Here is a 72,089-nt window from a genome sequence, read left to right on the forward strand (position 1 = left end):
TTTAAAATTGTAGCCCCATGTGCTACGTCCTATTATGTATTTCGGCCATCTCACAAGGCGTAGCCACTGAACAAGCATGTATCAACCGCGCACTTTATTTAACCGATGGTTGCTTTCGTTCCAGATTGCACGACGAAGGCAAATGAAAGTGAATAAGGAGGAATTACAAGTTTCCCAAACATTTTATCACACCAAATGTGATCTATATATACAATAAGGAGACAAATGTTCGGAAAAAAAAGAGACGTGACTGTTTGCCGTATATTTCCGGAACATTTCTTTGTGCCATTGATGATTTGTTACAAATGGTGACATATTATTTTTCACCGAGTCTAGTCCCTACTGCTTCGCGCATAAACTACACTCGGTGAGGGGCATTTGTTTGACGGATTTTTGTACCAAAAATTCGTAATAAAACATATAGTGTATATTACATGCACGTGTCAATTATGATGGTACATGCAAATTTGCTATGACCCATGCATGACAGCGTGACGTGTGGGCCAATGATGATTTTTACTAAAGAGTTAACTTTGGCCAACCCATGATTATTTCTACACGTGGGAGACGAGCATCAAGGTAATCAAATATCAATCGTTTTCAAGTGTTGTTGTTTTGCAGCTGAGCAAGACCATTGCCAATACGATGCCCCGATGGAAAACTTGGTGTACACCAAATACTTCTACGTACACATGGCCCATTTGGCATTGGGCGACACCCAGCGCTTGGTTAATTAAGTTGCGGTACAAAATAAGAGAAACCCACGCGGCACGTTTCTGGCCAGCAGATAGAGTTTGTTTAAATCTTCACGCGTTTTGAGCGATATGACGTGATCCAGAAACCTGGCCAGCGCCTATATAAAGCTAGGAGGTCGCTCGACCAGAAGGGAAGACCATACGGGAGGAGGAGAGAACGCACGCGCTAAAGCCAGCACGGCCTGGCTCTCGTGACTCACGTACGCGTATTTGTTGATTTGCATCGGAATTTTGCAAACAACGAATAACGTGTATTCCTATTCACTCAATCAGTTTATCGATTTGCATCGAAATCTTGCGAACGACGAACGCCACACTTTCACCCACCAAATTTCGAGACGATTGTTGCGACGCAGCGGCATCTATGGCTACGACTATGGGGCCAGGAAGGAAGCGCGTCTTTGACGGTAAGCAATAAATTTTAGCATCTTGATACTTCTTCCTCAAAGTGTTTATGCTACGACGTATATGCATCTGTCACTGATTCAAGAGGAAACATCAAGATCAAAGTAATTATATACTCCGCCATCGAAGCGAGGCTATAAATCATGGCCTCCCGATGTGATGAAATCGGCGATCGAATACATGAGCGCGGGACGACTATCCCCACGATGTTGGTTTATCCCTACGATTGTGGATTACCTCAACAAGGATGGTCGACTGCAGTTCTGTATAATCTATGACGGAAGTATGCGGCCAAACGCCAAATATGATAGAGTCGAAATATCAAATTGATCTTGCTCCTTACCGGGAGGCATGCTCAATCATTCATCTACATCGACCCTTACAGGGAGGCGTCCATACAATATATCCATCATCGATCTTGCTCCTACACGAACGCGAGATTAACATATTTGAGAAGCATCATCCAACATGCATATGTGATATTATTTTACATCGACACCTTGGCCAAGTGTCGACGAGACAATGGCTACATATCATTACCATCATGTCTAAGCTGACGAGGCTAGATAAAATCATGGCCAAGTGCCGACGAGGCTAGGTCACCATTATTATCGACATGTCCCAAACCTACGGGATCAGACACATTGTTGCTTGGCACCGACGAGGCGATAGCAACACATGCACATGTCCATGTCCGATGAAGTCAGGGCGTTACATGACTTTGCACCGACGAGGCGAAAGTCATCCCCTTCATCGACATATCTTGTTGGTCATACCAACATCGCGATAGTATAAGTGACTGGATTTCGGCGAAACAAAGCCACCCGCACACATATTTTCCATGAATATCACATGCATATGGATGAGCAATCCAAACATGACGACGACCATCAGTGCAGCTTAATCGGAGGTATTCTGCGGGGCTTGACCCTGCGGATGTAATTAACCGGATGCTTGCAAACGCACCGGGAATCAATGAACTACGCAATCTCCTAAGTCAGATACTCCATGAGCGCGACGTAGAAGGCAAAAAGGATATAGTCCTATTGGAACATGCAATATGTATTTGTACAATGCAATGATATGAATAAAATGCAGTGTTCCTCATATGATGTTTTATCTTTATTTGTCTATTTTATATTATTTTTTGTTTCATTAAGCAAGATGACACGCCCGCATATTTGTACTCTCATGTACGCATCTAGCAAAACCCCAACATACCTTAGGGGAAAGTTTCGCTACTTTTTTGTCGAAACACTTTTGTGCATAGAGATAGCTCTATAATTTGTGAACTGTGCATTGTGTTTTGAATTTCTTTGGTTGCCGAGTTTCTTGTGTACTGTCTTTTCTCTTGGATTGAAAATGTTGGCTGTGGTTAGACGATTTATGAGTTCCTTTTCGTTCCAGGGTCCTGCAATGCAAGGTTCTGTACTAAAGGGCCAGCTAGAATAATTTAAAAGTTTATATTCTGGAAGGGTATGCCTATTATCTGGAGCTTTTTAGATTAGGTCGACGGGAGATCTTGTATGTGTGGCTGACCAACGGTGCGAGTCTTATTAACAAGGTGGACCAAAGTTAAGGAGACATTCGCTTCGCCATCATTGCCGGTGCATGCCTACAAGATTAGCTAGATGAAGAATCTATTCAATAATGTATTCAACAAATCACTTCATGCTGGTAATGAGCATTTTTTCTTTAGTTGGTCGTATCTCATTGCCGGTACATATAACTCAAATAAATCAGATAAAAATCGTTGTTGAACAGTAAATATCAGAACTATATTCCGGTTGGCACTTTTCTCAACATGCCGGACCGGACCAAAGATGGGCCAAAAGCAAGACACGACCTGAAAGTTTTGGACATCACGGAAGAGCTTCAGATCTCGCCGACCCAAGACGGACAGTCGTAGGAGGAGACGGACGGCGGTCAGAAGCGCAAAAGGATTAAGAAGCAAGACTATTACTGCCCCCTCCTGCTTCACTTTTAGTCTGGCTGAGGTCGATCAATTTTTCAATTGCCTTGTAGGAGTCAGAGTGCCCTTCCGTTACTTAGGGCTAATAAGCAGATACATGGACTCCAAGAAACAAAACTTTTCAGCGGCATGAAGTCTCATGACTGTCTCGTGATGATGACGCAGATTCTTCTGGTTGCAATCCGAGGTATAATGGATGGCCATGTCCGTGCAACGTTGACTGGGCTCTGTAACTTCTTCGACGTCATAACTCGGAAGTCGATAAGCGTGAAGAAACTTGCAAGGCACCAGGAAGAGATCGTGGTGATCCTATGTGAGCTTTGACGTGATGGTCCATCTGTTGGTCCATATCATGGATGATATCAACAATCTAGGGCCGGCATTCCTACACAACATGATACCGTTTAAAAGAATGAATGGGGTCATTAAAGGATACGTTCATAACAGGTCGCATCCAGATGGAAGCATCGTCCAGGGCTGGCTCACCAAAGAGTGCATCTCTATTTGCATGAATTATCTAGACATCGAGGACCCTATTGGTTTGCCTCGAAACAAGCACCTCCGCATGTTCGAGGGAGTAGGCCACAAAAATGGAAGGAGGAAACTGCACGTGCACATGTCTGGTCGGACTTCTGACTTTGACAGGGCCAACTTACTAGCGCTACACCACATTGACTTGATTGATCCTTGGTTGACAGAGCACAAAACCATGATAGAGAACAGTGGCAAGCCGATGACGGAAGCAGAAATATTCTGAGAGCACAACTCCTCTTTCGCGCGCTGGTTCAAAGACCACATTGATGCTAATCCCCCACCAATGGATTATGACGACGATAAACTAGTATTGGCCTTGTCACATGGCCCCGCGCCCAACATCATGACTTACCAAGCGTACGATATCAACGGGTACACATTCTACACGGAAGAAAAAGACAAAAACAACGTTTACCAGAACTCAGGGGTAACGATGGAATCCTATACGGGTGACATAAAGACTAGATACTACGGAAGGATCGAGGAAATCTGGGAGCTTAGCTACACTGGCGAGAAAGTGCCGATGTTCCGCATCAGATGGGCTAAGAGCGCCACAAAAGAAGACAGGTATTTCACCACCATGTTTCTACCCGAAGCCAACAAATCAAAGTCCACGAACGCCACCGCGCAAAATGAGCCATGTGTGTTGGCTAAACGTGTGGACCAATGCTTCTTCATAATCGACCCATCCAGACCTAGCCGTGTTGTCGTGAGGAGAGGCAAGAGGACCATCGTCAGAATGGATGGAGTCGCCAACGAGGAAGACTTCGAAGGATAGTTCGGAGACCCAATGTTCTCGCATGCGCTCTCAACGCCATGCACCTTTCTGATGAAAGTGAACGACAAACTCAAAGACGTTGCGAGGGGTCCATCATTCGGCCTCTAGATAAGAAGTGGCACACACGAGATATGTCCGATGACGTTTACCGGGTTGAAGTGGATCGGGCGTTACCGGGCTATGAGGATTTGTATCTTCCTAATCAACCGGATGGTGCCGATAGCCCGATGAAGCTGAGCTCACTAAAGAGTTGGGTAGTGATATGGCCGAAGACCCTAATTAGGATCAACACCTCCTCGGGGTCGACGACAAGCAAAGGAAAGCAACTTGCGGCGCCAGAGGTCAGCGCCCCTCCACAACAGACAGCGGCGCCGGTGGTTAGCGCCCCACCACAACAGCCATCGGCGCCGGTGGTCAGCGCCCCACCACAACAGCCAGCGGCGCCAGAGGTCAGCGCCCCACCACAACAGCTAGCGGCGTTAGAGGTCGAATGTGACAATGCTCCGGTGGCTCCGAACGTGACGACTTCCAATGGGATATTCCTACGTCTTCACAAGTTCTCCATGACAATGCCCCGGTGGCTCCGAACGTGACGACTTCGAAAGATCTGTGCTCTAAGAAGTTGTTTGATTCTCAAGAAACGCCTGAGGAGGAAGAGGAAACACCTGAGGTGGCCGCCGCCGCCAAAAAGATGCTGGGCCCAAACACACTCTGTGATATGACCAATAAGGCGATGGATGCTATAGGCCTTCCGAAGTGCCTATAACCCAAGAAGCGGAAGAGGCCAGCGAAGAAGGACGCCAAAGAAAAGGCAGAGGCCAAAGCCAAGGAGCCGGTCCGACACCTTGAAAAGTTGCCAGACAATTGGCGACCGGAGCATCACTTGGGTAAAACGATGCTGCCGGAGCATGTCGTCAAGAAACTCACCGCGGATATGAGGAGCTTGCATAACTCTGTCATGTATCTGGAGAAGCAACTTCTCATTTCAAAATCTCCTGAATACCCTCTCTACATGTGGAAGGTGCCAACTGGCATGGGCCTTGCCGAAAAGTCCCCCGCGGACTTGTGCTTCATCCGGTTCGATGACATCTTCAACATCTTTCGCATGAAAATGCTCCACCATACCGTGGTCCGACTAGTTGCTCTTAGCCTCTCTTCCCAGATCGTTAAGGAGGGGACGCCGGGCATCGCGTTAATGGACCCCTTCTATATGTGGGAGAGCATCATCTGCAACCGTGGGGATCAGATGATTGCCACCAAGCAGATCGAGGATTTCTTCCTGCTGAACATTAAGAAGAGCGTCATTCTCATCCCTTACTTCCTTGAGTAAGTAATGATTCGCTAGTCCCCATTACATTCTATCATATATCTCCATTTGCATTTGCGAAGATTAATCCATGTGTTTTGCGTAGAGACAAGTTCTGCACCCTCATCGTCATGCCCCCGCAACACTCGCATGCAATATATCTCGACTCAGGTAGGGACAAGAAGAAAGACTACACCGACATCAAGAGCGTTCTCAATGATGCTCTCACCGGCTTCGCCTCCAAGACAGACCCCCTCAGAGTATAGAGGAAAGTAGGAGGAGGCTTGGCGTTAACCCACACAACCAACCTTCCCTGCCTCAGGCAGTCGTCGGAAGAGAATGGGATGGGTGCATGGTACGCCATCCTTCAGACGATGGAGTACGTAAAGAACGCAGAAGACATGTTGTTGCCAGAAACTCTTAGAAACAGGTTCAAAAACATGGTGGATGTCAACGATAGAGAGCTGAGACTAAATTGGGGTCGCATCCAGCAGATAATTTGCACGATAATCCAGCAGGATGTCAGCAGTAGGTCTGGCACGTTCTTCTACGGCTACGGTCTACCACCTAATGACGAACTAGAACTCCGCTTGGAGATGTTGCATGAGGAAAGGCCATTCAACTCGCTGGAGGGCTGCCGTCCATTCCCCCCTAGGCCTACAACCTGATCCTACGACGGGAACTCTTTTGCTTAGCTTGAACGATACATTGATGAACTTGCATACTGTAATTGCTATATATTCCGGTCCGATCGACTTGTCACTTTTATTTAGTTTGTATGGATGTGCATGTGAACTCGTTAGCTTGCGTCTAGTAATTTGTTAGTCTATGGAATCAGACACACCATGTTATCTTAATCATTTCCATTTACTTTGGTATATATTTCTACATTATGGCGTATTTACCTTAATCATTTTCATTAACACGACCCTTACTTGGCTTGTATTTGGAGTTCGCCGATGATTAGAATGTTTGGTCACTCGTACACTCGGGAGTGAAGCCAGTGAGCCTGGTGTGATGACCATAAATATCAATCTTTTGTGCATCCTACCTGGCCTCACTGACTCCATCCCTGAATGTTAATATTTTTTCGACCAACAAAGTATGAGGCATGCTATTTAGTTCATACTACTTGTCTCTTATTTGAGTTGGGACTTCTTAATTGCATTGGCCGATGATTAGAATGTTTGGTCACTACACTCTGGGGTGGGGTGAGCGAACCTAGTGTGATGGCACAAATATCAATCTGTTGTGCATCCTACTTGCTTCACTTACCCCACCCCTGAATGTTAATATTTGTTTCGACCAACAAAGTATGAGGCATATGCTATCTACTTCATACTACTTGGCTCTTATTGGAGTACGTCGATGATTAGAATGTTTGGTCACTCGTACACTCGGGGGTGGAGCCAGTGAGCCTGGTGTGATGGCCACAAATATGAATCTCTTCTGCATCCTACCTGGCCTCACTGACTCCATCCCTGAATGTTAATATTTGTTTCTACCAACAAAGTATGAGGCATGCTATTTAGTTCATACTACTTGTCTCTTGTTTGAGTTGACACTTCTTAATTGCATTGGCCGATGATTAGAATGTTGGTCAGTACACTCGTGCTTTACTTCTCATATATACTTATATGTTGCAAATAGATATATCATCTATGATTTGGTACTGACGTTTTATTTGTCTTGTGCATGGAGATGCCGACGACATATGTCGTGTACAAAGGGTTCCTGGAGTCTACGACGACTGAGAGGACTATCGGAGACAGGTGCACCGTTTCAGTGGCAACAACTACAAAGGATACCCCACTAGGGTGGAGGCGGAAGGAAGATACGCGCGTTATCTAGCGGGAGAGATGAGAGACATGAGGAGGAACCGGATAAAGACCATGGCCTTCGTGATGATGCTCATTGTGACCATGGTCATGTTTTATGTGATTGTAGTTTAGGTTAGTAGCTACATTGTGAGGTGTATGACGACACTTGTGACTATGTACAGAGACTTCTAACTTTGTGAAACTTCGTCGTTCGGTGTTGCATGTGTGTTGTATAAATCAAGATTTCGAAATGAGAGTTGACTATTTGTGTATTGATACCGAAATGAGACTTGGCTCTATGCGCTTTTCATAATACGCTGGAAAATGCTGTAAAATAAGATATTCGAATTATACCGCTGGCGCACCTCCATCCCCTACTGCCGGCGCACAGCACAAGCGCCACTGCTCACAACCCCTACTGTCGGCGCAGCAGCTTGTGCGCCAGCCGTACAAAGCTACTGCCGGCGAAGCCAGCACAGTGTGCCGGCAGTAACTGAGCTACCGCTGACGCACTGGCTGGTGCGCCGGCAATAGCCAGTTACCACCGGCCCGTTCCCACCAGCGGGCTCTGGTGCGCCGACAGTAGGCAAATATGGTGCGCCGGCAGTAAGGGTTTTCCTAGTAGTGACAAGAAGGTACCACAAAAGCTAAAATGTAAGTTCTATAGGACGGCTGTCAGAACGGCGATGCTTTATGTGGCAGAATGTTGGCCCAATAAAAGACAACATATCCAACAAATGAGTGTCGCAGAGATGCGCATACTGCGTTGGATGTGCGGCCATACAAGAAAGGACCGGATTAGGAACGAGGTAATTGATGATAGGCTAGGGGTGACACCGATCGATGAGAAGCTAGTCCAACACCGACTAAGGTGGTTTGGGCATATCCAGCGGAGGTCTCTAGAAGACCCCGTTAACATTAAAACTCTAAAGAGTATGGAGGAGACTAGAAGGGGTAGATGACGGCCAAAGTTGGCGTGGGCGGAGGCGATAAAAAGAGACCCGAGGGATTGGAATATACCTAAAGTCTTGGCTCTTGATAGGACTGCATGGAGATCAGCGATCCATGTGCCGGAAAAATAGTCACTCGCTTCTTTTCTCTTTCCTTTTTCCCTTTTTTTTACTTCTTTATTTTTTATTTTTTATTTTTTTTATTTTCTTTTTCTTTCTTTCTTCTTGTTTTGGTTCTCTTTTCTCTTAGGTTTCATATCTAGCCTATCCCAACTTGCTTGGAAAAATGCTTTGACGTTGTTGTTGTTGGTTCTGTAAAGGATAGGCATCAGAATGCCTGACGCGCTTCCAACTTCTTGTGAATACATTTTATTCATGGAGTGTTTACGAGAACTTGTCCCTTTTGGCCTACATGAACTTCTCTTCATCAAGACATCGCAGCAGATTAGCAAGTACAGTAAGTAACCAGAGTTTATTAGTGTGTTGCCTAGAGTCCAAGCATCTGCACTTTAGTGAGAAGAGTGGCTTACTTGAGTCACTTTGTTGACTACCTTTTAGTTTGAGGATCCGTTCCCAGGCCAGACTTCTCATGCGAGAAGTTGATCCGTGCTCTTTTTTCTGCGGGAGATGGGGTACTGATATTAGAACACCATTCTTACAGAAAGATCCAGAGAAAAGATAAAATTACAAACGGGTCCCTCTGGATCCCGATGACGACACTGCCCATGACGAGCCGGTGGCGCGCCGCCGCCGCTGCTCCGCTTCGTGCTGGGATTCGGAAGCAACCCCTCCGTGGACCGGAAGTCACCGGACACTGGTCCCTGAGGACTCCTTTTCTTCCTTAATACCCCTTTGACTCGTGTCAACTCAAGGATAGATTGAGAAGCCCAATGACCACAAATCGGTCAAGAACAAAGATGTATGTATAATTGTTCATATAGTCAATTTTTTTGATAAATGATCTGTACATAACAAAATTCTACAAACAAATAAGAAATAGCAAGTTAATTCTCATGCTCTTCATTATTACTGAGTTGGATGAGGATAAAAGGACTATTGGTGAACTATTTTTTCAAGTCTGCTATCTGTATATGCATTGCAGCAGGGTACCATCTTGTCTAGCTTTGTTATGTTTTTTTAATCTAAGTTATAATTCCTTGGGAAGCTTGTAAGCGGAATCAAATTAAATTAGTTCTGTTTCTGCTATGCTCAAGTTTGCTCCCAACTATAACTTCATCTGTTCACTAGGACTATCTAATTTTTGTACCTCTCAACTTGAGTTCCAATGCATGAATTTGCATGAGCCTAGAAATCTGTGGTGAATCCTTTTGTTCGTTTCCGAAGTAAATCCAGCTGTTTTTGTTTACATCAATTAAGGAGATAACTGCACATCTCCGGCCTACTCTCACAGAAATCATATACCAGATTACAGTTCCACAGAACAACGAGAAAATTCTAAGCATCCTTGATTACAGAGCAAAAAGTAATCTGATAAACTTTTAGGTCTGCAGTAGTTCTGCAGCAGCTGTTTAAATGATAGCTCACCTTTTATCTAAAGCTGTCTGCTAAGTTACATAACTGGCAGTTATCTGGCTTCCTGTCAAAAGTCATCCTATCAAGTTGGGAACTATGAGCGGTGGTTCAAATAAGCGGTGGTTCGAAATTTTGATTTGTGCTTCCTGTCAAAAGTCATCCTATCATAGTTGGGAACTTGAGATGAAGTTGTTCATCAAAATCAGTTTTCAGTTAGGAAAAAAATAGATTGGCAGAATTGTGGTTTTCCATTGTGCTTCAAAAAGTTTTATATTCAGTCCTATATGGAGATAGTGTTCTGGCTCCCGCTTAGGATCCTATTATGAATAATGCTTGAGATTTTAGAACGAGAGTGTGTCACGCAATATTCAGTCCTATTTATCTTGTTAAATAGATGGTATTGCCACAGTTTTAGTTTTTCGTTTTGGTGAGGGAAGCAATAAACTGACTTGTCATATATTTTGTAGCGAGGGAATCTCCATGTGAGACGATTACCAGAAAAAATTCTGTTGATGAGGAAACGGTTAAGAGAACATATGATTCATAGTATGTTATTAAAACCCTCAAATCTTTAGCAACTGGACAAGAAAAAAATACTCCGTATGATAATTATTCTTCTCTCGATATCACAAGTTCACAACAAGCAATCAATCATGATACTTCATGGCTATTTCCCCATGTCAAGTCGCAGTTCAGATGCAACACATCAGTTTCAGAGTTCAGATCTCCCTTTTACATATTCAGCTAGCTAGCTACTGCATGGTACCAGTATTCAGATCTTCCAGTTGAAGGCAACGGGGCTCCTCACCCGGTGCTTCCTGTTCTCCCACGAAATGTGGCCGAAGTCCCATGTTCCGGCCGGCCTCACCATTCCTTGCGACTGGAGGCTAAACTCCACCGTGTAGGTTCGCTTCTCGTTCTCCCTCTTGAACTCCAGCGTCTCCGGCGTCACGGTCACCTTCACGCCCCCCGGCGCCGCGAACGTCACGTTGTACGTCTCCGGCTGCGCCGACACCTTGGTCACCGTCCTTGTCAGCCTGCGGACGCCGCCGCCGTTGCTCCTGTCGAACACCACCACGAACGACGGGTAGTTGAGGTTGGCCATGCCGCCCGCGATCGTCCGTGCGCCGCACCCAGCTGCTGAACTCATCTCCGGCACGAACTGCCGCATCTGCTCCGCCGTGTAGTTGAGGGTGCAGAGGAAGTCCACATACTCCTGCATACCGGCGTCGTACACCATGCCCGGGTCCATGGCGAGCCTCGGGAGGACGAGCCCCGCCCCGGCAGCCAGCGGCGTCGCGTCCATCAAGGTGCCGCTGTCGAACATCTCCCTGCCGTTCTTGTCCAGTGGGCCGGCGGTCGTCACCAGCGCCGACCGCACCATGGCCGGCGTCCAGTCGCCGTGCACTTTCTTGATCAGCGCCGCGGCGCCGGCGACGTGCGGAGTGGCCATGGACGTCCCGGAGAGGATGTTGTACTCGACGCGCCGCGGGTCAATAATCTTCTTGGAGCCCGACGGCGGCACGGCCCCCGACCATGCGGCCAGGATGTTCACGCCCGGCGCGACCACGTCCGGCTTCAGGATCTCCGGGGCCACCACGCTGGGGCCTCGCGACGAGAACCCCGCCACCATAGGCGCCCGGTTCTCGCCGGTCACGGTCTCGCAGGCGAAGGCGAACGACACCACCGGGTACGGCGACGATGACATGTAGGCGTCCAGCTTATTGGCCGCGGTGTCGCTGATCATGACGCCGGGGAGCGTGAACGCCGGAGCATTGACGGCGTCATGGAGCCGTTCCATGCCCATCGCGGACACCATCCCGGCTCCGCCGGCTCTCTCCACGTAAAAGCCGGTCTCGTCTCCTTCCATCCACGCGCACACCACCACCTTGCCCGTCACCTTGTCGGGCGTCAGGTCATTCTCGATGCAGGAGCTGTACACGAGCCCGACCATGCTCGTGCCCTTGGACTTCTCGGTGTACAGGGACTGGCCCGTCAGCGCCACGCCGTTGCCGAGCATGAGCTTGGCCGGGAACACCCGGTCCGTGGTGGCGGCACCGACGGTGGTCACCCACGGCGCGGCGTTGGACACGGAAGACGCCTCGGGGCCGTCGTTGCCACCGGCGACGACGACCAACACGCCCCTGCGCTCGGCGCCGAAGGTAGCGACGGCGATGGGGTCATCGTAGAAGGGCGTGCCCGGCTCGACCCCGATGGAGATGGATATGAGGTCCACGCCGTCGCTCACAGCGGCGTCGATCGCCTTGATGGTCGCCGAGCCAGGGCACCCCCCTGGGAGTGGGACACACGCCTTGTACATGGCGATCCTCGCATTGCGCGCCACGCCGCTCGCCCTCCCGCCCGAGAAGCCGTACAGGTCGGCCCAGGGAACCTCGGCGCCGGCAGCCGTCGAGGCCACGTGCGATCCATGCCCCATGAAGTCCCTCGGGCTCGGGTCGTTGTACTCCGGGACCGGTAGGTTGCCGGTGAAGCACTTGGCGCCGACCAGCTTGTTGTTGCAGAGTAAGGTGGCATTGAACCCCTCGGCGTCCTCGCACTTGCCCCTCCAGGTGGGACGGACAGGGCCGAGGCCGGTGTCGCTGAAGCTGGCGCGCTCCGGCCAGATGCCGGTGTCGATGATGCCGATGATGATGCCGTCGCCGAACTCCGAGTCTGGCCACGCGCCGAAGTCGTCGTGGAGGCCCATGAACCAGGGCGACCTCGTGGTCTGGATTTGGTACATCCTGTCCTTGTACACACGGGTCACGCCGGGGACGGCCGACATGCGCCGGGCCTCGCCCTCGGTGAGGCGGACGGCGAAACCGTGCATCACAGTGCCGTAGGTGTAGAGGATGCGGCTGGAGCTTCTGTCCACCATGGACGTGTACCAGTGATCGAGGGTGGCGAACTCTGATGGCTTGGCCAGGTGGTTGGTTTGGACGATGTAGGTGCCATGCGAGTTCGATGTGGAAGGAGAAGGATGAGGCTTGTGCTCGACAATGGAGTTCTTGTGCTCTGGAATGATGACTGAATGTGTGGACTGGAACTGGACAAGGACGAGAACTAGCAGACAGAGGATGGGGAGCGTGGAAGCCATTGTTGATGTGTGTTAGTGAGCTTGTGATGGAGAAATGCATGTACGTGGTGATGGGTTTTATAAAGCTTGAACTCGGCAGGCCTCTCTGTGACGCCACTGCAGTGCAGACCAGGAGTTTTCATTCTGTGTCTGAAAAGGGCTCTTGTCAAGACATCGCTGATTGAGAGTTTGCAGGTATTGATGTGCTGCATTACCATGTTAAGCTATTATCATGGTGGCTCAGCTAATGGATGCCACATGTGGATTTCTTCCTCCTCGATACTCGGCTAGTGGAAGCTAAATGCAGCCATGAAACAAACTTGGTGCTAATTTTGATTTTGCCCGGATAATTTGGATTCTGGAAGGCGATGGAACGGCCTCACAAACCAAACAAGGAATGAAACGGCCTCCACTATCCATTTGTCTCATCTTAAAATCCCAAATTTCTTATATGCACCACTAAATAAACACACACACATGCAAATGCCACAAGTTTTCAGTTAACTTTCTATCTTTGTAAACAGGAAACCTGTCTGTCACAGTCTCACAGAGTATTTCAACTATAGCACATGAGAGCCGACAAGGCTGTTTCAGTCCCCAAATACAGATACCAAATGTTTCACTACAGTTCTGGTGAAATTCAGGATGAACTACAGTCATCCAAAACAGAGGCCCATGTAAAAAAAAAAATCCTGCCAAGATGTGAATAAGCCACGGTGGGTGTTCAGTTGGATTTCAAAATTTTGTAATGTATATACATACAAGCTTTGCATCATCTGAACAACGTGACTAGGCTACATTTACAATTTACACAGTTGTGTATGAACACCATGCCCTTGTCGCCTGCCACAACACATGGCAGGCCACAAGAGTACCTCCTGAATGAGTGTCTCCTTTCAGAGGAAAGGAGACAAGGTGGCTGGGGTTTTTATAGTGCGTGATCAGCAGGGGGAGGCTCGAGGTGCAGGTGCAGGGAAAATTCCTTTCATTGCGACTGTAGCCAGTGCCGAAGCACAGGCCTGTGCGCAAGCGCTACATGCTGCAGCCACTTGGGGAATGACGAATATCTCAGTTGAAAGCGATGCCCAAAACCTTGTACGAGCCATCCGTTCTAAGGAGTTTGATCTTTCCCCTGAAGGAGTCATTTATAGAGATATCCGTGCTTTTATTAGTCTTAATTTTCATTCAGTTAGTTTAAACTATTGTCCTCGTTCTTGTAATAAAGTAGCCCATGCCCTTGCGGCTATGGGAGCTAGAGATGATGATCCTTGCCGCCTGTCGCATGAGGATGTACCAGACTCTGTATTGGTGCTGTTGGCCAGTGATCGTGCTGAGCCATCTGAGTTATGGAATCGAGGTGTTCCAGTTCAAAAAAAAGAGTACCTCCTGAATGCACTTCGTTTGTCTCAAAACACTATTTATATATTTGAGTGCCTAAACTTGAAATATAATGAGCAAGGAACGAACTCTTGACACATTCATTTGTTAATTATAGTTCCAGGACCTCCTATCAAAAGTTGGATTGTCTCAGCTTGTGGAAATTTTATATACTCTCAAGAAGGACTAATAAAACTTGGAGTTCAAAGGTTGTCGGGAAAATTGACTTTCTCTTTTATGTATACTGAAGTTGGCGGTTAACTGTTCTATTGCAATGCAAGTTCCTCCATATCGTCCCAACCACATGAAACTTGGTTATTTCCCTTGGCGGAGTGCATTGAGGGTGAGAGTTTACCTGAATGACGAAAGATATTGCACCTTCCATTTTCGCAATCTCCAAAAGGAAAAAACTTCACGATTAACAAGGGCATCAACCAAAACTTTTGGATTTTCAAAATCAACACCGAGAGTGGCATCACAATAAATCACATTGTGCATTTTATGGACCTTTGGAAAAAGGTTAACGAGGTTCATCTATGTGAAGGCACCCCGGATGACATCACTTGGAAGTTCTCCAACTCAGGGTTTTACATGGTGGTGTCGGCCTATAAGGGCCAATTCTAAGGTATGTCGGAGGGCATATGGAAAATATGGGCACTGCCAAAGTGCAAGTTTTTTTTTTAGCTTGGCTTATCAAGATCGAGTGTGGACTGTGGACGGCCAACCGGCTTCAACGGAGGGGTTGGCCAAACCTGAGTCCACGGTGCATCTTCTTTTCAAGTGTTGTTACTCTCTTAGGATTTGGAACTCCATCATCTCGTGGCTTGGGCTAGACTCGACGGACATTTCTTTGTGGGCAAACTTTGACACGGTTGAAGAATGGTGGCTCTCCTTCATCTACCCCAATGGAGAACGCTACGCGTCAGGCGGCGGATATGGGGCAAAAAATCGGTCGTCCTCCGCGCCGTCCGATGGCGATCCGACGAGCAGAATCAATCGCATTAGGAAGTTTACATTATAGCCCCGGTTTCTGGAGAATCAACCCGCAGTACTATATTTCTCAGATTATAGTTTAAATGCAATTTTACATTTGCCACCCTCCTTTTTCTGGAAACCAACCCGCAGTACCTCCTAATGTGAAGAGTATTACAACAAAAATAATCTCTCCGCATACAAAAAAAATACTATTACAACAAAAAGTCGCAACATTTTTTAAAAGTAATGTCACAATAAAAAATAGTTAAACCAACAAATTATTTTGTTGGAGATCAATTTACAACACAAGTAGCCATTATTATTAACAAAAAACCGGAGACTATTACAACAAAAATCCATATGTTTGCAAAAAAATAGAAGAAAACATTAATTTGTTACATATTGAATTACAACAAAAGTCACCAACTTTTTTTACAAAAAGTCACAAACGATTACAATAAAAAATCAATATGTTTGCAAAATGATGCAAAGTGGTCAAGCGACATTTAATTTGCTACAGATTGAATTACAACAATAATCACCTACTATTTTATCCAAAGTCACAAATGGTTACAACAAAATAAAAAATCACTTTGTTATTAGCATCAACAAAAAAATAAAAAAAATGTTGTCTCTTTACAACAATTGTTAACAACAAATCCTACAAAAATTACGGGTTGTTTACAACAAATAGTTCATCATCTCACTCCATGTGTTTTGCAGCAAAACAATTGTTGGGCCGAAAAAAGCAGGCCCATTAAGCGACGCGGGAGCGAGACCGGACGACCTGCGCGGATCGCCGGATCCCAAGCATTTTCCTACCCCAATGGCTCCCGGCGAAAATCCTTTGCCTCTCTCATCATGCTAATCTCTTGCGAGCTTTTGGAACGAGCCGCTATGCGAGAGTCTTCTGTAGTGTTTTTTCTTTGCCAAATATTGTTGTAACTAAGATAAATACTGATGTGGAGCTTTGGCATGTGGCGGGTGCTAGGCACTTGGTGTCGATTATGCCGCGAGAATAGTTGTGTCGTTTTTGCCAAGCTGTGGCTTAACCTTGTAATAAACCTTTGAACTCTTCTTAATTAATGAGATGAGGCAAAGTTTTGTCCCCGTTTCAAAAAAAAATTAGGAACGAATTTGATTTCTCCAGCTTTCACCAACTAGGGATGCTCAATCACTTTTAAATATTAGCATCATGATTTAAATCTTGGTTAATCACCTAGCTTAGTTATTGCGGATAAAATAGGAACCTAAATCCATGTCCGCAAAGATTTCTAATTAGCTAGTACTACAAAGATTCATTATGATGATAATCATCAGGTCAAATAGTCAGCGACCCAACAAACAGCTACCAGATGAAAAAAAAGGAACATTAACCTGACAAGAGCTCACTACAGCCATGCAGTGACTGCAGCCATGAGAATCCATGTATGTTTTTCATAGGCAGTGATACAGAAGTAACTTTTAACTAGCTTCTCTAAATTCAGCATCCATGCCAGTGCCATGCATCACTATCAAAAACAACTCATAATGTTCAGATAGAGGTAGGGAAGGACTTCAATTCAAGGTAGCTACTACAAGGCTTAAATTCTAGTAAGTTATGACACTAAGCCGCTAAGGAGACAGTGCGGGTGCCTATCACTCTCACATTCCATTCCAGTGCATTATTTTGGAGTCTTGGAAGCGAGCTTTTTCTTCTTCCTCAGCTGAAAATATAATGTTCAAACATAATTCATGTTAGCAGATGTCAGTGATCAAAATCTGTAGACGTGAGATATAAAATGATTTCACAAATTGTTGCAGAGATCTCAATTTATCAATATGCAACAAAGTTCTAGTTACATGAAACACCAATACACAACATACAAACAAAACTGTACTACTAAGCTCAGTTAATGGATCTAGTTGGAGACCTGGCACATCAACTCTGAAACAAGCATATCATGGAATTATTTATACTGATGATGAGAACCTAGAGAGCATGCTACAATGACCAAGTGGAAGAACCAGGGAAATATAGGAAAAGGACATGAACAACAATAGCACAGTAAGCTCCATTATTATGTATAAATTGATATAAACTACCTAGCTGACTTTAACAGGGTAATGTGAAATCACAAAAAACACTGACAGAATATGTTCGACCAAGGTTATGATGACTTGGGTCTGAAGCCAATATCATGGACATTGTATTAGGGCTACTGGCTAAGTACACGGACATGGATCACTCATGGAATAACAATTAAGGCTCACCTCATCGTTGTGCCCACACTTCTTCTTGCGGCAGTTCGAAGCCCTGAGAGGAAGGCGTGCATAGCACCTACAAAACAAATTGCATAGCAAGAGATGCCAGGTTAATTTGTGACAAGGAAGTGTATCCACAGTTCCACACTAAGTTTAACTAACAAATTGATCGCCTTTATCAAGTCCTAGCTAACACATGATTAAGAGCAACACAAACACAAGTTACATGACGGGGAACTAAAGGAAGCAAACCAAGAGATTGGCATGTGTGCTTACTGGCGGCAGATGAGCTTGTGCTGCATGTACTTGAGAGCAAGCTGCAGGAGGTTGGGCTCAATCACCGGGTACGTCCCGCCCTTGCCGCCGCCGCGGAGACGGAGGACCAGGTGAAGCGTGGACTCCTTCTGGATGTTGTAGTCAGCGAGGGTGCTGCCGTCCTCCAGCTGCTTCCCGGCAAAGATCAGGCGCTGCTGCTCTGAGGGCACACCTACGGTTTCAGATCAGGCCACCATGATTAGCATGCTACTACAGTATTAATCATGCGGTGACAAGTATTTAAAGAAACAACAAGCATTTAAGATGAACAGTAGCTAGATTTGGTAGCGAAATTATGTTGAAATGCGGTTCCTTTCTACTATCCTAGCACAGTCCACCACTTGCAAGTCGATCAAGTATCCAACCCTACGCCCCACAGGTTGCCAAAGAAAAAAAAAACGATTCCTTTCTACTATCCTAGCACAATCTGAATCCACCACTTGCATAAACTAGCAGATCCAAACCCGACATTCCCGGCCGGCCTCCTCATCTCCGATCAAACATGGAGCATGTCACGTCAAGCTAGCTTAAAACAACCAAATCGCCCAGATTCCTCTCCTCTGTTTCCGATCAAGACGACCAATTACTCAGCTGCAGTAGGTAATTTCTCAGTAAATCTACCAATCGAAACCGCACAAAGGTGGAGAAATGTTTTTAGAAGCATCATGTGCAAACCAAAAAGAAGATCGAAACAATCGGCCGGGTCCAAAACCTATCGAAACAGCAGGGAAACAGATGCGACAAGCAGGGCGGCCGGACGGCGAGCGAACGGAGCAACAAATCGTCGGCCGGAGAGCGCGCGCACATGGACGCGGCACATAGATAGGGACGATCGAGGGGGAGATGTTGGTTACCTTCCTTGTCCTGGATCTTGGTCTTGAGGGCGGCGATGGAGTCGCTGCTCTCGACCTCGAGCGTGATCGTCTTCCCCGTCAGCGTCTTTACAAAGATCTGCATCTTGCCGTCGCCGGAGTGTGGGTGGTGGACTGGACTGGTAGTGGTGGTGGTGGTGTGGACAGCGCCGCGGAGTCGACGGCCTTTATATAGGCGGAGCGTGAGCGACTGAGCGTTGAGGGGGAGTGGAGCTAGCGCAGCCGCTACGAAACCCTCGGAGCCCTGGATGGACAGGCCCGGATGGTTGGACATGGACCGGAATGTGCTTGGGCCGGGCTTTTTCGTGCAACTGACAGGTGGTGAACACACGTATTGCTGAGAGCCTGAGAGAGTTCTATTTTTTTTTTAGACTAGAGTTCTAATTGATTCTGAATAAAAAAATCTAGAGTTTTAATGTTGGAGTTAAAATGTGGAAAATTTCATTTGGCTTGGCTGACTCCTAGATTTCTTGGTCCCTAGCTAGGTACAAAATACTCAACACGCATGCCCATGTCCACTTCAAGAATCAAGAGTGAATACAAATACCGATTTTTTTTCTTCAAAATGGGGAGTCCTCCCGGCCCAACCGATGCACACAGCCGTTCCATTTGTCACATATCTCGAAATATTCAATTCAGTTACAACCACGGACCAGCTAAGGTTGAGACAACTATCAGCCAAAGAAAAATGAAAAGTGACAAGAAGCTATCCATTCATAATTCTGCTAGTATGCCGCTATCAGTAGCCTGAAAATAGCAGTCATGTACGACCGTCAGCAGCCGGTTGCATCTCGTTGATACTCCGGGAGTAGGAAATCCCATAACTGTATCCAATGCACAACTCTAGAAATAACCTGCAAAAAATTAGTACCCTTTTATCTATTAAAACCAATATCATTCTTGCAGTTACATATGGACCAACACAAACCTGAAACACCAATACGAATTCTAACTTTATCATTCTTATCCACTCCAATATTCAACCAATTGCTAGACATATTTGCCACATTTGTTGGGGGAGGTATATTAAAAGTAAAGTAAATCATACGCCAAAAAATGCGAGCAAAAGGCCATGAGATAAACAAGTGTTCCATAGTCTCTAAAGAATCACAAAAATAACACTTAGTACATCTATTCCAGTTACGTTTGGCTAAATTATCTTTCATGAGGTAAACTTTTTTATTTAGGAACCACAAATATATCTTTATTTTAAGCAGGATTTTCATTTTTCATAGGTATCTACGTAAGAATCTAGTATGACCATTCATCAAGTCCAAGTAAATAGATTTTAAAATCACGTATCTATCGGGTTCCATTTGAAAATGTCAGGAGTATTAGTAAGCTAAACCGCCATTAGCCTACGAGATAATTGCAACCATTCATCCCATTTATAGTCATTTAGCACTTCTCTAAAACCAATATTAAGAGGTGTTTGGACCAACACACCTGCTACCAATACATTTTTCTTTTGAACAATGCTATATAAGGATGAATATTGTTGCGATAGGGGTGTATCACCTAACCAAATGTCCTCCCAAAATCAGATAGTTGATCCATCTCCCGTAAAAAAGTGATCTTTACTAAAGAAATCATCCTTAACCCGCATAGACCCTTCCAAAAAAGTGAATATGTAGGTTTTGCCTCAACTTGAGAAAGAGTTTTGTTAATAAGATATTTGTTGCGCAACAATTGTTGCCATACTCGTGCTTCAATGAGCAATTTGAATAGCCAATTACTTAACAAGCATTTGTTTTTCTTTAACTCAAGTACCTCAAGGGCCGCTCTGATGGAATTGTTTCGAAGTTGTCTTAATGACTGTGGTTTGGTGGTACATAGTTTCTTTGATCCTAAATTCACCTGGCAAACCATCAAGATGCTCAATGCAATGTTAGAGTGTGTCTTGATCGAGTGGCCAATGTTTCCTTTGAGGTTATGTTCTAGGATTGCGATTTCGAGAATGTGATTACGACCACCTCGGATCACTATGTGATCCTTATTAACCTGGATGGAGGCAATAATATGCGAGGAGCCCTACGCTACAGGCGGGCTTCTGGTCAGTGCCGGAGGCAGAACTTAAACTCTATGTTATCATTTTAAATTTGTGATGTTAAACACATGTATTTTGACCTATTTTAAATATTTTTGTACTATTTTTATACCAAAATACAAAGGATTTGCCAGAAACATGTGTGGTCAATTGACCACACAGGCCACAATGTGGCTACGCCCCTGCTTGTGGTACGAGGCAATGTAAAAATGGGCCGATGAGCACAAGGATATAGTCGAGGCAGCTTGTCAATCTACTATGTAATATTGTAGTTGTTAATGTTTTTTTTAAATGGTCATATGTATAAGATCTAATTGATATTGAATACTCTAGTTCTATGGGTAATGTACTTATAATACGCTATTACCTACGACATTATCATCATCTCTCTCACAATTAATTAGAGCGACACAATAGCTTTATTCATTTACGTAATGCACGGTACTATTTATCATTTTTTTGATAAAGGGAATATATTGATATCAAAATATACCAATTATACTTAGCCTCTGCAACAACGCAACACCCTAATGGCAGTACGAATGCACACAGTAAAAAAACTAAAAAACAAAAGTCCCGCTATAGCATCCTAGGCTTAGCAACAACAATACAACCACCACCGAGATAACACCTGAAATACAGAATCTCCAAAGACGACGCCTTCAAGAAGGAAACGGTGCACCAGCGCCATCATCGCCTGACCAAAGATTTTAGATTTTCACCCTAAAGATAGTCTCCGCTTTTAAAACAATATCTCCAACAAGGTCATTGCCAGGTCAGACCTTGGGTTTTCACCCTGAAAAGGTAGGACTCTGAACTTCACATGTGCTGTCGCCCCCACTTCCATACCACTGCTGCGGATCCCGGGACACCAAGCAAGTCCCTCAACAATGCGGAGATTTGAACCTCCCTTAGCTAGTCCTCCGCTCCGGCCTTCATGTTATTCCCTTTCATCTGACTGCATCATGGACCAAAATGTCTCTTGATGCCAACACAACCAGAGCTTCGCGCCGCTCCCTCCAGAACCAATCAGCCGGAATAAAAGCATGGGTGCGCACGACCGAATACCACCGATCCAGCAAACTCCAGGAAAAAAACACTGTTACATTTGCCGACGGCGCCTTCCGGAACTCAACACTCCTGCCAGAACGAGAAGAGCAAACCTCAGGTCAGTCCTTATCTTCGCCCAAAGGAGACCCTAGGACCGCCGACTTTATTCAGGTCGGGCCCCCACGCCGGCGATCATCCCAGGCTGGCACAGTTGCCACCGGAGACACTAAGCGCAGATCGCGTTGTCCGGAGACACCGCACACGCCCTGTGCACCGCCGCAGGCGTACACCAGCCCTCCAACAGCGACATCATCTGTCGCCGGCTTCCATACCTCTCCACCTCGCCACCGGTACGCGGTGACAGATCGAAAGACCCACCACCGCCATCTGCAGGCCGACCATCTCCGGCGAAGAAGAGGGCCGCCTCCACTGTCGAACCCAAGGTTTCTGCCCCGGGCGGCCTCGTGCCGCGGGAGAAGCCCAAGATCATACCCGCTACAGATAGTCCTAGTAAGAGCATGACAGGAGAGGGGCAAACATGCGTCGCTACTTCGTCTGGAGTGTTGTCAACATTGTATACATCGGATTGGTGATGGCCCAGCTCCCCCACTCTCGTCGCTCCATCGTGTGGCGATCGGGGCGCCCCCGCCTCTCCCGCCTAGCCCTACCCCTTCCCCTTCCCCTACCGCGTCGTTGGCGGGAGCCACCGGGCAAAGCACTGGGCAGTGCTGGTGGCGGCGGTTCCCCCTCCCACCGCGCGTCTGGTGAACCCGACGGGGTGGGTCGCGTCATTTCCGTGGTGAGGCTCGCCGGGACCGGCTCGGTCCGGCGCTGCTCCGGCCGTGGCGGGGGGTGAGGTTGGCGCCTGTGGCGTGGAGGCGTCCTGGACCATCGGATGCTTGGTTTCCGAGGGTTAGCGTGTGGCGGCGGGATCTAGGATTGTGGGCCCATATCTGGGCCTGCTGGGGCCCGGACGGTTCCTCTCGTGCTGCTGGTGGCCATGGTCGCGTGCTGCGCGTAGATGACGTATTGTCTTTCCGTTCAACACGCGTCCATTGGGAACCCCAAGAGGAAGGTGTGATGCGTACAGCGGCAAGTTTTCCCTCAGTAAGAAACCAAGGTTTATCGAACCAGTAGGAGCCAAGAAGCACGTTGAAGGTTTATGGCGGCGAGATGTAGTGCGGCGCAACACCAGGGATTCCGGCGCCAACGTGGAACCTGCACAACACAACCAAAGTACTTTGCCCCAACGAAACAGTGAGGTTGTCAATCTCACCGGCTTGCTGTAACAAAGGATTAGATATATAGTGTGGATGATGATTGTTTGCAGAAAAAAGTAGAACGAGTATTGCAGTAGATTGTATTCAATGTTAAAGAATGGACCGGGGTCCACAGTTCACTAGAGGTGTCTCTCCCATAAGATAAAGCATGTTGGGTGAACAAATTACAGTTGGGCAATTGACAAATAGAGAGGGCATGACAATGCACATACATGATATGATGATTATAGTGAGATTTAATTGGGCATTACGACAAAGTACATAGACCGCTATCCAAGCATGCATCTATGCCTAAAAAGTCCACCTTCAGAGTTATCATCCGAACCCCTTCCAGTATTAAGTTGAAAACAACAGTACAATTGCATTAAGTATGGTGCGTAATGTAATCAATAACTACATCCTCGGACATAGCATCAATGTTTTATCCCTAGTGGCAACAGCACATCCACAACCTTAGGGGTTTCTGTCACTCCCCCAGATTCAATGGAGACATGAACCCACTATCGAGCATAAATACTCCCTCTTGGAGTTACAAGCATCAACTTGGCCAAAGCCTCTACTAGTAACGAAGAGCATGCAAGATCATAAACAACACATAGATAGATTGATAATCAACATAACATAGTATTCTCTATCCATCGCATCCCAACAAACACAACATATAGCATTACAGATAGATGATCTTGATCATGTTAGGCAGCTCACAAGACCCGACAATGAAGCATAATGAGGAGAAGACAACCATCTAGCTATCGCTATGGACCCATAGTCCACGGGTGAACTACTCACACATCACTCCGGAGGCGACCATGGCGGTGAAGAGTCCTCCGGGAGATGATTCCCCTCTCCGGCAGGGTGCCGGAGGCGATCTCCTGAATCCCCCGAGATGGGATTGGCGGCGGCGGCGTCTCTGGAAGGTTTTCCGTATCGTGGCTCTCGGTACTGGGGTATTCGCGACGAAGGCTATATGTAGGCGGAAGGGCAGGCCAGGAGGCGTCACGGGGGCTCCACACGCTAGGGCCGCACGCCCCCCCTGGGCCGCGCCGCCCTAGTGTGGCGGCGCCCCGTGGCCCCACTTCGTCTTCCCTTCGGTCTTCTGGAAGCTTCGTGGCAAAATAGGCCCCTGGGCGTTGATTTCGTCCAATTCCGAGAATATTTCCTTACTAGGATTTCTGAAACCAAAAACAAGCAGAAAACAAAGAATCGGCTCTTCGGCATCTCGTTAATAGGTTAGTGCTGGAAAATGCATAAATATGACATAAAGTATGCATAAAACATGTAGATATCATCAATAATGTGGCATGGAACATAAGAAATTATCGATACGCCGGAGACGTATCAGCATCCCCAAGCTTAGTTTCTGCTCGTCCCGAGCAGGTAAACGATAACAAAGATAATTTATGGAGTGACATGCCATCATAACCTTGATCGTACTATTTTAAGCATATGTAATGAATGCAGCGATCCAAACAATGTAAATGACATGACTAAACAAATGAATCATATAGCAAAGACTTTTCATGAATAGTACTTCAAGACAAGCATCAATAAGTCTTGCATAAGAGTTAACTCATAAAGCAATAATTCATAGTAGAGGTATTGAAGCAACACAAAGGAAGATTAAGTTTCAGCGGTTGCTTTCAACTTATAACATGTATATCTCATGGATATTTGTCAATGTAAAGTAATATAACAAGTGCAATATGCAAGTATGTAGGAATCAATGCACAGTTCACACAAGTGTTTGCTTCTTGAGGTGGAGAGAAATAGGTGAACTGACTCAACATAAAAGTAGAAGAAAGGCCCTTCGCAGAGGGAAGCATCGATTGCTATATTTGTGCTAGAGCTTTGATTTTGAAAACAAGAAACAATTTTGTCAACGGTAGTAATAAAGCATATGTGTCATGTAAATTATATCCTACAAGTTGCAAGCCTCATGCATAGTATACTAATAGTGCCCGCACCTTATCCTAATTAGCTCGGATTACCTGGATTATCATTGCAATGCATATGTTTTAACCAAGTGTCACAAAGGGGGTACCTCTATGCCGCCTGTACAAAGGTCTAAGGAGAAAGCTCGCATCGGATTTCTCGCTATTGATTATTCTCAACTTAGACATCCATACCGGGACAACATAGACAACAGATAATGGACTCCTCTTTTATGCATAAGCATTCAACAATTATTAATTTTCTCATATGAGATTGAGGATATTTGTCCAAAACTGAAACTTCCACCATGGATCATGGCTTTAGTTAGCGGCCCAATGTTCTTCTCTAACATTATGCATGCTCTAACCATTCTAGTGGTAAATCTCCCTTACTTCAGACAAGACGGACATGCATAGCAACTCACATGATATTCAACAAAGAGTAGTTGATGACGTCCCCAGGAACATGGTTATCGCACAAGAAGCAACTTAATAAGAGATAAAGTGCATAAGTACATATTCAATACCACAATAGTTTTTAGGCTATTTGTCCCATGAGCTATATATTGCAAAGGTAGAGAATAGTAATTTTAAAGGTAGCACTCAAGCAATTTACTTTGGAATGGCGGAGAAATACCATGTAGTAGGTAGGTATGGTGGACACAAATGGCATAGTGGTTGGCTCAAGGATTTGGATGCATGAGAAGTATTCCCTCTCGATACAAGGCTTAGGCTAGCAAGGCTATTTGAAACAAACACAAGGATGAAGCGGTGCAACAAACTCACATAAAATACATATTGTAAACATTATAAGACTCTACACCGTCTTCCTTGTTGTTCAAATTCAATACTAGAAATTATCTAGACCTTAGAGAGACCAATTATGCAAACCAAATTTTAGCAAGCTCTATGTATTTCTTCATTAATAGATGCAAAGTATATGATGCAAGAGCTTAAACATGAGCACAACAATTGCCAAGTATCACATTATCCAAGACATTTTAGCAATTACTACATGTAGCATTTTCTGATTCCAACCATATAACAATTTAACGAAGAAGAAACTTTCGCCATGAATACTATGAGTAAAGCCTAAGGACATATTTGTCCATATGCAACAGCGGAGCGTGTCTCTCTCCCACACAAAGAATTCTAGGATCCATTTTATTCAAACAAAACAAAAACAAAAACAAACAGACGCTCCAAGCAAAGTACATAAGATGTGATGGAATAAAAATATAGTTTCACTAGAGGAACATGATAATGTTGTCGATGAAGAAGGGGATGCCTTGAGTCTTCTTGATATATGCAGGGGTGAACCACCGGGGCATCCCCAAGCTTAGAGCCTTCACTCTCCTTGATCATATTGTATCATCTCCCTCTCTTGATCCTTGAAAACTTCCTCCACACCAAACTCAAAACAACTCATTAGAGGGTTAGTGCACAATCAAAACTTACATGTTCAGAGGTGACACAATCATTCTTAATACTTCTGGACATTGCACAAAGCTACTGAAAGTTAATGGAATCGAAAAATCCATCAAGCATAGCAAAACAGGCAATGCAAAATAAAAGGCAGAATCTGTCAAAACAGAACAGTTCGTAAAGACGAATTTTATTGAGGCACCAGACTTGCTCAAATGAAAATGCTCAAATTGAATGAAAGTTGCATACATATCTGAGGATCACTCACGTAAATTGGCATAATTTTCTGAGTTACCTACAGAGAATTAGGCCCAGATTCGTGACAGCAAAGAAATCTGTTTCTGCGCAGTAATCCAAATCTAGTATGAACCTTACTATCAACGACTTTACTTGGCACAACAATGCAAAAAACTAAGATAAGGAGATGTTGCTACAGTAGTAACAACTTCCAAGACTCAAATATAAAATAAAAGTACTGTAGTAAAAACATGGGTTGTCTCCCATAAGCGCTTTTCTTTAACGCCTTTCAGCTAGGCGCAGAAAGTGTGTATCAAGTGTTATCAAGAGACGAAGCATCAACATCATAATTTTCACAATTTGTCCCATTGGGTATCTTAGATGCTCCCTTATCTATAGTGGTTTTAAGAGCTTTATCAATTTTAGGCCTATAATAGCTTTTTGGTTTAGGCCCCTTAGAGACATACATGAACTTTTGCTCATTACCCACATAAGCTTTCTCTCTAAACTTTATAGATGAAAAGGTTGAACCCAATATTCCCATAGCCTCTTCAAGTTCACTAATCCTTTGGGTTTGATTATCATGAATAGCACAAGATTCTAAAATGGCAATTTTCTCATTAATTCTACCTAGAGATTTATCAAGTTTATCAGTGCTATCAAGTAATGCTCCCAAAGTAGTATCAATACTTGGAAGGTTTTGCTCTATGGTTTCCAACTTTTTCATGACATCTTCAAGAGAGGTTTCAATTTTAACTTCATTAACAGGTGGTATTCCAAATAAACTCTCAATAATGCAACTAGCTTCTAAGGCAGGAGTACCTAGGAAGTTACCTCCCGCGAGACAATCAAGAACATACCTATTCCAGCTAGAGATACCAACATAAAAATTCCTCAGTAGGATAGTGGTGGAGTGTTTCTTAGTGCACCTATTATGGGCATCACTAATTCTATACCAAGCATCTTTTAAACATTCTCCCCCTTTTTGCTTAAACGCACGAACTTCAACTTCAGGATTACTCATTTTAGCAAACTAGATAAAGTAAATGCAAGTAACTAATTTTTTTGTGTTTTTGATATAGCAAACAAGACAGCAAATAAAGTAAAACTAGCAACTAATTTTTTTGTATTTTGATTTAGTGCAGCAAACAAAGTAGTAAATAAAATAAAGCAAGACAAAAACAAAGTAAAGAGATTGCGATGTGGAGACTCCCCTTGCAGCGTGTCTTGATCTCCCCGGCAACGGCGCCAGAAAAAGAGCTTGCTGCGCGTAGAAGACGTATTGTCTTTCCGTTCAACACGCGTCCGTTGGGAACCCCAAGAGGAAGGTGTGATGCGTACAGCGGCAAGTTTTCCCTCAGTAAGAAACCAAGGTTTATCGAACCAGTAGGAGCCAAGAAGCACGTTGAAGGTTGATGGCGGTGAGATGTAGTGCGGCGCAACACCAGGGATTCCGGCGCCAACGTGGAACCCGCACAACACAACCAAAGTACTTTGCCCCAACGAAACAAGTGAGGTTGTCAATCTCACCGGCTTGCTGTAACAAAGGATTAGATGTATAGTGTGGATGATGATTGTTTGCAGAAAACAAGAGAACGAGTATTGCAAGAGATTGTATTCAATGTTAAAGAATGGACCGAGGTCCACAGTTCACTAGAGGTGTCTCTCCCATAAGATAAAGCATGTTGGGTGAACAAATTACAGTTGGGCAATTGACAAATAGAGAGGGCATGACAATGCACATACATGATATGATGAGTATAGTGAGATTTAATTGGGCACTACGACAAAGTACATAGACCGCTATCCAGCATGCATCTATGCCTAAAAAGTCCACCTTCAGGTTATCATCCGAACCTCTTCCAGTATTAAGTTGAAAACAACAGACAATTGCATTAAGTATGGTGCGTAATGTAATCAATAACTACATCCTCGGACATAGCATCAATGTTTTATCCCTAGTGACAACAGCACATCCACAACCTTAGGGGTTTCTGTCACTCCCCCAGATTCAATGGAGACATGAACCCACCATCGAGCATAAATACTCCCTCCTGGAGTTACAAGCATCAACTTGGCCAAAGCCTCTACTAGTAACGGAGAGCATGCAAGATCATAAACAACACATAGATAGATTGATAATCAACATAACTTAGTATTCTCTATCCATCGGATCCCAACAAACACAACATATAGCATTACAGATAGATGATCTTGATCATGTTAGGCAGCTCACAAGACCCGACAATGAAGCATAATGAGGAGAAGACAACCATCTAGCTACTGCTATGGACCCATAGTCCAAGGGTGAACTACTCACACATCACTCCGGAGACGACCATGGCGGTGAAGAGTCCTCCGGGAGATGATTCCCCTCTCCGGCAGGGTGCCGGAGGCGATCTCCTGAATCCCCCGAGATGGGATTGGCGGCGGCGGCGTCTCTGGAAGGTTTTCCGTATCGTGGCTCTCGGTACTAGGGTATTCGCGACGAAGGCTATATGTAGGCGGAAGGGCAGGTCAGGAGGCGTCACGGGGGCCCCACACGCTAGGGCCGCGCGGGCCCCCCCTGGGCCGCGCCGCCCTAGTGTGGCGGCGCCCCGTGGCCCCACTTCGTCTTCCCTTCGGTCTTCTGGAAGCTTCGTGGCAAAATAGGCCCCTGGGCGTTGATTTCGTCCAATTCCGAGAATATTTCCTTACTAGGATTTCTGAAACCAAAAACAGCAGAAAACAGCAACTGGCTCTTCGGCATCTCGTTAATAGGTTAGTGCCGGAAAATGCATAAATATGACATAAAGTATGCATAAAACATGTAGATATCATCAATAATGTGGCATGGAACATAAGAAATTATCGATACGTCGGAGACGTATCATCGCGCTGGTGGCATCACCTATGTCACCTCCACCGTCATGTCAACCCCTGTGCTTTCGGGCCTGTTCGGGGTTCGGTGGGCCCGAATCTGGCGACCTGGCCATTCGTTGATGTCGGAGTCCCGCGTTCTCGGGGCTCTCTTGTGGTTTTGGCGTGGCTTGGGGGCGATGTCCTTGTTGGCTATCTAGGATGGGTCCCTGGGCCAACGCATGCTTGCCAGGTTGGTAGCATGCCTGCAGCCGCCCCTGCGGCTGTAGTCTGGTTTCCCCTCCAACCAGTTTGGTCGTGCTTGTGCACGTGTTGGTGCCCTAGGGATGGTGGGTCGTCGGGTTGCCGCCGACCTAGTGTCGTTAACGTCTAGATCTTGGTCTGGATGGGCATTGCCAGCCAGTTTATTTTCACATTGCGGTTGAGTCTAGTTGGGGCTAATTTATAGTGTGGCTTTGGTTGGCGGCGCGACAGTGATTTCTGCTTTGTTTGCTGTACATCCTCGCGATGCCGTTCGGAACTTTGATCGGGTTTTGGACATCGGCGAAAGCTGCAATTGGCTGTAGCCTATGCCGGTGACGGCATCACCTGTGGGTGTCGCTCCCTTGTTGAAGGCGTCCTGATAATGTCTCTCATGTTCAAAATGATGTGCTCCGTCCCACCGCCTCAATCTGCTCTCCTTGGGGGCCTCTCTTTGGGCATGCCTCTTTGGTAGTGTCTTGTGGATCACCCTGTGACCTCTCGCAGGTGTCTCAGCCCTCTCGCACCGTCGATATGGCTGCTTTTATACGGTTTGCTGCGGTAGCTGATGTCCTCCCTAGCATCATGGGGCGAGGGGGGGCTTTGCTAGGTCGGCGTCTGATCATATCTCTTGCCGGTGTGCTTATCCCAACACCAGGGGAATATGTTGTGTTCCTAGACTGGACCTAGCCCGTGCTCCAGGGGTGGTGGCTCTCGGGTCTGGGTAAAAACTTTGCAGTACCTTTGTCTCTACCGGCGACAATGACGCATTCTTACGCCATTCACCTTCTTGGAGGCGTCGCCGCAAGACCCCCCCCCCCCCCCGTCCTTTGGTTCCTCAAGCTCTGCTAGGTGGCCGGCCTATCGTTGAGTTCCTCGTGGATGGCAGTCTTGGTGTGGGAGAGGTTTGTTGGTGTGGTTTGGTCATAATTGCTCCGGTGCTGCAGAAGACAAGGCTCCTTCGTCATGGATCAAGTTGGCGCTTCCATGGGCTTGATGTTATATGTGTTATCTTTTGTGTGGGTTTTGGTCTGCGGCTTGGCACGTGTGTTGTAATATCTTGTGTAACTCCTAGCTGGTTAATGAGGTTGTTAATTCGAAGTCAGACTCATTTCAAAGCTTTCGATCTAAACAAAAAGTAAAGAGCGTGAGTCCTGCCAAATCCCCAATCCATAGGAGTCCAATTTCCACAAACCAGGCCACGAGCCCGTTAGAACTCTGCGGTTCGGCTGCTGCAACTGTAAGGTCGCGCGTGAACAAGGCAGCATTCCGCAGTTCCCCAAATCGAGCCCTAGATGGCAACCACGCGGGTTGTCATAGGCGGTTGCCGATCGTCCGACGATGGCCCGCTCTCGATCCGCGATAGATCGCGGCTGACCGAACGAATCGTCGGCTTCTACCGGACGGCGGCCGGCCGGCTGCCCTCCGGCAACGACGATGTTCTCCTCCACGGAGGATTCTGCATCGGAATCCTGGACCCCGTCTCCAACATCGTCGCCAACGCCATCAGCAGCAGCGGCGGCTCGGTCGGTAAGAACGGCGCGGCGGAGGAAGCGACTGACGAATCGTCGCTGGAAGGAATGGCGGCGCGGTCGCTCGACGGCCTCGTGGCCTTCCTGGTCGCGTACTTCCGCTACCTCGCACCGGAGGAAGCGCTGCGCTACCTCCGCGCGGCGAGGGCCGACCTCTGCGCCGCCGTTCGCCACGTCGAATCGGACCGCTGCACCCTGGCATTTCGTCTGGACTCTGGTACTGCCAGGACCGCCCTCCGCTGCGCCGCCCTGGCCGCGCGGCACCCTGATCCGGACCACATGGTGACCACGACACTCAACATCTTCTATTGTCGCCACCATGTTTGCGAGGTCCTTTTTCCACCGCCGGGATGCTGCCCCTCCGCCGTGCCAATCATTATGAACAAGAAAAAGATCAATAAGGGACGCCTCTCTGCCGCTGCTGTCGAGCACCTGCGCCACATTCTCACGCCGGAATCACAGCTACTCATGGCTTCCACACGGCTACCTCCTGACATACACCATCTCCTGGCTAGGCCGCTGCCTGAAAGACCCCGCTTCATCGGTATCCGCTCATTAAGCTCGCGGCTGGCTTCATTAACCTACTCTCTCAGTCGATCGCTCCTCAACAGAATCCACTGCTTCTACCTGGAGGCTCTGACCCTGCTGCCGCCGGAAATGCTGCGTAGCCACTACCACCGCAGCCTCGTCATCGCCGGGCACTGCTACGGTCCCCTTGACCCTGTCTCCAACATAATCCTCAACACGGTCTGGCTGGAAGCCACCTTCCCTGTTCCCATGGAGCGGCAGTTCGAGCTGCCCATGATCAGCTCATCGGCCCTGCTCCGCCTCGCGCACCGCTCCGTCGAAGGCATGGTTGCTTTTCTCCGCGCTTTCGCCGGCGGCGACCTCTCCGACCTTGATGCCTACCGGTTCCTTCTCTATGCCGATGCCAACCTCGGCGTAGCTACGGAAGCGCTGAAGCAAGCACGGGCAGAATGTGATGAAGAAGACAATCCATCAAGATGCAATCTCTGTGGCGTTTTCTTCTGGGGAAAAAGAATAGAGCCCGAGAAGGGTTATCCAACTGTCTCGCTGTCCGACCTCTGCCAAGCTGCAGTCACCGCAGCAATGCACCCAAGGCCTGACATGCTGCGAGAATTCCTCGCGTCGGGCCAGGTGCGCGCGATGCTGCCTGCCTACTCCGGCAGATCGCTCTCCCGTGAGGACGTTCGCTCCCTCATCGTTTCACTATCAGAGACCAAGCCCTCCTCCCAGGATGACGGCTTGCCATTGCTGCCAGCTAAATATCAACGGCTGCCCCAGATGACGCGAGACGGTTTTATCTTAAACCAGGAGATATTTCAGAGAGAGCTTACATTCTTCTCCAGAATGGTTAAAGCTGCTTTGAAGGAATACACGAAACATAATGGGGTCAGTTAAATTTGTTCATCCAGATGTCTGTTACTGTTAGTAGTTCTTACCAGTGCTTAACGATGCTTGATACCTCTTTATATGTTCATTATATATATTACAGGGTACTGAGTATGAGCTTGTTCTTATTTGTGGAGGAAATGAGAATGTCGCTGATTGGGATGGACATCCTCGGTCCATCTTTAAGTACCACTACTGTCATGTGAACTTCTTGGCGAGGCCCAGAGGTTCTAATGTGGCGCCAACACTTTTCTTTGCGGAGTGCGTCAAATATGACGGGAACAATGATATAGATCGGAAAACTACATGTTGTACCATCGTTGTGCCACCTAAACATGTTGCTGGTCAGCTCTATCATGCAGCAGAATCTGGCTCCTATTTTTCTTTGTTTATCTTCATATTGCTTGATATCTTCTATCTTGACATGTTGTTTTTGGTGCAGAGGAACTCAGGTGCTATTACTGTGAGTTTGAAGGGACTAGTATTGTGCATCCAACTCAAAGGAATTACCATGGATGTAGAACGGACTTGGAGAAGATGGTTCTTGGAAAAAATGTACACAACACTGACAAAATTGTCTACAACTCCAAAACGTTAACTGATTTCATGGGCTTACTGCCGGTGGATTACCTCTATTTTAATCCTGAGCATAGCAGCAAAGGGTATAGTTGCGAGTGATCAGTAGCAATGCTGAATTTTAGTGGTCTGAAAATGCTGTTGCGGGCCAAAGTGTTTCCATTTGTTGTTCTTCTCAGTCGCCTGGTATAGCCGTGTCATGTATAATTTTATTGAAACCTCATCTAGCTATCATGAGTCGAATTTGATATTTAGATTTTATACCATATCAAATTTTGTTGCCATGTCAATTGGATTTAACAAGATTTTATTTCAACATTTTTATTTTGCTGTTCATAAACCATACCCCAGTTTTTTCTGACATCTTGGTTTGATCAGCTTGACAAAAAAATATAAAAATCCAGAAGTACAAATTAGGTATGATTAGATATGCAATATAGATATTTTCATCATGCACTTATTTATTTGTTTTCTTTGATCTCTTTAATCAATCTTAATTTTTCCTTGACCCAGCGCTACATCATGGGCTGTAGGTAATTATAGTTTTAGTACCCTCTCCACCATTTTTCTTTATGAAGTTTCTGATTAAGGTGAGATGGGGATTCGAGGCCCATTAAGGGTGCACAGTAGTGTAGAGAGAAACGAAAAAAGAGATGTTTCTCTCAGTAAGAAATATGAGATACCTTTTTTCCTTTGTATGAGATGTTTTTATCTTAGTGACATGTGTTCTAGTGTATTTCTTTTTTACTTGGTACAATGTCAATCATGCCTTAACTACTTTTGGATGTGGTCAGAAGTGTGTGTTCCTACTCGGGCAGATCACTCTCCGTTATGAGGTTTGCTTCCTGATCATTTCACTATGAGAGACCAAGCCCTCCTCCCAGGATGATGGCCTACCACTGCTGCCGGCTAAATATCAATGGCTGCCCCAAACGGCGTGAGACAGTTTTATCTTCAACAAGGAGGAAACTCCAAAGAGAGGTTACCCTCCTCTGCAGAATGGTTGAAGCTACTTTGAAGGAATACACACAACACATTGGTGTGTGCTTGATGGCTACTTACTTCTTACCTAGTGCTGATGCTGACCAATGCTCTTGTATGTTACTGAGTATGATCTTGTTTTTATTTGTGGAGGAAATGGGAGTGTCGCTAATCATGATGGACCAGATCTTTTGAGGGTTTGATTATCCTTGGTTTATCTGGAAGTGACATTACTGCCATATGAACTTCTTGGCGAGGCACTGTTGTGCCAATGCTCTTGTTCACAGACTGGGTCAGATATAATGACAGCATTGATCATGGTCGGTAAACTACATGTTCTGCCAACTAAGCATGCTGCTGGTCAGCTCTCTCATGCAGTAAAATCTGGCTCCTGTTTTTATTTCTTTATCATCAGATTGCTTGCAATATTCTACCTCGTGGATGACATTGACATGATTTTGTTTTGAGAGGGACATGATGTTCTTGGAGCAAAGGAACTCCAGTGCTATTATTGTGAGTTTCTTCTTCGAAATAGGCTTTCGCCCCGCTTTATAAATAAAGCCGCAACGGCAGAACTGATATAAGGTGGAGAGGAGAACCTCTTACAAAGCAGATCAAAGAAAATCAAAAAAGAACACAGAGACCCCAAAGTTGCCACGAGGACATTGACGCGAGACCGAGTCAAAACGGGGCTCCACAACGACGCCCCCAAGAGGGAAAACGACGCATTGCGCTGCCGCCGTCGAGACCATGAGGTCAAGGGCTTTCACCCGGAGCCGTACCGTGGGGCGGATACCCACAACGACGCCCCCAAGAGGGTTGCGATACCCGCAGGCACCGCCGTCGTTGGCGCCGAGGCGCTAAGCTTTCGCCCGGAAGCATCCACACACCACGCCCGGCAACTCAGCCGCCCGCTGTCCCTAAGTTGGGCATCCCAAACACGATCTGGGGGTTGCCGAGGCCGAAACGCCACCAACACCAGGATCCCCCACCGTCCGCTCCACGCCATCCTCATGACCGAAGAGAGAGACCACCACCACCGCCGCGTTGCCCGCCGAAGAGCCAACCGCGCAGTCCACCTTCCAGGGCCGTCGCCCCGGCATCCCCACGCACTCGAGCCCATGGAATAACCAGCACGCCGCAACTCGAATTGGGCAGGGTAGGAAGACACCATTGACAGCAGCCATCAAAGCACACGGCAGCCCAAGGGAGAGGAACCACCCTCCGACACCCGAGGTGCCCGCCATCCGGACGCAGTAGCATGGTCAATGTGGCCTAAATCAGGCCCGGCCGTCTGCCAGGCCTCGATCACGCCCCATTAGCCGTGCCACCACACTGCTACGCCTAGGTCGCCGTCGCCATCCACTTGCAGCACCGGGCCGGACCAACCCTTGCCACCATCGACCTGCCACGTGCTAACCAGACACCATGAGCGGCGTCGCCGCAACCTCACTCCTCGCAAACAGCCTTGGCCGAGACCGCACTGCCGCCAAGAAGCACCCCTGCCACGACGCCCGGGGACAGAGCCGCGCCGTTGTCGACGCCGCCATGCCACCGGTCAAGCCGAACACGTTGTCGGCATCGAAGAACTCGCCACCGAACTCGAGCAAGAGCCTCACCTCGGCCCTCCCGGACAGAAGATGGACCGCGCAGCCGTACTGCCGAGGACCGCCGGATCTGGGCCCACCTGGCCCAGGTCTGGCACCAACGGCGGTGCAACCTGGGAGGAGCCCCGCCGGCGCTGGCTACCTCCACGGCCCTCCTGGCCCTGGACGCGGCAAGCCTGGCCCAGATCGGGGCCCGCCTGGCCCAAACCCGGGCCGCCGCCGCCAGCAGCCTCCTCCGCCGTCGCCCTCCGTCATACGCTGCGCCAGCCCGCACCTTCGCCGAGAACAGCCGCCGCCAAGCCTCGCCGTCGCCGCCGGACCGAGCTCCACAAGCCCCTAGGTGCACCGCCGCCGACCGCGCCTGCCTTGCGCAGGGCCCCTGCCAGCGGGTAAGGAATGTCCCGCCGCCGCCAGCACCGCGCGGGCTTTGCCCGGCGGCTCTCGCCGGCGGAGGCGGAGGAGGAGGGAGGGGGGAGGTCGGGACGCGCGAGCTAGGGTTCGCCCCTGGCGTCGCCCGAGGGAGCGACGCGCAGGAGCGGGGCGTTTTTCTGTTCCGGTTCCGGTCCAGTAGGTTAAAATTGATTATTGTGAGTTTGAAGGGGCTAGTGCTGTGCATCCGACTGCATGGAATTACCACAGCCTAAGCATGTGTCTTAGAAGATGGACAGTACAGGCACGTAGGAAAGCTACAAAGGCAAAAACAAAAAAAAACAAACAAAAGAAGCTGTACAAGGCAAGCATTTGTTTTCCTTCAGTGTCTTGTCAGCTATTCATCAGGCGGCCTTCAGGGTCTAGTGAGCTATGCGTCGGGCGGTCTGGCAAGTAGAGTTGAGGTAGAGCTTTGGCACCAGCAGTCATCCACAATTTGGCGTCATCTAGGATTGAATGCACAAGATCCTTCCGATTAGGGCTGGTTCCTTTGAAGCTGACATCGTTGCGAAGTTTCCAAAGTCTCCACAGGGTGAGTAGGATGACTGATTTAGCTCCTCTCTGAAGTGCAAGTTCCAGGTTGGCATTGCAGCTTGAAACCAGATACAGAAGTCTTCGTCAGAGTTTGGGATGCATGTTTGAAGGTTCAACCTTGTGAGGACATCCTGCCAAATCTGTTGGGAAAAGGAGCATTGTGTCAACAAGTGCGAGATTAATTCGATTTCCTTATCGCAGAGGGCGTAAGTGTCATCATCATCCAGGCCATGGCGCATGCGACTTTTAACAGTCCAGCATCTATCAAGATTTTGCACTTCAGAAGCAGCCCCATACGGAGTTGTGATGCGGGAAGTAGACAGGCTCCAGGTGATCTTATCTTCAGAGTCAGGCACGATCTGCTGTTCTGCAAAAATGTCGACCAGGTGTAGGAAATTACCAACTCCTTCGACAGAAAGAGTGCCTGAGATGTCTCTGATCCATGCATTTTCAGGAAGGGCGTTGGCGACAGTCCGGCTCTTGACACTTCGATTGCTGACAGTAGCGAAGACAACAGGTACGTGCAAGATCGGAGATGCTCTGTCAGGCTAACCATCTGTCGGTCCCGAAAAGGAGTTTGGTGCCATCTCTCGGTCTGGATTTGGTTGCAGCAAGGATGAGGGCGCTAATGTGTCGATTTTGTTTGATTGGGAAGCTAGCCCAAGGTTTTGTTGGATCTACACGACCAAGCCACGAGCATCGTACACAGAGGGCCCAACCCATGCGCTTCAGTCCAGAACGCCAGGCTGCCAAGATCGACATGGCGGCGACATCACTACAGGCCACTGCAGAGCTGCCGCCGCCATCGTTGCGGCTCGTTGCCCAGAAGAAGAACCGCTGACATTTGACAATTGCTCCCTTGATGGGCTTTGGCATGTCGGTGACCAGCATAGCATGGATGCAGGTTGCGGCAAGAACCGATTTGACGAGGACAAGGCTATCACATTTTGAGAGCAGATCAGATTTGTCATGCAGTTTATCAATGAGGGGCTGCAGATCTTCCACACGCAGCTTCCAGATGGATAGGGGACACCCATATATGCTCCACTGGTGCAATATGGACTCGGAGAAAATGGTTCTTGGAAAAACGTATTCAGGACTGAAGAAATTGTCGACAATGCTAAATTCTTAAACTGATTTCATGAGCTCACTGCAGGTGGGTCATAGCCATGTTGGGCACGTGCAGACAGCGAATGCTATTTGTGAGTGATTAGTAGCAATGCTGATTTATAGTAGACTGTAAATGCTGCCGCGGAATAGAGTGGTCGCATTCATTGTCCTTGTTATGTTGTCTGGTCATGGCATATAATTTCCTTGAAATCTCATCTGGCTATCATGAGTCGAATTTTCTGTTTTAGATTTGGATTCCAATCCGAATTCAATTGCCATTGCCATGCCAATGGCCAATTCGATTTAAATCGAGTGTTGTTCCAACTTTTTATTTGGCCGTTCATACTGTATCCCACTTTTGGTCCATGTCAACATTTCATCAGCTCTTTACAATAAAATAAAACAAAATTAGTAAATTAGGCAGTATCATTAGATTCTAACGGTGTATATATTTTTATCATGCATTTATATATTTTCATGGCCCATCTTAGTCAATCTTTATTTTTTTTAGTTAGTAATACATTATGGAATACAACAAAGTATAGTTTGTACATCTCCACCCTGTTCATTTGTGAAGTCTTTTGGCTTTGAATTTAGTTTTGGTCGGGCTATGAGACTCGTTAGTGCTGTATATCAAGGGCAACGAAGAGAAAGCTACAAGCATCCTCGAATATTGTTGATTTTGCTGGTGTGAAATTTCATCTTCCGGACCAGCTTTGGAACTTTGCCATTTTTTACAGATGGCGACCACAAATCATTGGCAGAGCTCTGATCAATACTAATACAACTGACATGGTGAGAATGCCGTAAGATCAGGTAAACTGGGCTTGCTACTACTACAATCCTATATTCTGTTTCCACAAGTGGTCTCTGGTGGCCGTCTAGTGGGTCTAGTGGCAGGGAAGCGGCGCACCGGCGGTGGCGGGGGTGGGGTGGTTTGAGTTGGACCTCCTTGGGTACTTCGGTTCGTGGCCTAAAGGACAGGATGAAGAAATCGGTTCATGCGCAGCCAAAAGGAGCGCTTGCATTCGGGCTAAGCTGCAGGGGAGCAGATGCATCCTCACCTGGTTTTGTAACACGAATTTGGTCGTTCGCCAACCATAATGAAAACGTCAACGCACAAGCTTCCTTTGGTTGGGAGTTGAGACCAGTATGCATGAATTGGCATTTCGGTGGAGCCACCGATCTCCAACTTCAACGTACATAAAACATGATACATTGTCATGGCAACATTCGAACTCTAAGTTTCATTAACACTACTTGCGCGTGGTATCTCTTATGCTCTATAGTATTATACAGTACATCACATAACCCAGTCTGTTATATGATTGGAGAGTCCGGGAAGTATATTGAGCAAATGGATATGTCAAGCATTTATCTACTTCTTCCTCTGTATTACAAGTTGACGCACTCAAATATAATCTACTCCCTCTGGTTGCTTTTAATCAACGCAGAGGTAGTTAAGTGCATGCACCTAGGGAGGGTGGTGGCCGCGTCGATTAATATTGATCAGAGGTAGCAGTGGTTTTCTAAGAGTTCATGGAACAAACCGGCTCCTACGTAGTGCAAAGTCAACTAAATCATAGTTTGCTCTAACAGAAAACTAAATCATAGTTTGCTGACCAGTTCTAGGCAAGTGGTACTGTTATGAAATATGACATTCATGTTTTTTTTTAAAAATTCTGCCGAGCTGGTGTTGAACTGAAAAAGAACTAGTTGGCCAAAGGCATAATGTTGCAAGCCCAGTGAAACCCTGGTTGCCACATCAAGCACCTCACGCACTAGTAGAAAAACGGTCATCTATACCGGTTCCAGAGGGCCATTCGTACCGGTTTTGCAACCGGTACAAATTATTCGGCACTAAAGCCCCCCCCCCTTTCGTACCGGTTGCTTACGAACCGGTATAAAACGGGCCTCCACGTGGGCCACCGGGAGAGCTCAGGGCTGAGGATCTTTGGTACCGGTTGGTAATACGAACCGGTACCAAAGGTTCCCCGCGGCAGGGAATTTTCCCAAATCTTCGCCGCGGCAGAGAATTGGCTTTTTAGGGTTTTGGAGAGGTTTAGGGATATCGGTTTGATTCATATCGCGTCGATGCACCGTAAACGCGTTTGGGTTTAGGTAGTACATGAAGATCAAGATGATGCATAGCAAGTTGGTGCATATAATATAACACACATGTTATTGCATGAGATCGCAAATTAAGTAGCACTATGCATGAAGATCGATCTTCATGCATAGTGGTGCTCTCCGAGGCGTACTCTATATATGTCTATTACATGTAGCATAGTGGTACTCTTCGAGTCAACGATATATGTAACATGTACATCTTCATTCATTGTGGTGCTCTGCGAGTGGTGGTATGACGTCCCGAAGGAAAAATCCCGCCAATTCCTCGCCTATTGCTATGAAGCGGTCATCGATTGAGAGCTTGTTCCGCTTTCTTGCCAACTATAAAAGAATAAGATACAAATGAATACATGAAACAACTATTACTGAAACTCGGCACAACTTATGATAACAAAACAAATTTGTGAAGATTGTTTTTGTACCTCTTTATTTCTCTCATTATTCGTTCTCTCGTTGACAATTCTGCGGATGAACTCGCAAACGAAGAATCCACAGAGATCGGTCCCCGGAGGTTGTTGCGGGCATTTCTTTACAAGAATATAATTCAATCAAACAATAGTCAAGTATGATAATTGAAAGGTGTGTGGACCTAGGTAGTACTACTTACTTTCGCACGCCATCGCAGCTTCGGTGGCCATTCACGGGACGTATCTTCCTTGATGAAAGTTTGCCATACGCTGCTCGACAAAAGAAAATGCATAAAAGAGTCATCAATTAGTTCAAAGCAGGAAATTAACGAAACAAACCGATAAGAATTCAAATTACCTTCTCGAGCATTAAAAAACAAGACACGTATAGATCCTTTTCTTTGGTTAGTGAGTCCAAGACTTCAACTTCTCCAATTTCCAAATTGATGACGAGAAGAATAAAGTGAAACCTACGCACGTTTCAATATGTAGTCATTAGTTAAAATTTTGACATACGGTGAGCAAAATATAATGTGTTATAAGACAAGAAGACTCACTCGAAGTTGTAAGGCCAAAGTATTAGCTTTTTGTCACGTTGTCGCTTCAAAAACCTTAGCAAAGTCTGCGGTGTATCCTTGTTATAGAGGGGATCATCTATGGTTTTGACATGCATTGTGTTCGGGTCAATGAACCCAATGTCTGTGATATCGTCCCTTTTGCATTCGAGCATCTTCGATCTGCATAATATAGCGCACAAAAGATTATAATCTGCAGACAATGAACGACTTCTCAAATTAAATAAATAAATCACTTACGTGACAATAGCAACTCGATGATTGATTTGTCGAGGGCCCGGAGATTGTATAACTGAAAGAGTTCGGCGAAGTCAACGTTCACACAAGATCTCCTGGAAGTAGTGCTCTTCCCTAACTCGCACCATGATAGTCTCGATCCCTTCCTTTGAGGCCTTAAGGTACCACGAATGCAAGTTACGCATACATGTTGGTACCTTCCCGAGATTCTCGACCAAATCTTTCCCTTGAACAAACTGATATGCTCGCTCAGCTAAGGCGTAATCAGTTGCGTCTTGTCGAGAACTTTGAACGGTCTTCCCGTCAAACACCTTGAGAGGGGCGACCGATTGAACGGGTTGTTGTCCGAGCTGGTAGACACTGTGTATCCCTTTTATCTCCCTGATACCCGATTTAACGGGTTTTGTCGCCTCGATCATCTTGTCATACGACCTTTCAATAGAACGCGCATAGTCAGATGGCGGCGATGGTACAGGGTCATATAGATTGTCAACGGTACGCACAACTTTCTCCCGATCTAGTGTCTTCTCGAAAGGTATCTCTGGCACTTTCGGTGCAAAATTTCTTCACCTCGGCCTTAACGGCCTCCGCGTTTTCCTCCGGAGTTTTTTCCCAAGGTAACTTCTCGAGAGGCGGCGTTGTTTCTCCTTTCTAGCTTTCTTCCTAGGCGGCGTACCGTTCCGCTTAACGGACGCCGTCTTACGCGGAGGATCTCGAGATGGTGGACTCACGCCGGGGTCCCTCTCGTGTAGGTGTGGACTTGGCTGCTCACCAGGACTCGCCACCAGGAGGAGTCGATGGCATTTGCTGCTCATGTGTAGGAGTCGGTGGCCTTTGCAAAAGGACGACGTACTTCTTCGGCCATAGGGCGAAACCGTGCTTGACATCGCCCAGATGTCCTCTCATCTTCACCTCTAGGAATATCAAGCTCCACTTTTTCAAACCCCGAAACAACTTCATCCACCCCGACACGAACACAACCAGGTGGAATGGGCATATGATGGTGCATTGCTCCATCTTCACTTGGGTACACATAGCCGACCGCCACCTTAACGTACGCGGTCCCGATTAACATATGTAGCTCGCAATCTGTCTTCTCCGTGACATAATCCACGGGGTAGCTTCCTCCACATCCGTCAAGATGCGAGGAACCGACACCGCTTCTTCGCTGAGATGGGGCAGCATCGGCTTGTGGATCCCGTAGAAACAGCGGCTGATCAGGTGCCCTCTGATTTCTCTCAAGAGCCTCCACCCTAGATAACAACTCCGTTACAATGTCGGCGTCCTTCTTCTTCTTTCGCGAACGGCTTCTATAAGTGTCAGCGCTGTCCGGCCACGCTTCCTTCATGGTGAGACCTGGGCGAGCTCGTACCCGTCCAACATGTTCAGGGTTCCCCAGAGCGAGTGTCAGCTCGTCATTCTCTCGATCGGGAATGTACTCTCCCTTTCTGACCTTTTCAATTGCATCTACAAGCTTCGGTACAATTGCCTCAATTTTTTCCTTCCATTTTCCCTTCGCAACGATCAACCCTGTCTTTGGGTCCAACCCTGCCCCATGAGCGAACAACCAGAACTTGGACCGTTCGGGCCAGTCCCATGTCTGTGGAGTGATTCCATGATCCATCAGTTTATTCTCAAACGCTGTCCACTTCGGAATGGCACTCTTGTAGCCACCTGACCCCAAATGATGCGGAAGTTTCTTCTTTGCAGCATTTTCGGTATTTTTCTTCGATCGGGACACAAACTTAGACGATTTCTTATACTCCTTAAATGCGGCCCAGTTGATCTTTTATCTTCACTAGATTTTCGGTATTATCATCGAATACCGGATCTTCATTCTTATATTTGTCCCATAAATTTTTCTTGAAGCTCTGGAATTGTATGGCCATCTTCTTCCATGTCCATTCCTTGACTTTATCCTTCTGGCCTTCCGTCATGTCTTCCGGTAGGCTGAACTTTGTCAGTAGCGTTTCCCAAAGAAATTTTTTCATGCTGTCGTTGACATAAGTAGCACCACTCTCCGGGTTCTTCGGCTTATGCCACTCTTGAATGCTGATCGGTACATGGTCCCTAACAATAACTCCGGATTGACTTGTAAATTTGCGGCAAAACTCCTTGGGCTCCACCGGTTCACCATTAGCCTTGAATGCCGTGAGGGCTAACCTGCCCTCGCCCTTTAGCACCCGCGTCGGGCCTCGTTTTGTTCTAACAGTACTTGCTCGATGATCCGAAGGCTAAAAGAAAAAATTATTCGTTAATAAGTGCAATACAAATAAATGAATGCATCTAGGGATGAACACAGTACTAATTGATACATAGATATACACCTCGCCGGAGTTTGTGATGGACACTTCATTGTCTTTTCTAACTTGTTCAGACTCAAGTCCCTCGCCAAAATCATTCAGAAAGTCGGCGTACTCGTTGTCATCTCCATCGTCGGGTTCCGGACCACGGGCACTCTCATAGATCAATCGCTGCACCGCTTCTTCCCCCTCCTCATCTCGGACGAAGGTGCCGTCCTCCATACCTCAATGTCACCGCAAAATTAAGAAAGCAATTGTATTTCATTCATCATGTAATGATCATATAACAGATTGCTAGATGGATAACAATTGAAATGAAGAAAGCAAAAAACCCTAACGGACCGCCACGGCCACGGACACGGTGTTCCCCCTCCTCCTCTCGCTCTTCTCTCTATGTCGCGGCGGCACCGCCACGGACTCGGCACCGCTACTGCACCCTAACCCTAACACTCGGCGCTCGTCCTCTCGCTCTTCTCTCTATGTCGCGGCGGCTGTCTATATATCGACCGTACACCCCTCGCCGTATGGATACACGCCTAGCACTACTAGTATTTAAACCGCATCGTGCAGATGCTAATTAACTTCCCAGTGCTTCTTCATGGTCAGATTTGCAAATCATGGAAGGTTTTGTTCGGTTCTGATTTTGCTCTGTTTTCAGATAATGGGCGACGGCATGACTGACAGGATGTGGGAGGCAACGACGAAACACGCCAGGCAATGCGAGGTCGGCGACAGGGTGTACGCGTACACCGCAGGGCAGACCGGCGGCGTCGGCGGCGCCACCGTGTACGTGAACTCCATCTGCCAGCTCGTCAAGATCGAGCTCGCCGGCGTCGAGTGCGTGCCGCAGCACCTCAACAGGGCGCAGAAGGCGTACGTGCACCAGCTGCTGCTGGAGGCGTTCGAGCAGCGCGCCAGCCTCCAGGAGGCCGACATACTCCTCCACGCCAGCCACAGCAGCGCGCGTTCAGGTCAGTAACTTGAGCGGCCCTTCGCTGCATCGCCGAGCATGTTGCGCATGTTGTCGCCGCAGCGCGCGTACAGCGTGGCGAGGGTGTTGGCGACGTAGGGCATGGCGTCGATGCCGAGCTTGGCGCAGAGCGCGTGCACCTCACGGCCGCGCAGCAGCAGCCTGGCCTCGGCGCACGCGGTGAGCACAGCGGCGCATGCGTGCGAGTCGCAGGGCACCCCCGAGGCGCGCATCTCGGCCGAAGCGGCGGAGCGCGCCGTGGCGTCGGCCCGTCCGCGCGCGCGCCCACGAGCGTCGGCCCGCCCGTGTCGTGGCGCCCACGAGCATTTCGTCGAACACCCCGAGCGCGAGGCGGCCGGCCTTGGCGTAGGCGTTCGCTAGCGCGGTGGCGTGGCCGGCGCCGGAGGAGACGGCCGAGGACCCGACGGCGAAGGCGTGCAGCGACGCGGCGTGGCCGGCGTCGGCGGCCGCGGCGCAGGCCTTGAGCGCGAGGCTGACCACGAAAGGGTCGGCGGCCGCGAGCGGGGAGGCGTGGATGCGGGCGGCGGAAAAAGGAGGAGAGGGCCGGGGAGGTACCTGCGGGCGGCGGCGGCCGCGTCGGCGGTGGCGGCTGCGTCTGCGGCGGCGGCTTCGTCGGCGGCGGCGTGGGTGCGTCGGCGGCGTGGGTGCGTCGGCGTCGTCGGCGGCGTCGGGGCTCTCGCTGTCGCGCGGGGAGAAAGAAGATTTTGGGATTTTTCGGTCGCCGGCTAAGTGTAAACAGGGCGATGGGCCTTTAGTACCGGTTGGTACCACCAACCGGTACGTAAAGACCTTCGTACCGGCTGGTGGTACCAACCGGTACTAAAGGGTTTTTTTTTGTTTTCTTTTTTTCTTTTACTCGTTTTCTTTTCTATTGCCGTTTCTTTTTTCTTTTACCTGTTTTCTTCTTTCTTTTCTCGTTTCTTTTTCCTTTTATTTTGTGTTTCTTTTCTTTTCTTCTCATTTTCTATTTCTTTTCATTTTCTATTTCTTTTCTTTTCATTTTCTATTTCTTTTCTTTTCATTTTCGTTCCCCTTTCTTTTGTGTTTCTTTTCTTTTCTATTTATTTTGTTTTCTCGTTTCTTCTTTCTTTTCTTTTATGTTTTTTTTCTTTTCTTTTGTGTTTCTTTTCTCTTCTTTTTATTTTCTCGTTTCTTTTCTTCTCTATTTCTTTTCTATTTCTTTTTCTATTTCCGTTTGTTTTCTTTTCTATTTGTTTTCTATATCCTTTTTTATATTTCTTTTCTATATATTTTCTAATTCTTTTCTATATATTATCTATTTCTATTCTTTACTCTTGCCACGACGCCGTCCGCGCGGAAACTTTCCGGCCACGACGCCGCGCGGAAAAGAAAGGGCGGGAATGAAATTTTATTACGATTGAACTCGAATTAAAAGTACATAGCTTAACTGAAAATTAAAGATACATGACCAAATTCTACCGGGGAGTCATTCAGCCATACTCCTGCCTAGCCCCGTAGTACTCGCCACCGTAGTCGTCGTAGTCGCCGTCATCATCGTCGCCGGCATCGGGGTCGCGGTACTCGAACGTCGGCGGGTGAGCACGCGTGGGCTGGGACCGAGGGTAGCGCAGGCGGGGGCCACGGTAGGCCATGACGCCCTGGAGAGTCCGGCCGCGCCACCACAGCCGACGGCCGGCCTCGTTGAAGTTCGGAGGAGGCGGGCCGCCCTCCTCGTGCTCGGCAAGCGCCCTCTCACGCCGATTGATGAAGAAGCTTTCCCAAGTCGGGCTGTAGTCGGGATGCCACCGGGGATTCCTCCGCCGCTCCGGCGTGAGCTCGAAGTAGTAGTGGTTCGTGATGGCCATCTCGCGCGCCACACCTAGAGGGACCGGAGGGACCGGTACGCCTCCGACGCTTAGCAACCAGCCGGTCGGGACGCGGTAGCCCGGCGGGCGGGGGTAGTTCGAGGCGCAAAGCGCCTCCGCCTCCCGGGGGTTAGAGATGCGATGGAAGCCATGGGAGAGAATGATGAGGTTTGCGGATATGAGTCTAGATGTGATATGTAAATGGTGGCCAAGCCTACATATATATAGTGAAAAAATGGCGGGAAGACAGAGGCGGGAACCGGTGGAAAGCGCGGGAAGAAAATAGGCGGGAAGACAGATCGAGGCAAACCTTTAGTACCGGTTGGTGGGTGCAACCGGTACTAAAGCCGTCGGCGGGATAAGGACGCCCTGCTCGATGAGATAAAGTATGTAGCGCACGACGCCCTGTCGGTGGGATAAGGACGCGTGGGTAACCTTTAGTACCGGCTGGTGGGTGCAACCGGGACTAAAGCTGTCGGCAGGATAAGGACGCGTGGGTAACCTTTAGTACCGGCTCGTGGGTGCAACCGGTACTAAAGCTGTCGGCAGGATAAGGACGCCCTGCTCGATGAGATAAAGTATGTAGCGCACGACGCTCTGTCGGTGGGATAAGGACGCGTGGGTAACCTTTAGTACCGGTTCGTGTCTACAACCGGTACTAAAGCTGTCGGCAGGATAAGGACGCTCTGCCTATAAAAGGAGCATCGATACACCATGGGAAGCAGCTCAACAAGCCAACATGGATGGAGAGTTTCATCACCATGGATGGAGGAAAGGGTTGGGAAATCTCCCGTGGCGGAACTTGTCGAAGATGCCCTTGGTGCACACGCCCTATGGCATCTTCGGAAGTTCCGCCTCGGAAAAATTTCCCCGCAAGCCCGTGGAAGACTCCATCTCCTCTAACAAATGTTGGGGAAAGGGTTGGGAAGTCTCCCGTGGCGGAACTTGTCGAAGATGCCCTTGGTGCACACGCCCTATGGCATCTTCGGAAGTTCCGCCTCGGAATTTTTTTCCTGCAAGCCCGTGGAAGACTCCATCTCCTCTAACAATGTTGCGGAAAGGGTTGGGAAATCTCCGTGGCGGAACTTCTCGAATATGCCCTTGGTGCACATGCCCTATATATGGCATATTCGGAAGTTCCGCCTCGGAATTTTTTTCCTGCAAGCCCGTGGAAGACTCCATCTCCTCTAACAAGATTAATCTTGTTAAAATGGTGGAGAAAAATAAAGATTATTGGAGTGTGTGAGAGGTGGAGAAAAATTTAGAGTGTGAGGAAGATGAGAAAAATGAGAGCCAGCAGGGGCTCGGGACGAGCTGGGCGATTTTGATATGGCTGGGTACCCTTTGGTACCGGTTCGTGTTACGAACCGGTACCAAAGGTCCAGCCCGGCCCCACCACGCGTCTGAATTTTGGCCGAAGACCTTTCGTACCGGTTCCTAACACGAACCGGTACGAAAGCCCCTCCCAAACCGGTACGAAAGCCCCTCGCCCACCTGAGCCCTCAAACCGGTACAAATGGCCCCATTGGTACCGGTTCGTAAGGGAACCGGTACCAATGGCTTAGATGGATGTGAGGTTTTCTACTAGTGACGGGACCTTCGGATCTGAGTTCCGACATCTTCTCTGGCTTCGCAAGTCAAGGGACCGTATTTCTTGGCTTTTCATCATAGTTTATAGAATGTTTTAGTTCTATTTTTCCAGGTTCTCTCCATCTATTGTCTCTTTCATAGCATGGCCTACAATGGCGGTTACAATAATACTGCACGCTTTGGCTTCTACATTGACATGACGGGCCTTCCTCTGGCACGACAATGGGATAGTAAGAAAAGGCGACAAATATTGCGAATATAGCTTGCCTGGTTTTGTGAGATGGTGTGCTCTTGAGGATTTCATATTCGGCATTCTTCCATTCGGGATTTCATCTCAAGACAACCGGAGTGTTGATGGTAAAAGGGAATTTCCATTTTTTCCATTCAACTTCAATTGAACTCACTTTGGATCTGTGACCTGCTATGTTCAAGGTGATGCCTCAACAAATATGCTAGCATCGACCTTATGTTCTCACCTCTCGCAACAAATACTTTTAGTAATCAAAGGACCTAAGGTGTTTAACCATTTTCATAGACACTTTCCAGCCCGACCGACGACTGGTGGTCCGAGGCCATCTTCGTCGCAGTGGTCCAGCTGGGTGCCGGTGTGCCTAGTCAACACCGGCGGTGGCACGCCGTTCGTCAGCACCGTGGAGCTCAGGCCGCTCCAAGCCTCGCTTTACCCGGACGTCAGCATCAACGTGTCAATGTCCTTGTTTTCCAGGAAAAATTTGGGGGCTAGCTCTTTTACCCGGTAAGCTAGTTCGAAACTGTTGTTATCTGATTTTAAACAAAAAATTCCATCTTCATCTTATACTTCGCCAGTTACAAAATGTAAGAATAGCTCACTAAAACGGTCTTATATCTTGGTACGGAGGTAGTATTTTATGCTCCGTCCACTTCAATTTCAAAATGGTTGGTTGCTTAAACAACCCGTGAACTATCATTCCCGAGCATTTTTAACTCTGGTAGGTTTCTAGAATGAGAGCTAAGGTTCTAAAATAAAGACAAAACAATGAAACATGCATGTAATTTTTTTTTACCAAATATTAGAAGTACATGTGTTACTTTCTTTTGTGGTACATTGTTATACTTTTGTACAGAAACCTATATGTATAAACGTATATATGCCACAATCTACATGGGTATTGTGGCACTTAAGGAAAGAGTGATATTTTTCTTTATCATGGGCTCACCTCAGAGTGAAGACTCAAGAACGTGTCAAAGTCTATATATAGAGAGATAGAGAGAGAAAGACAGAGAGGGGAAAATCCTTTCTACTCCTAGGTGTACCCATGTCTCGTAGACTATCATACGAAAGTATTTTTAATACTTTATCAGTTTGAGTATGTTCATATATTGTATAGAAGCTACATCAAAGCAAGTTACATGAAACATTTGCAAGGGGGGCTATAGTTTGCGCTATATGTACCAAAGACCTTCATATTTGTTCATGTAACTTGCTAAAGGAAGTACGTGGAATTTTTTTACATACGACCTAGAAATTAGTATATATATACTTTCAAAATATCTATATATACTTCATATATACTAGCCATACATATTCTCCGGTATAATACATCCTACCTGGATCGTGTGAAACACATATGGGTGTAACTACGCGCAACAGTTACTATAAATATATAACGTATTTCTTATGTTCCACGCGTTCTGAGGATATCTCGTGATCATCATAACTTCCTCTGGCAACCTTCATGTGTATACAAACTTTAAGCTTTATATATTTTGGTCAGCCATAGGAAAATAGTTTATTTCCATTTACATCTTCAGTGATGAATTATCATTTTCCATGAAGGTTTCCTGATGATCCATATGACCGTTTCTGGAGTCGGCGAAACAACTCATTGTGGACCAACATTTCCACCCAAGAGACCATCCAGTTGGACGGTAACTTTGCGGTGCCCAGCCCCATTCTCCAGACAGCCATTGCCCCTATCAGCAATGGCACGGTGATAATAGTTAGCGAATGGGAATCATACAAAGCTTCATTTGAGTTCATGGTGTTCCTCCACTTTGCTGACTTCCAAAAGAGACGACTCCGGCAGTTCAGTGCATATATCAACAACGAGGTGCTTGACCAGTATAGTCCCAAGTACCTAACCGCTTCTTCGGTGCAAAATTCTGGGTGGTATAGGGCAACAGATGGAAAATACAGTGTCATTCTTGCAGCCACCAATTTATCCGTGCTACCCCCGATGATAAATGCATATGAGATCTACAACCTCATCCCCCATGACATGCCGAGGACGTCCTCTGAAGATTGTGAGCTCTATTTCCCTCTCTTTATATCTGCTTCCCCGCATGATTCATGTATTTTACTAAAATGAGTTGCTCCATTTTTTCTCGAGAATGCATTAAATATGTTCATGAACACATAGGGTCTTATAGTAACATTGTAGTCAAAGAGTAGGAAATGGAATAGTTACAATATATAAGCCAATCATCTACTTAGGGCTAGAACAAATGTCTAACTATTTGAAAAAAGACATTAGAAGTTCCATGTATTCTAAATATGCAGAATTAGAAGATACATAAACTAGATACGGATGATGTTTCAACCTTACAGATCGAAGTGCAAATTAGGTTCTTTGCTATTCTCAGATTTCAGTATACCGGGAATAGCATCGATAAGAAATAACATAACTAGGTGTGGGAATATAATTTTTCAGTTCAGTGGAATTTGTATAGAAGAGTAAGGACGGAAATGAGACAGCCTTGGCTATGGGGGAATGAGAGATCTACCGACCACATCTTATGACCTGCATGTTGTGCATATGGGAGAATATCCTTATAACAAAGTCTAAGTCCAGGTAAAAATATACTAGAAACATGCATGTGTTCCAATGTTTTCTATGAATACCCGCAAATATAATCAATTATCACAAAACTAATCCTGCAAGCATCAACAAATTAACGAAAAGTACTATTTTGTTACATAAAATCAAAGTTTTAAATAGCGGGATATAACGGTGCTATATCGTTTTCCACACCAAACCGCTAAGGATATATGCTCGCTACAAGGGGGAAACCCTTAAATTACGCGTTGTAGCGGTGATTTAGGTCGGTATATGTTTTCTCGCTTGCTGATGTTAAATAGCTTAGTCCGCAAATTAAATCACGGCATCTAATCGATACTTAATCCCTCGAAAGATGAAATTGTAACAAAACATAGGTACACATAACAAAACTCAATTTGTTTAGAATGCAATACTTCTTTTGGAAGTGTTCATAAAACAAATACATAATACCATAGTCTCGTTCTAGTTACAACACGATAATTTGTACACACACTACTTCCCCTCATGTAATATAGATGGATTATATGTTTCACTATTTTCCATGGGTAATATTGGAGCGAGTAAATACCACAACAACCTCCAATTTTTATTAACATGTATATGAATAATAGTATACCGATTTAGATTATATCTTCCCACACTCCACAAGACTATAGTTTCTTGAAATATGAAGTATAATGATAATGGTGTCTTGAAATCAAACTACTTTTCAGAAGACTGTCAAAGATGTATAATACAGAGATGTGGCTTCATTGTAAGCACATTATTCCGAGCCTATTCTTCCCTTTTCATGTAGTTCCTATTTACTTCCACGATGTCTCGTGCTCCACTGAACGTAAGATAGTGGCATTCCTCCTCAAGATGGTCATGATGGTTGAAGTAATGGGTTTCACACGAGTTGATGGACGGTGGTGTTGGCTCACCTACGATGCACAGTGAATTTGATTGTTCCATGTAATCCACCACCGAGGTCCCCATCTAGCCAAGGGCACCGATGCTAGCCAAACAACAGCCCATGCATACTGCCCATACGCTAACTTGATGAAAACAGGAGTCCACCCCACTTAAGTTGTTCGACTAAATGGTGACCGATGGTTGTCTCATTGAAGAGTGAATATTAAATCCCACCTTGTCCATTATGTTAATTAACCACTCAATTTATGAGGCGCTAAATCCGAACTTTGTTTCCTAAATCTACAATTCTCCAAAACATGTTAAAGTATCTGAGTATTCAATTAGTCACGACTATCATCAAACCATATATTTGCATTCAATCATTCAAATTATTTTTACCAGTATGGTTGAACATTTACTAACCCCTATGGTTTTCCACTTTTCGATGTTAGTCGAGGCAATGATGGCTATCAAACGTGAGTATGGAGTAAACAAAAATTGGAATGGTGATCCATGTTTTCCTCCAAAATATGCATGGAATGGCGTGAAATGTAGCAATGTAACTGGCAACACTACAAGGATAATATACCTGTGAGTATTATTTGATGGTCTTTTTTTTTCAAATTTCGCATGCAAATATGCATCCTTTTCCTTATCCGTAAATGTGAATTTTTATGCAGGGACATGTCCAACAGTAGCCTGAATGGATCGATATCTAATAACTTCACATTACTCACACAACTCCAATTTTTGTAAGTATGTTAGATGATAGGAATGCCTAGCTATTGTATATAAAAGTTGTAGACATCTTTAGACCCATATTTCCCTTCCAACACACTTTCTCTTGGCAGATGATAAGTGGATTGTGAGAAAGTGTATAGAAGTGCATCATGCTTTCATTTTATAGTTGTAGTCTTGTTTCCATAATGTATGCCATTTCAATTGACATTAATTTGGAATCCCTTATACATGTAGTCATGAGTGAAGACCATCATTACGATAGACCCGAGGGGATTACTATTTGTATAGATTTGGTTACATTTATTATAATGCTAAATACCATCACTCATTGTATAAAATTAAATGTAATTTATACAGGGATTTGTCTGGGAATAGTTTGAATGGCCCAATTCCGTATACCCTTTGTCAAAAGAATGCAGGGCCACTCATTTTCAGGTTCGGTTCTTTTTTCATGAGGTTTCTCTTTCTGTAAATATGGATTAGAATTGTACTTGAATGCTTATTTTCTATTATTTTAGGCACCTAGCTGCTACGTATTGTTTTTTACCAAATAACCTTGAAACGATTGTTTGATTAACTTCACTATTTCAGGTATGAATCTGGTGAAGATATGTGCAACAAAACAATAAGTCCTCCTCCTGCAAGAAATAAAATAGCTGCAATCATATCTATTTCGGTAGTAGTTCCCATGGTGGTAGTGGTAGTTCTTGTTCTTTCATTCCTGTTCTGGAGAAGAAATAGAAAAAACCAAAGTGCGTATGCTCTTATCTTTCAAAAACACTATTAATTATTAACATTTACTATTTTTGTTTTTACCTAATATAACTGACTTTTATGCAAGAAGTCTCCACATATTATCCTCCAAGTGCACCAACACCTAATAGTGCTCCAGTAAGCACTAAAAGTAATGTGGATCAACTTCACAATTCAGAAAGTCGTCAATTCACATACAAGGAGCTGGTGAAGTATACTAATAATTTCGAGCGGTCCATTGGCCAAGGAGGATTTGGTCTCGTGTACTATGGTCATTTAGAAGACAATACTGAAGTTGCTATCAAGATGCGATCTGAATCATCATCGCATGGTCTTGATGAGTTTCTAGCTGAGGTACTTTATTTCTTGGTGTAGATATATTTTTATTAAAAGTAAGTCAGTGAGTAACTATAATATTGAGATGACAATAAATTAAGATATTTACATATGTGCTCTGTCCATTACATATGTCAATAGCTTGACAAAGGTGCATCACAGGAACCTAGTTTATTTGGTTGGTTACTGCTGGGAGAAGGATCATTTAGCACTTGTTTATGAGTACATGTCTCGTGGCAGTCTTTGTGATCAGTTGAGAGGTTTGTCCATTTAAAATCCAAATAATGATTACTTGATAGCAAATTATTTGATTCCCTTTAGGTTCCATACATTTTTATGCATTTTTTAACTAAAGGGTCTCTCTTCAATCATTTAATTTTTTTAAACATAGATTTATTTCGAGGATATATACATCTGTCTGTTAAGTCAATGCAATCATCTGTAACAACTCTTTATTGTTGCATATTTATTCTTGTTCAATTCTTTGCATCTTGCTAACTATGTGCTGGCAAAGCAAAAAAATCTTATATCATTTACTTCATTAAATTCAAACTAAGAATTTTCTAAGAAAATGTTACATAATAGCAAACAAAGGGCCATTTCATGAATGTACAAACTTTCACATGCAAAGTTTCTAATGCACTTGTGGTCTAACTGTTACTATGCTTGTATATCAAGGTAAAAATGATGTTGGAGAAACCTTGAGTTGGAGGACACGTGTACGAATTGTACTTGAATCAGCACAAGGTATGATACATTTAAAAGATGTCTACGGTTTCCAAGTTGAATATATCTTCTCCTCTTATTTTCACTAAAATACTTGATGTTAAATGTGTAGGCCTAGATTATTTGCACAAGGGATGCAGCTTGCCAATAATTCACCGAGATGTCAAAAGCAACAACATTCTCTTAGATGAAAATCTACGAGCAAAAATAGCTGATTTTGGACTTTGCAAAACCTATCTGAGTGACACACAGGATCATATATCAACCATTGCAGCTGGGTCAGCAGGTTACATGGACCCTGAGTATGTGTCTTCTAATATTATATATAAATTGTGTTCGTCTTTCTTATATAGCTAGTAACTGGACAAGAAATTAAGATGACTACTGAAAGTAGCATCGTATTAATCTCTGTTAATCAAAATTTATGTTTGGTAAGATGTGCTTGCATATGAAGGAACATGGCGATTAAGACAAAGTAATAATATTATTCACATAATTTATTGAATTTCCAAATCAAAACACAATCAGAGAATTAACAAAAAAAAAACAAATAAAGAAATATTGCATAAATTTTGAACTTTGACATGTAAAGTTGTTAATGCATCTACGAACTATATGCTACTTTACTACGCTGCCATTTTTTCCTTCATATTAAGAAAAAAGATATAACTATTACTATATTTTCTATGAAATTTTTAGGTACTACCACACTGGATGGCTCGCCGAGAGCAGTGATGTGTATAGCTTTGGTGTTGTTCTACTTGAGGTAGCCACTGGTGAGCCTCCAATATTGCCAGGGCATGGCCACATCGTTCAACGTGTGAAACAGAAGATATCTAGTGGTAACGTTAGCTTGGTCGCTGACGCTAAGATGGGAGGTTCCTATGATGTCAACTCCATGTGGAAGCTGGTCGACACTGCCATGGCTTGCACAACAGATGTTGCTATTCAAAGGCCCCCTATGGCTGTCGTAGTGGCGCAACTGAAAGAGAGCCTTGCATTGGAGGAATCTCGCGGGGACAATAGTGTCACTGGAAGCTTCACGAGTACTACCGGGGCCCCAATGTCCACATTTGGTCCATTAGCAAGATGAAGTTGTGACTTACTTCGATCCTCTTCATTGTATCATTGACGAGTATTTGTTACAACAAGTTCTTGCGAGTAACTTGTATATCATGGAAAATTTGTACATATGCGCGCGGGGTGCCTGCATTGGTGTCTATTTGTTGTATTACTTATTTTCTTGGGCAAACAATAAGGTATATATTAGTGGATGAGCTTGTATCCCCTTCTGCTATATTAAAATTTAGTTGATAACCTTCGAGAGTGCAGTTCACTACAAACAATTTGCAAGTCTATAACGATTGTAGTTCGTCAGCGAATGTGCAAAATCCTTCATGGAGACCTCATACTGATGGTTTAGAAGACCATGGAAAACCTCGCGTCACAGATGGCCAGACTATCGGTTAGATCGTCCCGTCATGGATCCGTGACGGTCTAGCTTACACCCAAAGCCCGACGTAACGGGCATAAACGTCATGCGGCTGCCTCCCTGATCGAGACCATCGTGTCAGACCAATCATTGAGTTGTCGGTCCAATGATTGATCTGGTAGGACATGTAGGATAACGTTGCATAGAAAACAAAAAATTTCCTACCGCGAGAACGCAATCCAAGCCAAGATGCAATCTAGAAGACGGTAGCAACGAGGAGATGATCGAGACTAACCCTTGAAGATTTCCAAAGCCTATAAGAGTAGGCTCTTATTGCTGCGGTAGACGATCACTTGCCGCTTGCAAAAGCGCGTAGAAGATCTTGATCACGATGCCACAATCGGGCAGCACCTCCGTACTCGGTCACACGTTCGGTGTTGATGAAGACGACGTCCTTCTCCCCGTTCCAGCGGGCTGCGGAAGTAGTAGCTCCTCCTTGAATCCGGCAGCACGACGGCGTGGTGGCGGTGGCGGTGGAGATCTCCGGCGGAGCTTCGCTAAGCGTGCGGGAGAAGAGGAGGAGAGAGGGGCGGCTAGGGTTTGGGAGAGGGGGTGGCCGGCCTCCTTGGGTGCGGCCAAGCTATGGCTATGTGGTGGCCGGCCCCCTCCCCTATGCCCCTCATTATATAGGTGGAAGCCCCAAGAGTTGTAGTCCAAGTCTTCGAATAAGACCCCAACACCAAAACTTCCCAAAGGTGGGAAACCTACTCAAGGGGGGAGTCCTACCCAAGGTGGGACTCCCGCCTTTTCCTTAGGTGGGGTGGCCGGCCACCATGGGTGGAATCCACCTGGGATTCCTTCCCCTTAGGGCTGGCCGGCCATGCTAGTGGAGTCCCTCCGGGACTCCACCTTCCATAGTGCCATTCTTCCGGACTTTTCTAGAACCTTCTAGAACCTTCCATAAATGCATCGGATCATTTCCAAACTTGGAATATGACTTCCTATATATGAATCTTATTCTCCGGACCATTCCGGAACTCCTCGTGATGTCTGGGATCTCATCCGGGACTCCAAACAAATATTCGAACTCCATTCCATATTCAAGTTCTACCATTTTAACATCAAACCTTAAGTGTGTCACCCTACGGTTCGCGAACTATGTGGACATGGTTGAGTACTCTCTCCGACCAATAACCAATAGCGGGATCTGGAGATCCATAATGGCTCCCACATATTCAACGATGACTTAGTGATCGAATGAACCATTCACATACGATACCGATTCCCTTTGTCACGCGATATTTTACTTGTCCGAGGTTTGATCATCGGTATCACTCTATACCTTGTTCAACCTCGTCTCCTAACAAGTACTCTTTACTCGTACCGTGGTATGTGGTCTCTTATGAACTTATTCATATGCTTGCAAGACATTAGACGACATTCCACCGAGAGGGCCCAGAGTATATCTATCCGTCATCGGGATGGACAAATCCCACTGTTGATCCATATGCCTCAACTCATACTTTTCGGATACTTAATCCCACCTTTATAACCACCCATTTACGCAGTGGCGTTTGGTGTAATCAAAGTACCTTTCCGGCATAAGTGATTTAGATGATCTCATGGTCATAAGGACTAGGTAACTATGTATCGAAAGCTTATAGTAAATAACTTAATGACGAGATCTTATACTACGCTTAATTGGGTGTGTCCATTACATCATTCATACAATGATATAACCTTGTTATTAATAACATCCAATGTTCATGATTATGAAACTAATCATCCATTAATCAACAAGCTAGTTAAGAGGCATACTAGGGACTCTTTGTTGTTTACATATCACACATGTATTAATGTTTCGGTTAATACAATTATAGCATGATATATAAACATTTATCATAAACATAAAGATATATAATAACCACTTTTATTATTGCCTCTTGGGCATATCTCCTTCAGTCTCCCACTTGCACTAGAGTCAATAATCTAGATTACATTGTAAGGTACCTAACACCATGGCATTCTGGTGTTGGTCATGCTTTGCCCTAGGGAGAGCTTTAGTCAACGGATCTGACACGCTCAGAAACGTATGTATTTTGTAATTCATTTGCGTCTCAACGCATCACTCATTTCCAAATGAGTTGGCATTAAATATGTTTGATCTTTTGGTGAAACCTTAATTCCGCGGTCTGAAATAAGTCACTAATATCGTCACATACAATATAGCTTCAAAATTCTGACACTATCGGAACTACACCAAGTTCTCAAAGAACTTCTTGACTCAACATCCTCAGTCATTTGTCAAAACAATGACATACTCTGCCTTCGTTTGTAGAATCCGTCACAATATTTAGAACTCTTCTAAATCTAACATAGACAACTTCTAGTTCATTGTGTTACCTTTAAAACAACAGTTAGTCTAATTTGAGATTGAAATTCTATTTTTATATGTGACAAAACAAATATCGGTGTAATCACCTTACAGCGATTTGTTTGTCATTTCTTCATACAAAAATATATATATATCCTTGGTTCTTCTAAAGTACTCAAGGATACTCTTTACTGTCGTCCAATGATCATCTCATGAATCATTCTGGTATATGCTCATAACATTTTAGAGCACATGACATCTGATTGTGTACATATTATTCGTGATCCATAATCACTCATGTGTTTTTACTCATTGAGTATCAGATACACTCAAGCCTTGTTAAAACTTCACATGACAAGAACATTTTCTTAATATTTCTATATTGAACTATTTCAATATTCATTCTATGTACTTTGATTTAAACTTATTTTGTGTTTCAATCTATCTTCATAGATCTTGACACTAAATTTGTTTCAGTCCATATCTTTTCATTGAAGTTAATTTCTCAATGAAACCTTTTAATCAAGTATATAATTACATCATTTATAACCAACTATATGTCATCTACATAAAGTTTTATAAATATGTCTCAGCACTCCCACTTAATTTCTTGCAAATGCAAGCCTCTTCATCGTTTCTGATGAAATCAAAAACTATTTGACTATTTCATCCGGTGAAGATTCCAACTCCGCGATACTTATTTCATCCAATTGAAATTCGTATACCTATCTAGTATTCCACGGACTAGCAAAACTCTTGGTTGTATCTTGTATACACCTTTAATACATACTTCTGATAAGTAATGTATTTTGTCATCCTACTAACATATCTCATAAAATAAATATGTAGTGATTACTAGAATAATCCATATAGACTATAAGCATTGCTACGGAAGATCTAATCTTGTCGTAGTCAACTCTTTGAACTTTGTCGTAAACAACTTTTCGACAAGTCAAGCTTCTTCAAGGATATTTCATCCAAGTCCATCAATTTTATAGATCGAATTACTTTCAAAAAGTATTCATCTATCTTGGATTTCATGGCGTATAGCTATTTTAACGGAGTCAGGGCCCATCATAACTTCTTTGTTTGTAGTTGGTTTATCATTGTTCACAATCAATCCTTTGTCTACAAATCATTTATTTGATCACAAAGTAAACCATACCTACAAGGTTCAATATGTACTTCGATCTCCATGGCTAAAACACTTTGTAGTCATGGGAGCCATGATCGTCGTGGTCGCTTCCGGAACCAATTTCCGATGCTGCGCTACTCTGATCATTATGCTCAGGTTCATAAACCTTATCAAATTATATTGTCCTCCCACTCAAATACTTCACTAGAAACAATCTCGGAAATAAGAAACATTGACAAACACTTTTGTCTTTTACTTCATAGTGGAAAAAATTCCCAATCAATTCTTTGGGATAACCAACAAAGACATTCATCCGATTTTGGTTGTAAACTTTTAGACCAAAATTTAAAGAAAGGACTATTAGGGTTTATACCCATGCCATAACTCGTATGGTGTCATTTCTACGGATCATGATGATGCTCTATTTAGTGTAAAAGCGGTAGTCACTAAAGCATAATCCACAAAAATATAATGGCATCATTTTGTTTTATCTCATCATTAATCCAACAAAGATTGGATACATCTCTTGGATACTTCATCATCATTATGATACTCCAAGAAACGTGAGTTGTAGAACAATTTCATAACTCTTTTAGATGTTCGCTAAAACTCGTAATTCAAATATTTCCACCATGATCCAATCATAGATATTTGACTTGTCTATTACGATGATTTCCACTTCATGCTGAAAATTATTTGAATCCATTCAAATGTTTCAAACTTCTTCCTTATTGAATATATCCACATATATACTCAATTCATTATTGAAAGTTTTCATGAAGTAGAAGAATCTCCCGCACACAACTATGTCCAGTGAACTACATACATCATCATGTATTTTTTCACTAAGTTAGTTGCCCGTTCAACTCTTGGCCTATGAACGGTATTTTAATCATTCTCTTTAGAAAAGATTCGCAAGTGTCAAATGATTCAAAAATCAAATGACTCCAAAAATCCATTTGCATGGAGTTCCTTCATGCGTTCCTTTCTAACATGACCTAAATGGCGGTTCCACAAATAAGTGGAATTCAAATCATTTGCCTTATGGCATTTTAGCGTCAGTATTATGTATGTGTGTTTCACCATTAAGATTTATAATAACTTATCCATCGTATATGGAATAATGTCATAATTTGAACAACTCATTGTTTTCATTTGACTAGAGCAAAATAACAATTATTAAGTTTTTTATTATAAATTCTAAGGGCTAGATAGAATGCTAACGACGAACATAATAACATTTTATTTGTTCTAGTCGTGCATTCCTATCATATTCCTTGTCAGTCACTTAGGCCATTGTATTCTTGTATTGCGTTGTTTTGTATGACACTTCATACCAACCAATATAGTACTAATACCCAAGAATTTCATTGTGTGACCTAACTAGGAATACAACCATAACATGTATATAATTTATATACACCTGAGCTAGACATTCTAGTCTTTCTTTTCTTTCTGCCAATAATCTTTTGTAGTTTCTCTTTTAGCTTTCCTCATTATTCAGAAAAACACTTCAACATCAATAACTTCTAGGTTTGTTGGTCAAATACCAATAACCTTGAGGTTCTTACTTTGAAGTTGATCATCATATGACAAATGTTCCGGAATTCACTATTAGTAACCTTGTAATATGATGAACAATTTCACTCATAATTTTATCCATTGTATCATGATGACTTTCTGAGACCATGTCTGTACATGCTAGGCTCATAAAGTTTAACCTTAGTATTCGCATGTGCAAATCTGGATTGCACCCGTTGTATGCACACGTAGAATCTATAACACCCGATCATCACGTGATGCTTCGAAACGACGAGTCTTAGCAACGGTGCATACTAAGGACGATTACTTCATGGATATGCGAATATCATTAGTGCCCCAATAGTTGGAGGATTGGGACGCCCTGCGTCTTCAACCTTCGTACATTCCCATAAAACTTATGAGTTTATGTAGTCTCACCAAATTTATATTCTATCATCTTGCAATAAGGTCTTAGATATCACATATATCTCATACCTTGATTATTTCTGAAAACTAAATTTTCAGCTCCTTACTTTTCAAACAGATTTGAACTTCAAGTTTCATGGAGACAAGATAACTTAAGTTACTAATTGAAACCATAGCTCAATGAATCAACAATATGAGGTTTACTAAAAGTTTGCAATAGGACTTAATCAATTCTTGATTCTTTAACAATACGGTACCAATCCATAAAGTTTCTTATCAGATTTTAACAGTATTTCTATCTCAATAACAAGACTAGCGCATGGTAGAAAAACGGATGCCAATACTACAAAATAAATTCAAAATACTACTCAGACTATGTTTATGATAATTAGTTCATGTTTTAATCTAATTAGTAATGAACTCCCACTTAATACAACATCCCTCATAGTTGTTAAGTGGTACACGATCCAAATCCACTACACCAAAACCGATCATCACGTGAGATGATGTAGCTTCAATGGTGAACATCAACATGTTGATCATATCATCCATATGACTCGTGTTCAACCTTTCGGTTTCGTTGTCCCGAGGCCATGTCCGTACATGCTAGGCTCGTCAAGCAAACTCAAGTATTCCGCGTGTGCAACATGGCTTACACCCGTTGTATATGAACGTTGAATCTATCACATCCGATCATCACGAGATGCTTTGAAACGACGAACTTTGGCAACGGTGCATACGAGGGGAGAACACTTTATTATCTTGATATTAATGTGAGGGATCATCTTATAATGCTACCGTCGCGTTCTAAGCAAAATAAGATGCACAAAGGATTAACATCACATGCAATTCATATGTGATATGATATGACCCTTTTGTCTTTGCGCCTTTGATCTTCATCTCCAAAGCACGGACATGATCTCCATCATCTTCGGGCATGATCTCCATCATCGTCGGCGTAGCGTCAAGGTCCATGGCGCCGTCTTCATGGTTGTTCACCTCATGTAGCAACTATTACAACTACTTTAAAATACTACTCAACATGAAAATTAAAGACAACCATAAGGCTCCTGCCGGTTGCCACAATACAATAATGATCATCTCATACATATTCATCATCACATTATGGCCATATCACATCACCAAACCCTGCAAAAACAAGTTAGACGTCTCTAATTTGGTTTGCATATTTTACGTGGATTAGGGTTTTCGAGAGAGATCTAATCTACCTACGAACATGAACCACAACGGTGATACTAGTGTTGTCAATAGAAGAGTAAATTGAATCTTCACTGTAGTAGGAGAGACAGACACCCGCAAAGCCTCTTATGCAATACAAGTTGCATGTCGAACGAGGAACAAGTCTCATGAACGCGGTCATGTAAAGTTAGTCCGGGCCGCTTCATCCCACTATGCCACAAAGATGCAAAGTACTCAAACTAAAGACAACAAGAGCATCAACGCCCACAAAACCATTGTGTTCTACTCGTGCAACCATCTATGCATAGACACGGCTCTGATACCACTGTAGGATAACGTTGCATAGAAAACAAAATATTTCCTACCGCGAGAACGCAATCCAAGCCAAGATGCAATCTAGAAGACGGTAGCAACGAGGAGATGATCGAGACTAACCCTTGAAGATTTCCAAAGCCTATAAGAGTAGGCTCTTATTGCTGCGGTAGACGATCACTTGCCGCTTGCAAAAGCGCGTAGAAGATCTTGATCACGGTGCCACAATCGGGCAGCACCTCCGTACTCGGTCACACGTTCGGTGTTGATGAAGACGACGTCTTTCTCCCCATTCCAGCAGGCAACGGAAGTAGTAGCTCCTCCTTGAATCCGGCAGCACGACGGCGTGGTGGCGGTGGAGATCTCCGGCGGAGCTTCGCTAAGCGTGCGGGAGAAGAGGAGGAGAGAGGGGGCGGCTAGGGTTTGGAAGAGGGGGTGGCCGGCCTCCTTGGGTGCGGCCAAGCTATGGCTATGTGGTGGCCGGCCCCCTCCCCTATGCCCCTCATTATATAGGTGGAAGCCCCAAGAGTTGTAGTCCAAGTCTTCGAATAAGACCCCAACACCAAAACTTCCCAAAGGTGGGAAACCTATTCAAGGGGGAGTCCTACCCAAGGTGGGACTCCCACCTTTTCCTTAGGTGGGGTGGCCGGCCACCATGGGTGGAATCCACCTGGGATTCCTTCCCCTTAGGGCTGGCCGGCCATGCTAGTGGAGTCCCTCCGGGACTCCACCTTCCATAGTGCCATTCTTCCGGACTTTTCTAGAACCTTCTAGAACCTGTCATAAATGCACCGGATCATTTCCAAACTTGGAATATGACTTCCTATATATGAATCTTATTCTCCGGACCATTCCGGAACTCCTCGTGATGTCCGGGATCTCATCCGGGACTCCGAACAAATATTCGAACTCCATTCCATATTCAAGTTCTACCATTTTAACATCAAACCTTAAGTGTGTCACCCTACGGTTCGCGAACTATGTGGACATGGTTGAGTACTCTCTCCGACCAATAACCAATAGCGGGATCTGGAGATCCATAATGGCTCCCACATATTCAACGATGACTTAGTGATCGAATGAACCATTCACATACGATACCGATTCCCTTTGTCACGCGATATTTTACTTGTCCGAGGTTTGATCATCGGTATCACTCTATACCTTGTTCAACCTCGTCTCCTGACAAGTACTCTTTACTCGTACCGTGGTATGTGGTCTCTTATGAACTTATTCATATGCTTGCAAGACATTAGACGACATTCCACCGAGAGGGCCCAGAGTATATCTATCCAGTCATCGGGATGGACAAATCCCACTCGTTGATCCATATGCCTCAACTCATACTTTCCGGATACTTAATCCCACCTTTATAACCACCCATTTACGCAGTGGTGTTTGGTGTAATCAAAGTACCTTTCCGGCATAAGTGATTTACATGATCTCATGGTCATAAGGACTAGGTAACTATGTATCGAAAGCTTATAGCAAATAACTTAATGACGAGATCTTATGCTACGCTTAATTGGGTGTGTCCATTACATCATTCATACAATGATATAACCTTGTTATTAATAACATTCAATGTTCATGATTATGAAACTAATCATCCATTAATCAACAAGCTAGTTAAGAGGCATACTAGGGACTCTTTGTTGTTTACATATCACACATGTATTAATGTTTCGGTTAATACAATTATAGCATGATATATAAACATTTATCATAAACATAAAGATATATAATAACCACTTTTATTATTGCCTCTTGGGCATATCTCCTTCAGGACAATGATTGAGCTATCATTCCGGTCGGGTGACATCAGCATCCATGTGGATTGACACGAGGCCCATTCCGGTGCTGACACCTGGCACCCAATGATCAAAATATTTTCCAGTAAATTGCGAACACTTGGTCGAATCATACAAGGACGCATGTCGGCACATAAAGAGTCTTACAAGGACACGTGTCGGCTTTGCGAGCATGCCGCCTGGACCAATAGAAGTTGAACACGTCGCCTGTCCACTTCCGACACTGGGGTGAATAAAGGTTGGACACGTTGACAAATAAAAGCTAGCCGCATGGACGAATAAACGTCCGCCACATGGATTATTCGCTCCCATTTCAGCCCAGAAATGGTTGTTACCGAAGGTGACATGTGGCCTCACATAATTGGGCCCTGCATGCCAATTGGGCTGGACAGCCCGATTTGCCGTCGATAGAGCTCTAGTACGAACAACGACCCAATAAAAGCTTATTTCTGTTTTGGTCCAACACAAATGATCTGGCCCATGAGAGCTATGAAACAACTGAATGTGATATATAAGTAATTACATGCATACTTACTGGATTACATGCATACTTACTGGATTACATGCATCGTTACTTGGTTACATGCATATTTAATGGATTACAGGAAACGTACAGTAACGTAAGATCCGATACAGCGTGCACAGAAGCACCAACATAACAGTTCAAAGTCGTCACATTAGTCCCCCCATGGATAAACGCAACATTAAAATAACAGTTCAAGCGTCGAACATCCCACCTGTTCACGATGTAATCAAGATTATGAAGTCGTAGACAGCTGCTCGATTTTTTCAAAGGTCGCGAGCAACTTCCCAAGCTTTGCAAACACCCAACTCTGCATCTTTTACTTTTCTTTTGCGTTGCTGGTCATCTAATCAATTTTAGAGTTCTGGATCTGAATAATATCGCGCAGCTCTGCAATTCTACTCTTCTCTCTCTCTCTCCAGTTCTGCAGCAAGCTTGCTCTTTCTGACTCGACAAGGCTGAGAGGGCTGATGCACAACCCCCACGTTCTGAAGAAAAGTTGGTTGGGAGATTTTCTTTGACTGGATATCGTGTAAACCTGGGCCTCAGTCTTGCATCCTCCATCAGTTGTTGGTACAGACAGCTCATGTTCTATCTCAGCCTTTTTTTACAAAGAAGAAACATGGTTATGAGATGCAGCATAATATAACCTTCATATTAGTGATGACTATTTGAAAGCTGCCTTACAATTGCATTCTTAGTCGGGGTGGAGAAGCCCGTATGTCGGCTCAAGTAGCACTCCTTGAACAGATCCAAAGAACCGAGTTCTTTGCCGTTGTACTTCTCCCCCTTAAAAAGGCAAATATTAAGAGGCCTTCTTAAAGGTTCTATTAGGATCTGGTAATAAAAGAGTTTGCATCCATACATAAACTACAGTTTGTCCTAGCAACGATACACATGAAAGGTCATAGACGCAGTGCTACCAAAATAGGAATTTAGTTCAATTGTTCATCACATTATTGTCAAATACATTGGAAAGTCACAATCATAGAAATAATATCACAATTGGATCCCCAAACATGTTATTGTCAAATACATACAATACAATAAATGCTATTGAACAAGAAATATCTAGACCATGCATTGGGTGAAAACAAACTTATATAGCAATCTAACGGGAAACATAAATCACGGTCATTTATTGATAAGTCTTGACTTACCAAGCTCTCGAGATAAGCTTCATAGCTGTGTCGCCCAGTACTGTGATGGTATAGAACATTAGCACGGTTTTCTCTGTTTTGATTACTGATTTCCTGAAATGGAAGGTATAGTTAGTAACAATACTCATTATTAAGCTTAATGCACTAGCCAGTGGAAACCAAAAAGTCCAAACTGATGAAAAGGTCTAGGCAATTCACTTATCAACTTCAACACCCATAAGCATGTACAATGCAACATCTTCAATATTGTAAGGAACTGACCTTAATCTTGGGATCCGTCTAGTGATGCACAAGCTCGTTCCACTCAACGTCATTCATCGAACTGGCGGGGCTTTCTTTCGGCACATCACATAGATGAAGGCAATCGAAGTATTTTCTTTTTAGGACATGCCGTTGATGCTTAACACCTATCTGAAGATACCTCCTACATGCTGCTTTTACTGGTGAAACATTTATATCCATATCAAACCTTACCTAGAGAGTAGTGACATGAAAGAACATGCATAAGAATGGAAATCTCTTAAATCAGTTGTATATAAACATTACAGTCGGGCAAAGGGCCTACAATATATACTTACCCCAACTCGGTGGTAATAGTCAGAGAGGGGCCTAGTGCCCCCCTTGTACTTCCTCCAGTGTGAACGCACATACGCATGGTTCTTGACAGTCTTGTAACATTCAGTTGCAAACTTTACATCGATTATAGCTGATACTCGCCTTATCTTCTCTTTTGGAATGACCACTGGCAGTTTGCCAGCCGGTGATCGGTATAATCTGCTCAATACTTCTCCCACATTTTTTCTCCTTGCCACTACACATATAGACAACTTGTGAGGTAATAATGACGATACTACAAACAAAATATGGAAGAAACATGCAAAATAAACCAAACATGCCTTTAACCACATTACTAGGCAGGGTAGCCTCATCATGTTGAGCAAGGTGAGGAGTTCCATGGCCTTCAACATTCATGAGATTGGTGGCATCGATCCGGTTAGTGACTATATCCACAAGGACATTCCCCATAGAATCATTACCTGTGTTCATGGGAGGCAACCTAAGTGTGGTCATCGTGCATCCAAAGAAAACATAAATGCAAATATAGAACTTCAGAGTACATCAGGCTAGATGCAGTAAGAACTTAGTCATACAGCTTGCCTTCAACGACAGAAGGGTTTAGACAAAGAGATCTGTGGCACACTGAGATTGTATTTGATTTCCGTCTAGCAGGTGGCGTGTCTGGTGATAATATTTTGGCGCTCATCTGGGACGTGATTCCAACTGGAGCCTTTAGGTTAGCCATGTTACAGTTGCTGACGGCATGATACTTATTTCCCTTTTAAAAAGCAAAACATGGATAAATGAAGTGACCATGACAACAATGAATTGGCATTAGCAATCACACATAAATAAATATGATAAGGCAAGGCCTCACATGGTATTGGCATCAGTTTCCGAAAAAATCAAAGAAAATGATAGAAAATTCAAAAAAATAAAATCCTTTAAAATGTCCATGTATTATGTCATTTATTTTTAGAAAAATTTAAAAATATGAATTTCGATAAATTATGCAAAATGGCGTCATGTTTCGGCAAAACGAGATTTCTGGTTGCATACGACCTCTGATAAAAAATGTTTTTATATCAAAATGTATCTACGTGAAATTTCCTATCCGAATTCAACAAGTCATTTGGACAAAAAATGGATTCGTCAAATTCAAAACAGAAATAGGACTTTTAAATAACTTTTAGATTTTGATGAAAAAAGAAAAAAATGACCCCCATGATATGTCTCAAACGTATCTATAATTTTTTATGCTCCATGCTTGTTTTACATCAATTCATATATATTTGTTCATACTTCGTTGCACTTTTATAAATTTTTCGGAACTAACCTATTAACAAGATGCCACAGTGTCAGTTCCCTGGTTTCTGCTGTTTTTGTATTTCAGAAATGTTGTATAGGAAATATTCTCGAAATTAGATGAAACAAAAGCCAAAGTCAATATTTTACCGTAACGAAGACAGAGTCCAGAGGGAAGTGAAATGGGGGCAGCAGGGCAGCCACGCCAGCTCTAGGCGCGACCTAGCACTGGCCCGCGCCTAGGGTGGTGTGGGCCACCCTGGCCTCCACGGACATCGACCCTCCGCCTATTTATTCACGATCTCGGGAAAACCCTGAATATCTGAGCCTCTATCCATGAAAAGTTCCATCGCATCTGCCATTGCAGAAACCATCTCGGGAGGGTTCTGAAGCTCTTCCCGACACCCTGTCGGAGGGGGAAATCATCGCCGGAGGCATCTACATCGCCATGCCCGCCTCCGAAGTGATGCGTGAGTAGTTCATCCCTGGACTATGGGTCCATAGCAGTAGCTATATCGTTGTCTTCTCCAATTTGTGTATCATGTTTAGATCTTGTGAGCTGCCCTACATGATCAATATCATACTTATGTAATGCTACATGTTGTGTTTGCTAGGATCCGATGAATATTGTATACTATGTTGATGTCGATTATATATTCATGTCATATGTTATGTGTGATCTTGCATGCTCTCTGTTGCTAGTAGATACTCTGGCCAAGTAGATGATTGTGACTCCAAGAGGGGGCATTTATGCTCGATAGTAGGTTCATGCCTCTAGTTTTCTAGAAGAGTGACAATAACTTCTAAGATTGTAGATGTGATGTTGCTACTAGGGAGAAAATAACAATATTTTATCCAAGGGTAATTCTATTATTTATTATACACATTGCTTAATGCGATAATCTGTTGCTTGCAACTTAATACTGGAAGGAGTTCGGACGATAACCGGAAGGTGGGTTATTAGTCATAGACGCAGTTGGATTACAGTCTATGTATTATGTTGTAATGCCCAAACGAATCTCATAGTAATCATCTTGTCATGTATGGTCAATATTCTGTTAATTGTCGAGCTGTAATTTGTTCACCCAACATGTTATTTATCTTTATGGAGAGACACCTCTAGTGAACTGTGGACCTCGGTCCTTTCCTTTACACTGGTAAATTCAACAAGTGCAATCTTGCTCTGTTACTTACTGCAAAGATTTGTTCTCTTTAATTACTGCAAACATCTCTTTCCACTCGATACGTCTAATCCTTTCTGTTCAGCAAACCGGTGAGATTGACAACCTCAGTGTAAGTTGGGGCAAAGTATTGTGGTTGTGTTGTGTGCAGGTTCCACATTGTTGCTGACGCCGGTAGTGCGCCCTGCCACTAGTTAGCTAGCAACACCTTCAGAAGTCACGTATTTCTCCTACTGGTCGATTAAACCTTGGTTTCTTACTGAGGGAACACTTGCTGCTGTGCTCATCACACCTTCCTCTTAGGGTTTCCCAACCGCTTCCACAACAACCGCCACCAAGATTGTCTGGCGCCATCACCAGAGTACCATCAAGATTTTCTAGCGCCGTTGCCGGGAAGAAAGAAGATTTCTGCAAGGGGAGTCTCTCATCTCCAATCTCTATACTTTGTTCTAGTTTTGCTTAGTTTATTTTATTTTTTTGTTTGTTTCATTATATTAAAAAACAAAAAAAACATTAGTTTCGTTTATAGTTGACTTTATATAAAAAACACACAAAAATAGTTTCTATTATAGTTGTTATTTCTGTTGCTTAGTTTTAATTTTACTAAAATGGGTTCTGCTGAAAATACTAAGTTGTGTGACTTTAATAGCACAAACAACAATGATTTTATTTGTACACCTATTGCTCCACCTGCTCCCGAAGCAGCCTTCTATGAAATTAAACCTGCATTATTAAATCTTTTTATGAAAGAGCAATTTTCTGGTGTTAGTACTGAAGATGCCGCTTCTCACCTTAATAATTTTGTTGAAATTTGTGAGATGCAAAAATATAAGGATGTAGATGGTGACATTATAAAACTGAAATTGTTTCCTTTCTCTTTGAGAGGTAGAGCTAAAGATTGGTTGTTATCTTTGCCTAGAAATAGTATTGATTCTTGGGCTAAATGCAAATATGCTTTTATTGGAAAATATTATTCTCCTGCTAAGATTATATATTTGAGAAGTGACATAATGAAATTTAGACAATTTGATAATGAACATGTTGCTCAAGCTTGGGAAAGAATGAAATCTTTGGTAAAGAATTGTCCCACTCATTGACTGACTACTTGGATGATGATCAAACTTTTTATGCAGGACTAAATTTTTCTTCAAGAAATCTCCTGAATTCAGCTGTTGGAGGTACCTTTATGTGCATTACTTTGGGGCTGCAACTAAATTACTTGATGATATGATGATAAATTATTCTGAATGGCACACCGAGAGAGCTCCACAAGGTAAGAAGGTAAATTCAGTCGAAGAAACCTCCTCTTTGAGTGATAAAATTGATACTATTATGTCTATGCTTGTTAATGGTAAAACTCATGTTGATCCAAATAATATTCCGTTAGATTCTTTGGTTGCTCAAGAAGAGCATGTTGATGTGAACTTCATTAAAAACAACAATTTCAACAACAATACTTATAGGAATAATTCTGGTAGCAACAATTATAGGTCATATCCTTCTAATAATGTTAATGCTTATGGCAATTCTTATGGTAATTCCTACAGCAACAATAAAAGTGCACCCTCTGATCTTTAAGTCATGCTTAAGAATTTTATTAGTAAACAAACTGCTTTCAATAAAACTGTTGAGGAAAAGCTTGGCAAAATTGATATTTTTGCTTCTAAAGTTGATAGCCTTGCTCATGATGTTGAATTTCTTAAATTAAAATTTATGCCTCATGATGTTAAAGAAAGCAAAACTTTTAATGACATTCAAGTTAGAATAGATAAAAATGTTAGGATGTTGGCGGAATTGCATGCTAGGTGGGAAAGAGAAGATGAAATTGCTAGAAACAATAATTTGACTAAAGTTTGTGCCCTAACCACCACCAGTAGTAATGAAGTTTCAAATGCTAGCCACTCTCATAATATTAATGGTAAAATAAATGGTGTAGGAAAAGTCCTCGCTCCTTCTACAAAATTGCATAGAACAACTGAAGCTGCTCCTGATAAGTGCGCTGAAATTTTTCGGAGTATGGGAGACAAGAGTCCTTTCACCTTTGATAAAAATGACTTTGATTTTGATGCTTGCAATATCTCTGAAGTAATTAAGTTCTTACAAAATCTTGCTATAAGTCCTAATGCTAGTGCTATAATATGGCTTTTACAAAGCACATTACAAATGCTCTTATGCAAATTAGAGAAGAGAAATTGAAACATGAAGCTTCTGTTCCTAAAAAGTTAGAAGATGGCTGGGAGCCCATCATTAAGATGAAAATAGATGGCTTTGATTGCAATGCTTTATGTGATCTTGGTGCAAGTATTTCTGTTATGCCTAGAAAAATCTATGATATGCTTGATTTGCTACCGTTGGAACAATGTTATTTGGATGTTCATCTTGTTGATATTGATGCAAAGAAACTTTGGGGAAAGTTGATAATGTTCTTATTATGGTTAACAATAACCTTGTCCCCATTGATTTTGTTGTTTTTGATATTGAATGCAGTGCTTCTTATCCAATTATATTGGGAAGACCGTTTCTTAGAACTGTTGGTGCTGCTATTGATATGAGAGATGAGATTATTAAATATCAATTCCCACTTAAGAAAGGTATGGAACACTTCCCTCGGAAAAGAAATAAGTCACCTTATGACTCTATTATTAGAACAAATTATGATG

The 72,089-nt window shown here is 44.6% G+C and overlaps 2 protein-coding genes and 1 pseudogene across 2 annotated transcripts; 1 reads left to right on the forward strand and 2 right to left on the reverse strand.

The window, feature by feature from the left end:
* Window positions 1–10,825: 10,825 nt before the first annotated feature.
* Window positions 10,826–13,150, reverse strand: LOC124656749 (subtilisin-like protease SBT1.7). Its single transcript, XM_047195439.1, has one exon. It carries the CDS (start codon window positions 13,148–13,150, stop codon window positions 10,826–10,828), a length of 2,325 nt encoding a protein of 774 aa, XP_047051395.1.
* Window positions 13,151–17,042: 3,892 nt separating this feature from the next.
* On the reverse strand, window positions 17,043–19,045 carry LOC124653244 (ubiquitin-like). The gene is made up of 5 exons (XM_047192315.1): window positions 19,028–19,045; window positions 18,895–18,997; window positions 18,002–18,212; window positions 17,735–17,801; window positions 17,043–17,187 (listed from the first exon to the last, which is right to left on the reverse strand). The coding sequence occupies exons 2-5, from the start codon at window positions 18,995–18,997 to the stop codon at window positions 17,146–17,148; spliced, it is 423 nt and encodes a 140-aa protein (XP_047048271.1). The 5' UTR covers window positions 19,028–19,045; the 3' UTR covers window positions 17,043–17,145.
* A 29,600-nt stretch (window positions 19,046–48,645) lies between these two features.
* On the forward strand, window positions 48,646–55,584 carry LOC124656750 (annotated as a pseudogene).
* The last annotated feature ends 16,505 nt before the right edge of the window (window positions 55,585–72,089 follow it).

The sequence above is a fragment of the Lolium rigidum genome, chromosome 5 (assembly GCF_022539505.1).
Source record: "Lolium rigidum isolate FL_2022 chromosome 5, APGP_CSIRO_Lrig_0.1, whole genome shotgun sequence".
Classification (NCBI taxonomy): Eukaryota; Viridiplantae; Streptophyta; class Magnoliopsida; order Poales; family Poaceae; genus Lolium; species Lolium rigidum.

What these genes read in the sequence shown, in the direction of transcription:
- LOC124656749 (XM_047195439.1), bottom strand. Translation starts at nt 13,150, where the DNA reads ATGGCTTCCACGCTCCCCATCCTCTGTCTGCTAGTTCTCGTCCTTGTC.
- LOC124653244 (XM_047192315.1), bottom strand. Translation starts at nt 18,997, where the DNA reads ATGCAGATCTTTGTAAAGACGCTGACGGGGAAGACGATCACGCTCGAG. An exon ending in CACAAGCTCATCTGCCGCCA is followed by an intron (nt 17,802 to 18,001) that starts GTAAGCACACAT and finishes TTTGTTTTGTAG; the next exon opens with GTGCTATGCACGCCTTCCTC. An exon ending in AGTGTGGGCACAACGATGAG is followed by an intron (nt 17,188 to 17,734) that starts GTGAGCCTTAAT and finishes TTATATTTTCAG; the next exon opens with CTGAGGAAGAAGAAAAAGCT.